Below are 60,948 nucleotides of genomic sequence, written 5' to 3' on the forward strand. Positions count from 1 at the left end.
ATATTTTGTATATTTTCAGCACATAACGGGTGAATCTTTTTTATTTCGCCAGAAAATTCTTCAATTTTTTCCAGAATACGCATTTGGAAGTTATTTTCAGATTTTTTACACATAAATCCACACCTATTTATTGGCAAAAATCCAAAGATTTAACTTATGATGTATATCAGCGCACACATAACCATTCTCCACGCGAACTACTAATAAAATATATATCGAAATAAACTTTATGTGTGGTCTCGAATTAGCAATTATATAATTTATGTGTGGTTCTATATCGATTATATTAGGGTGGGGCTATTGCAAAAATTTAAAACGGCGACATATATATATATTATAATATTATTATAATATTATAGATATTTTTGGCAGTGCACCGGAAGTTTTTTCTAGTTTCATCAGAAAATATTCAGAATATTTACGGAAGCGTACTATTAAGTATCTGTTGAGTATTTTTCGAAATTTACAGAAAAAACCCTTCATGATTCTAGAGGATAGTGACTGGTAAAAGGGATGCTTTAGCGTTGACTTCCTCAATCTAGATTATTAAAGACGGCTAGTTTTTTTTAAATAATTATAAGAGTGATTTTTTGAAGGGTTTGACGTATAGACCTGTGCAGAGGGGTTCATCAAATTCACTCACCCGATGGATTTTGATATTTGAGCGTCGTCCATTTGAACAAAAGTTCATTTTGCGTTCATTATGCGACCTGCTGAAACGTCATAATTTCTTGGGGGAGTTCATTTTGCGTTAGTCTATGGACTAAACCACGATGACGTCACGCGCCGATTTTCAGTAAGAAGAAAACATCCACTGCGGGCAATGTTTACAAAAAATGAACCTCGACATGAACATCCGGTGAACTAAAATGCTCCGAGTTCACTGAAATATTCATCGGCCCGCAGCGGATGTCACTTTTCCGACCGATAAGAAGAAGAATCGTGGAAAAAGAAGACGCTCGTGGAAAAAGAAGACGCTCGTGGTTAAGTCCATAAGCGGTGCCAAAATAAACACCTTTTCACACATCGTGTTCATTTCAAATGAATTTCGGCCCTCCCAAATGTCAAAAGCTTCGTTAAGCTCATTCGATGCACTGCCCCATTCTTACGCCCCGAATGTGCGAGTGGTCAATAAAAGGACAACAAATACACTTCCCGAACCTGAAGATAAAATGAATCATATTTCATATATTTTTTTGCTTAGCTCTATAATAATCTGGATGATAAATCAAATTCGAGATTATGTGCGAACATTAGTGTATGTGCGCCAAACGTCACCTATATCAATCTGAATCTCAATGTAAGAAAAAAGGATTATTTTGTCACCAATCAAGACTCAAAACTTCATCCAGTTCATTTAGGGGAAGTGTACCGGTTTTGGTCACCTTAGTGCCTAATTTGGCCATCCCTGAAAAATGCATATTTTCCATAAACTATCGATCATTTTCCACAGCGAGGAAGCGTAAGGGATGTATTTCCTGTTACAGCTAATCAAACCATCGGTTTTTCGATGTTATGCGTCAACACGGCCAAATTAGGAACATTACCAAAACTGGTACAGTTACCCTAGTGCACTGCCCCACAATAGACCTGCGCAGGTGTTCATCAAGTTCACTCACCTAATGGATTTTGACACTTGAGCGGGGTATTCTCTCGAACAAAAGTTCATTTTGCGTCCATCAACATTTAGGGCTGCACATGTGCTGAAAAGTGAGTAAAAACTTGATTTTTTCAATGCCCTTTGAGAAGAAGTGAAGTGCAGTGATAAACCCACCAAATCGCGAACGGCTGGCACGAAACTGCTGATTTATGATATTATTCGAGCCGAAATACATAGGACTCTTTGGAGAAGCATGTTCATTATCACGGGAAGTGAAAAAATATGCTGTGAATAGGTTAGTAATTTGAATATTAAACTTTTGTTCGATGCATTCGAATGTTGATGGGAGAGGAGTGCGGGAGGTGTATGGTTGACCCGTGGAAGGTCCGGTGCCATATTAACTAACATCGTGGTACTATTCCAATTATGTCCTCAAACATGGATTTTATTACTGACCAATATCATTTTTTTCCAATTCTAAACAATTGAAAATAACAAAAAAAAAATAGTCTGCCTCTGGGTGCTGCGGATAGAGCCACTTTTCTGCGCTCAAGCGAGTAGAGGGATATTTTGAAATCACTCCCATAAACAAAATTATTTTGCAGTTACTTGGCTGTCAAACATTTCCCGCTCTTCGAATTTATCTTTCCTTGCTACATAAGGGCGCACAAATGCGCTAGACTCTACATGACTTTACGATTGTTTACATACATTCTTGCTCCAATCAGCTGCTGAATCTCGTGAAATTTCGTAACGAATGCTTTTTAGTTGCATTCCTACTAGTTTTCCACTCGAAATATATTGTGAAAATATGCGTTTTCAAAGAATACAAAACTCGAAATAAGTTTATTTTTATTTTATCCCCAAATAATAACAATACTTCTCAATATAAGATATGAAACGAACATAACCACAATCTCCAATGTTTGGCTCCGGCACAATAGAAAATTTTGGCTTCAGTTTGACAACCAAATCGATTCTATCCGCACCACCCAGGTCTGCCTAAAGCAGGTCCTAAAAAATGTCAAAAGACAAATGCGAAAAGAGCATTACGAGGGAGAGAATATTTATTTCTCGGGCTAAAACCCTTTTTCATGAATATAAGTGATGGAAATCTACAGATAAGAATGAAAGAGAATCTCAACAAGAAAAGAGCATTAGTATTTTTTTTATTAATGTGAATTTTAATATTTGAATCAGTTCTTCACTTCACTTATCAAAACGTAATTTTAATTATTTCTATTAATATGTTTGGCGCATATGAATATATGTCAGATCTTATCAATTGCCAGTCCTTTTTGATCGAAATTGATTTAAATGACACTGAAAGTATCCTCACACCCCGGGAATCTTGTCCATTGATTTTGTTCCCTTGTGCTTCCAAAAACGCAATTTCGTTGCAAAAAGTAGAACAAATAATAATAATAATTTGCAGGCTGATTAACAGTCTCAGATTAACAGCAACAGAAGAGATTTCCACCGGATTGAATTTTAGGACCGAAATTCTAATTTTATACAGCGGAATCCCATAAATCCTGCCCACACCAGAGCATTAGTGATTAATCATATATTTAATCATGATTAATGAATAATGAGTTATTTAATCATTATTCATTAATCATAATCATACAAAAAATACGATTCAATCATTAATCACTAATCGTTAATCATAGATTTTTGCATTTAATCATTAATCACTAATCATATTCATGATTGTTTTGAGTTTATTCATTAATCATTGAATACATCGCTTTTATTCATTAATCTTTAATCATAATCATACAATTTCAAAGGTAAACAAACATAATTTTGTCCAACGGTTACTTGATTATTGATCACTATGCAAATCATTTAATTTTATTATTCATAATCATTATTCATTAATCATATCGATCGTTAATCATTAATCATACACATATTGTGTCAACATTTAATCACGATCGGTAATCATTAATCATACTTCAAACGTTTTATTCATTAATCATAATCGTTAATCATTGTCAAAATTAATTTAATCATTAATCATAATCATTATTCATTGACAAAAATGAATAAATCATTAATCATAATCTTTAATCATAGAGTTGAATGATTTAATCATAACAAATTTAATCATTCATTGGAAGCTTTATTCATTAACGCTCTGGCCCACACATATGAAAGCGAAATTTGCAGACATGCTCCTGATCTGTGAACTAGCCTTAAAGTACAGGAGGACCGCAATCCGAACAAATTTTTGCTTGGTTTAAAATTGCCTTCAACTCGAGTTTGTTCTGCTGATTTATAAATTATTTTTAAAGTGTCGTCATTTTCTTTACAGTGAATAATTTCGAAATATTCAAAATATTTAAAAAGACTTTCAATGGTTCCTAATGTTTCGAAAAGAATCAATCGATTGAAAAATATGTGGTAAAGCAAATTTGAAAAAAAAAAATAGAATTACTTACTGTGGGGTTTGAGTAAAATGCCTTCAGCGTGTTATAATAGATTCACACATCAGCGTGTCAATCGGCGAGCAGCAAGCCATGATTTTGCCTCTTCCAGTCCGGGGAGTCGCCGTCATAACTTCGTTCCGGCTTTTTAGGGACACACACTTACTTCGCAGGAAAAAAAAAATCGAAAATTAACTTAATCTGGAAATTATATATAGAATGTCTGTCCCTGCGCTTCATTTTATTGACGTTGAGCCGTGTCCTGAATTGGGAGCAGGTCATTTGGTATAATTTTTGTTTGTTCATAAAATAAGTTACTATTCTAAGTGGTGCTGAAAAAAATCTGAATAGTGAATATAACATAATAAAATACACAATCCTTTCAAAGAAAGCATGCATTAGCCTAGTATGGAGCGCTTGCACGGATTAAGGAAATGGTGGATTAAATCTCTTATTTAAAATTTGGCGTTTGCTCGGATCAAGGCAAGGGTGGATGTGATCACTTCTTGAAAAGAAGGCACTTGCCCGGATTAGGCCAACGTGATTCCTTATCTTTAAAATTAGGCGTTTGTTTGGATTAAGGCAATGGTGGATGTGATCCCTTCATTAGAAGTGGGCTTTGGACGGATTATGGTAATGGTGGATGTGATACCTGCTTTTAAAAGTAGGCGTTTGCCCGCAAAAATGCAATGGACGATTTGATCCCTTCTTCAAAATTAAAAGTGATTGGTTTTATGAAAATAGAAGTTTGTTCAGAATACGGCAATGAGAGATGTGATTCGTCTTTTGGAAGTAGGCGTTTTCTTGGAATAAGTTGATGAATTTAATTAAGGACGTTGGCCCGGGGTATTGATTTTTTTAGATGTTTTTCTGGTATAAGTCAATGACGGATGTGATCCCTTTCTTGGAAGTAGCCATTTCGTTTGTTACATCAGTCTAAATTTATCAGAACATATCATCGATCTACCCTAATTATGTGAAAATATACATCACAATACCCTTTCCCTTTAACAGTTCCAAATAGTGCCAAATGTCCGTTAGGGGCTGTCCATATACCACTGGCCACGGGCCAAATGACTCACTTTTTTGTTGCATTTCAAAATTATGCCAAATGACCCAGATAAAATTGGCTCTTCGAAATAATCCGAAAAGAGTCATTGAAATGAAAAAAATCCCGTTGTCACCTGTTGTCATTAACTGTTGAAAACCTTAAGAAAAGTCGATCCATGCAATATAGGGGAAATGTTCCGATCTCCATCTCACTGTACATATATCCATCTCATCGCTAAACAAAGAAATACGGCACCAAATTCGACGCTTATTTTTGTCAACATGCGTGCTCACTGCTGAAAAAAATCACAAAAATAATAAACAAACCAAATTCCTTTCCATTGCTTTGTTTTTGATGGGATTGAAATAGGAGCTATGAGATGAAGTGGCGAACCGTTCCCCTACATAACGGCATAAATAACATTCTTTAAAAACCAACACTAATAACATAACATCGCACACTTTGTTATAGGGTTCGCCCACTCTATTTATATATTGTGTTACATTCCTGCCTAAAATATTGAATTTGTTTGAATATTATTTTTGAGTACTTTCGAAGAAACGGGACGAATTGTGGATTTTTTTTAGATTACGACGGGACAGCACAATCTAGTCGTAATCTATTTAGTCTAAAAAACGGGACTGTCCCATTAAATACAGTACGAATGGTCATCCCACCCATAGTTGTACAGCTATCATTTCACTCCAAGAATAAAGTTTGTATGAAAGGCCCGGAGACCCATTTTCTTGTACTTACCGATTATGGTTACCCGGACTACTAATGAAAAAACGCGTGGGGCAATTGTTTTCGTGCTAATATAGGTTTGCTCTATTTATGAGTATGGCAGGTCACAATTAGAATATCATTTACGTAACATCCCATATGGTCTAGTGGCTAGGATATCTGGCTTTCACCCAGAAGGCCCGGGTTCGATTCCCGGTATGGGAAATTTTTTGGATGTCTCTTCGCCACCACCAACACCATCGCATAATGGGAGATAAGAAATTAATTAAGAGTAACGATACACACACATAATCCCAGAAACGCTGCATTGTTGTTGTTGTGTAGTTAACAGGAACAGGTCAGTCGGTTGACATTTAGATGTGATTATTATTATTGAGTGATAAACTCAAGAGCTTGTAGAGGTAATACTGGGCCACCTTTGTCATGCTGGTAACATCTTTGGAACATTCACTATTTTAAAACGAAACCTCAAAAGTAGGATATGGAAAGGCTGAGCTGCGCTGCTGTGTACATGAACCGATTTTGTTTCTATTTTTCACATTACGAAAAAAAACATTAACACTAAAATGAGGAAAATTCATACGAAAAAGTGTCAAATTCTAGGTATCTTGAAAACAACATTTATGAAAAGTATAGTATCGGTAAAGTAAATAGGAATAAATAGGAATTAGTTTCATATCTGCCTTTCATTTGTCAATAAACATGCGAACAATTGCCCAGTAAGAATATCATGTTCATATATGCATTATTTCGTTGTCGTCGTTCACGCATCCCAATATATTTGTTTACAGCTTATAGATAATGCCTACAGGTTTACAGAGTTGAACAAATCCACTGTCACGAGAAGGAGCAGTGAGTATATTCTCTTGAGAGAACATTCAACGAAATCATTTAATATTGAGTGGATAGCAAGTGTATGTGTGTGTGTGAGATTGGAAGTCAGAAATTTATATGTTACTCTCCGTGTACACACGATTTTCATTGGTTTGTCTGTCATCAGACAGCATTCAGCTGGGTCCTGTGGCGCAATGGATAACGCGTCTGACTACGGATCAGAAGATTCCAGGTTCGACTCCTGGCAGGATCGCTTAATCTTTTTTCCTTACAGTTCAAAAAAAAGGGTGATTAACTATTCGACAATTGAATATTCCAATTTTGAGTTTATTGAACAAAATTGTTTTGCTTGAATAATTTGTTACAACGCAAAATTGTGCTTCAATATTTTGGTACAGTTAATTGAATTAATTTTCTTTCGAAAGTGCATGAAGATGAAGAAGGCGGCAATTTGAATGATCCAAAAATGATGTTACAGGTTTTAGGGGGATGGGGTCCAAGATTTTCGGGACAGTACATATACTAGGTATACAAAAAAATGTGTCAAAGGAAGAGGGGGGAGGTGTAAAAGTCTCAAAAAAGTAGTGGACGTCATATTTGAATCGCCCCAAAGCACAAATGCAGTTTGGTTCTTTGAGCTAAAAAATTGGAGATACCGGGGATCGAACCCGGGGCCTTTCACATGCAAAGCGAACGCTCTACCACTGAGCTATATCCCCTTCTTATGTTTTAATCTCGCCAGAGCATATTTTAAATATTGCACAATTGGAAAGATAAAATTATTGGAAATCTAGAAGTGAAGTGGGTAGGATAGGTACCATATTGTGTGCGATGTACGTTTGTTGGAACAATTGAGTCGTGGTGCTGACTTGTGACTGTGTGTGACTTGACTGTGTGTCAATTTATGCATACGTTTGTTGTAGGATATCCTTAGCTACGAGGCTGAGGAATTTCCGATACGATTTTTATGATACATTCGAAGTATTACATGAAAATTTATGTCGGCAAATTTGGTAGTTTTTCATTGGCGCTTGTTGCAATTTAGCATAGAACCCCGACCAAGTGGCATTTGAAGACACTTCTGGTAATATATTTCACGATTCATAGGTACAGATGTGATGGAAGAAGTGTGCAATTCACCGCAACTACAAATCCTCCGACTGAACATCTGACAATTAATCTTTAAAATTAAACTATTTTTGGCTGGTCAAAATGCTGCAAACAATATTTATCAATTGTTTTGGTGTGCGCAATCTCACACTGTTTTTCGTGCTGGCTGTATTAGATGGATATTACATATTGTATTTACCTTTAGTGCTTTCATGAAATGTTCCATTTACGCTTCCATACTAACGGCGACAAAATCACAGTCGCGTCGCCTTTGTTTTGAGAGATCCTATTCACAAATCAGGGCTTATTACTATTAGTTGGCCGGGATCTGCCAAATGGCACAAAGCACCAACAAAAAATCATATTTTCTGCCTAAACTTGTGTTTAAAAGATTTAATTTATTTCAAATCGTATAAATATATACAGCAAATTTTCGTACGCATTGATATAAAAAGGGTTTCCTTTTCCTTTTGCGAACAAAATAGCACAAGTCAGTAAAAAAGCCGACTTGGTGCGGTTTGGCAGAGCCCCGACCAGTTAACCTTCAATTTCTTCAATTGTGAAAAAATAAAGGTTGAAATATGGTGAGCATGAGAAATTCTATCTCTTTATCCGAACAACTTTCAATCCTTATCTATATTCAATTATGTATGTATGAATGAATAAATTATATACTAATCCCGTAACAGTGATGAGTGATGACAGCCGCCACTGGCCGGTATATAATGGCTGGGTGCCGCATTGCACCTGGGGTCACCCCTCCCCACCGAGGGGATATAGCTCAGTGGTAGAGCGTTCGCTTTGCATGTGAAAGGCCCCGGGTTCGATCCCCGGTATCTCCAATTTTTTTGTAGTTTATTTCTGATATTTGTTACAAGACAAGACAAACTCCGCCCCAAGGATGTTATCGATCATTTAGTAATCTGCCTTCGATCATTTAGTAGTTTGTCAATAACTCATTCCAGAGGCTAAATTTCAAAATGTGTTGTATGGTGGACTTCTAGTGCAAAGGTTTATCTACAACTCTCCCTAACAGTTCGTTGTTTGAATTTCACTAATAACGGAGCTATATCGCTAGTAGCAGTAACTTAGACTAAATGATTGCATATTTTGTTATCATTTAGTATGAGTATAGCAACTAGCACCGTAACTCCTTTAATAGTGGAATTCGAACATCGGCCTGTTAAGAAGAGTTGTAGAAAAACCTTCGCACTAAAAGTCCACCATACAATATATTTTGAAAGTAGGCCTCTGGAATGAGTTATTGACAAACTACTAAATGATCGAAGGCAGATTACTAAATGATCGATAACATCCCTGCGCCCCATTTGAATTGAGTTGATATACAATCCGATAAGTTTGTATAACATAAAATTTCGATAAAATATTTAATAATTACCTGCAGTTCAAATTTACAGATAATTTTGTTACAAACACATCCACTTTGTTGATTTAGAGTTTCAATCAAATTTTCTTAGATGCCCTGCCATTGATTCAGTATTGAAATTGTATGGTTTTTAAGTAAGTGTACCTATCCTACAAATTATCGAACTGTTACACGCATTTAGAAGTTCAATTCATTAATTAGATGGAATAAACGCATTCCATTGATTCGTAATTCTTTATATAACATGTCACACTTTTGTTCCAATCATAACTACATAAACAACAAAATACATTTGACAGCGGTGGGATTCGAACCCACGCCATTTCTGACTGGTGCCTAAAACCAGCGCCTTAGACCACTCGGCCACGCTGCCTATTAGAAACCGTTTATATTTTCAATGATTAATAAACGATACTGCACTTTTAAATTTGTGGTCGACCTTAGAATACGTAACAAATTTGAATTCAGGTATCGAAACGTAGGGGAAATGACGGCTTTGGCAGGTTTTGTTCTATTATTGTCAGGGGGGTTTTTGGTGACAGAATTTTATGAAATTTGGCCACAATATTCTTTGATATGCAAAAAATGTTTAGGCCAAATTTGAGCATGATTAGTTATAGAAAACCCCCCTGACAATAATAAAACAAAACCTGCCAAAGCCGTCATTTCCCCAAAATAATTTCAATTTAATACCTACCTGTTATGTTTACCACTTTTGAATATGCACTAGATAAAGAATTACACCCAGGTTTTTTTTTTACGCGGTTGGAGTTCATTAATTTCTCGGTTAACTCGAATTTTTAGAGCTTTTTAAATACCACCTGATTTTTCTTTGATTTTTTGTGAATTTTTCCATGGGGTTAACTCATTGTTTCATTGACGCTGAAGGTCTTAAACGACTAAAACCAAACCGTGTAAAAAAACCTGGGTGTAATTTGGATTTGGATTGAACTTGGATTGGATTTGGATTGAGTTTGGCTTTAATTTGGATTTGAATCTGAAATGGATTTGAATTAGAATTTTAATTGAAATTTGATTTGATTTGTACTGGATCTGAAGTGGATTTGATTGATTTGGATTGATTTGGATTGATTTGGATTGATTTGGATTGATTTGGATTGATTTGATTTTATTTGGATTGATTTGGATTGGATTTGGATTGGATTTGGATTGGATTTGGATTGGATTTGGATTGGATTTGGATTGGATTTGGATTGGATTTGGATTGGATTTGGATTGGATTTGGATTGGATTTGGATTGGATTTAGATTGGATTTGGATTGGATTTGGATTGGATTTAGATTGGATTTGGATTGGATTTGGATTGAGTTTGGCTTTAATTTGGATTTGAATCTGAAATGGATTTGAATTAGAATTTTAATTGAAATTTGATTTGATTTGTACTGGATCTGAAGTGGATTTGGATTGGATTTGGATTGGATTTGGATTGGATTTGGATTGGATTTGGATTGGATTTGGATTGGATTTGGATTGGATTTGGATTGGATTTGGATTGGATTTGGATTGGATTTGGATTGGATTTGGATTGGATTTGGATTGGATTGGATTGATTTGGATTGGATTTGGATTGGATTTGGATTGGATTTGGATTGGTTTGGATTGATTTGGATTGATTTGGATTGGTTTGGATTGGATTTGGATTGATTTGGTTGGATTGGTTGATTGGTTTGGATTGGTTTGGATTGATTTGGATTGGATTGATTTGGATTGGATTTGATTGGTTTGGATTGATTTGGATTGGATTTGGATTGATTTGGATTGGATTTGGATTGATTTGACTGGTTTGGATTGGTTTGACTGGTTTGGATTGGTTTGGATTGGTTTGGATTGGTTTGGATTGGTTTGGATTGGATTTGGATTGGTTTGGATTGGATTTGGATTGATTTGGATTGATTTGGATTGGATTTGGATTGGTTTGGACTGGTTTGGATTGGTTTGGATTGGTTTGGATTGGACTGGATTGGACTGGATTGGTTTGGACTGGTTTGGATTGGTTTGGATTGACTGGATTTGACTTGGATCTGGATTGGTTTGGACTGGATTTGACTGGATCTGGATTGGTTTGGATTGGTTTGGACTGGATTTGGATTGGTTTGGACTGGTTTGGATTGGATTTGGATTGGTTTGGACTGGATTTGGACTGGTTTGACTGGATCTGGATTGGATTTGGATTGGTTTGGATTGGTTTGGATTGGATTTGGATTGGATTTGGATTGGTTTGGATTGGTTTGGATTGATTTGGATTGGATTTGGATTGGTTTGGATTGGATTTGGATTGGTTTGGACTGGATTTGGATTGATTTGGATTGGATTTGGATTGATTTGGATTGATTTGGATTGGATTTGGATTGATTTGGATTGGTTTGGATTGGAATTGGATTGAGTTTGAATTGATTTGATTGGATTTGGATTGGATTTGGATTGGATTTGGATTGTATTTGGATTGGATTTGGATTGGATTTGGATTGGATTTGGATTGGATTTGGATTGGATTTGGATTGGATTTGGATTGGATTTGGATTGGATTTGGATTGGATTTGGATTGGATTGGGATTGGATTGGGATTGGATTGGGATTGGATTGGGATTGGATTGGATTGGGATTGGACTTGAATTGGATTGTGATTGGATTGGGATTGGATTTGGATTGGATTTAGATTGGATTTCGATTGGATCTGGATTGGATCTGGATTGGTTTGGGTTGGATTTGGATTGGATTTGGATTGAATTTGGATTGAATTTTGATTTGATTTGTATTGGATTTGGATTGGATTGGTTTTAATTTGGATTGGATTTGGATTTGGATTGGACTTGGATTGAATTTGGCTTTAATCTGCTTTGGATTTCAAATTGATTTGGATTGGATTTGGATTTGAATTGGATGTGGATTTGGATTTGATTTGGATTTGAATTGGATGTGGATTTGGATTTGGATTATATTTGGATTTGATTGGTTTGGGTTTGAATTGGATTTGAATTGGATTTTATTTGGATTGAACTTGGATTTATCTTTAATTTGTTCTGGATCTGAAATGGATTTGGATTGGACTTGCATTAGATTTGGATTTGGATTGGATTCTGATTGGATTTTTACTGGATTTGGATTATAATTGGATTGGATTTGGATTAGATTTGGATTGGAATTGGATTTGATTTGTTCTGGATGTGGAGTAAATTTGGAAGGTTACTTGAGTTAGTGTGTGAGGTGCTTTCACTCTGCAACAATAACGATGTTCATTTGGCTCAGATTTTGACAGTTCTCAGTGCTCGATTGGCCCAAAATGGCCGCTTTCGCATATGCCTGTCACTGGCAAACAATGTTCGTGTACTCTGCATCGAAGCTTAGAATCGGTGTTAGGGCGCAATCGTTAATGCTATTCGGTTAGTTACGGCAAATAAATTCTTTTTCGAGTCCCTATAATCAAGCAGGTATCTCAAGCATACCACATCGTGTTTGATTTTGATAAAATATCAAAAACATAATTGCGCATAAAAATTGCCTCGCCATAATAAAAAGGTGGTAGAAAATTAACACTGATTTTTACATTTTAGAACCAAATCCAGATGCTCCGCTTTCTCCCCCGAATATAGATAGGGATAGTGAAGTTGAATTATTCTCACAATCCGTACGTTAAACCTAATGGGCCAAACACAATTGGTACGTTTGCGTGCGTTTTGACAGTTTTCCTATGGGAAAACTGTCAAAACGCACGCAAACGTACCAATTGTGTTTGGCCCATAACTTCGGAAGTGGTGCGCTGTTTTCATTTGGTGATGTGCTATACAGCGCACTACAGTGACTATAATAACAGTGTCGTCAAGTGTCAGAATTGGAACAGAATCGTCTGTCAGTTCCATACAAATGCGCGTTCCAAACGAGCAGGAGACCTGTCAAACGTGGCACATGACGTTACTCTTCTTATAGGACTCTACAGCGCACTACTTCCGAAATTAGGTTTAACGTATGGATTGTGAGAAAAATCCAATTTCAATAGCGGCTATAATTCGATTTTCTACTGAATTTATAATATATCGCGAAGCGCTATTCAGCGCACCACAACCACAACGTACAACGTACCGTAAACATGGTGCACGGAAGGTTGCTGTCTACACTTTTTACGGATGCTGCACCCTGGAAGTAAATGTCATCGAAGTAAACAGTCGGTCCCTTATTGCAACATAAAAACCCAACATAAAAACTCAATATCACTAAGTGATGGCGTTGGCATAAAAGATATTTTAGTTACCAGATAAAGATTGTCGCTGTCGTCGCTGTCCGGAACATCTTTTGCTGGCGAGGATAGGGGAGCTAAATGTCAAAGAAGGAAAATCCATACGATTTGACAGCTTGGTACCCAACATGTTCCGGACAGCAGAACAAAGGGAACCGAAGCGACAATCTTTATCTACACGGTTAGAAAAAAGTACCTAATTTTAGGTACTTTTTTTCTCTTGCATCTCCCTCCCTCTTCCTTTTGTTGTCATAAAATGAAGAGCAAAACCACTCAACAAGGGCATTAAAGTGTGGGAACCCAACGTTGGGTAATCTCATGTTTACAAAAGTTGAGTGAAATTTACGTAACTTTTGGTTAGTTTCAATTTAAAATTAAGTATATTTTACTTAATATTAAGTGAATTTTGCGTAAATCCGAGAAAAAATTACTTAATTTTGGGTTCCCACACTGAACCCCTGATTTGAGTGAAAAGTACCTAATATTAGGTACTTTTATCTAACCGTGTAGTAACTAAAATCAAGCATAATTTTTCATAACGACGTATGTAACAATTATGAGGATTCGAGAAATCCTTTGCAGAAAGTTGGCAAAACTTTTTCTAAAACTGTTTTAAAACTAAATCTTTTTTCAATACTTTTTTCCGCTGGCATGCATCATTACATGACACGTAATAAGCGTGCTTCACAGCAAAGCTCAGTTCATTCAAATTCACTGTGAAAAGCGATAAAATTATACATACACCGGTATGCTACACGTACGTCGGTGTACATTGGTCGGTTTTCCATAGTTGCACGATTGACGCAACTGCAGTTTTGTTTTGTTTTGCTTTTTTTGTAACATAGGTCGCTCTCAGTTCCCATATGTTAAAGCGACGTATGTAACAGTGAGACTTCAAAAATAGAAATTTTTACATACGTCGATTCGCAAAAAGATCGAATTAAAGAATTTTAAGATCTGAAATCAGTAAAATCGATGCGTATTATATAAAGCCGCGTGTGATTGTCACGTTGTATTAAAAACCCCGTTTTGTTTACTTTTGTTATATACGTCGTTATGAAAAATTTTGCTTGAAATATCTTTTGTTGGCATACACTAAAGGCCGGCGCACAATGTATCCGGTCCGGATTGCGGTTGAGTTTGCGGTTTGTGCTAAATTTAATCCGGATTGTTCTAAACCGCTGTCCGCACGCAAAGCCGATGGATTACGCACAATTGATCCGGTTATTTGACATCGAATTAAATAGTGTTTGTAAATGTTTGTTTTTAGTTCATTTCGATCCGATATACCAGGACCTAATGGATATCACGCGTGCAATCGAGTTATTCCAGCTGTTTCGGCTACACCAAAAGTACCGCCAGTGGTCATCACCCGAGCGGAGGTGGTGGGTACACCCATTGCTGGAAAACCGAGAAAATATGGGATTCTACAAAATTAATTTCGAGGTTATGAGGCAACACCCGGAAAAATTTGTACAGGCCACACGGATGACCCCAGAAACTTTCGATCATTTGCTAGATGTAATCGTGGTTCGATTGCAGAAATATTCTATGAGAGCTTCGCTAATTCCATCGTTTAGGCTATTTTTCACACTCGTGTAAGTAATTTAATTATATTAGAAGCGGAACACGAAAAATTATCAATCAACATTCTTTTTGCCCATATCAGGTATCTAGCTCATGGTCCAAGCATACCGTTCATGAGTTGGAGCTTCAAAATAGGAGAATCCACTGCTAGGTCCATTGTTTACGAGGTGTGCAGAGTCCTCTGGGACACATTAAAGGACGAGTTCTTGCCGCAATTGACTGTTGACAATTGGCTGCAGATAGCGGACGGTTTTTCCCAGTTGTGGGATTTTCCAAATTGCTGTGGCGCAGTTGACGGCAAGCACGTCAATATTCAATGCCCTCCTAACAGTGGGTCCTTGTTTTTTAATTATAAAGGGCATCACAGTATAAATTTGATGGGAGTTTGTGATGCCCACTACAAATTTATTGCTGTTGATGTCGGGGCCTACGGGGGAAATAGTGATGGAGGCGTTTTTGCGAATTCGGAATTTGGCAGACGCTTGTTTAAAGATGATCTGAACCTTCCACCAGCATCTTTATTGCCCGGGTCTACTGTGGAGCTGCCCTTCTTTTTGGTGGGAGACGCTGCGTTTCCTCTAAAGCGCAACTTGATGCGGCCATACCCGGGAAAGATGGTTCCACCGATGCAGGAGAATTTCAATAAGCGCCTTTCACGTGCTAGGCGCACCATTGAAAACACTTTCGGAATTCTAGTCGCGCGTTGGAGGATTTTAAAAATCCCTTATTATGGAGCCGCATAATGCTGAAAAAGTCGTGTTAGCAACTGTCGTTCTACACAACTTTTTAATGACTAATAGTTGCCATGCATACTGCCCACCATGCTTTACGGACTCTGTCAATGAGGAAGGGGAAGTCATCAGGCCTGGAGACTGGAGAAACGAGTGCTCTCCACTTGAGAGCTTGACAGGGCTACACAGAGGAAACAACAGCTCACAAAGAGCATTTGAAGTAAGAAATCTTTTAAGTGAGTATGTATTTACTCATCCGATTAAACATTAATGGTACGGATTGAGATGGAAGCGAAAAAGAAAACAGTTTCCAATTTGCGGTACAAATCTAGAAAATAAATCAAAATCCGTTTTGAAAAAACCGTTTATTGCACTTCACTTCATTCATATTGCACTTCATTTTATTCACGCTGTTCACATTCACAGGGAAGTCGAGACAATTTCCAATCCGAAAATTTCCTAGACCGGCATCGGAAATCGAACCCAGCCACTCTCAGCATGGTCTTGCTTTGTAGCCGTGCATCGTACCGCACGGCTAAAGAGGGCCCCCAATTAAAAATTGTACATGTTCATAAATATACACACGAACAGGCATCATCGAAATTCGTCGAGCTAAGTCGACATAACACTATAAGTACGAGAAAAGTAAAAAGCATAATAGCAGAATAAGTTCAACTATTCATATTCAGTTATATTTGTCTGTTTCCCTTTCAAGTCCAACTTGTTGCTAGCAAATCGGTTAAGGATAAATATGTGCTCGAAAAATACGCTATAAGCAGTTGGAATCAGGTAACCAACTAACTATGAAAATCGGACGACTGCGGTGAGTCGGTCATACAATCATTATGTCGGAAATATCTGAAAAAAAAATTGGTTGGCCAAATATAAAGTAGAGAGGATAACTTATATGTACTGGCCTTACTTCTCTCTAACTGACCTAACTTCTCTCTGGCCTTAGTCTGAATAAATTAATTCTACGGTAATGCAAAAATAATTTTCATTTTTCAGATATATGTTTCTTCATTCAGGATAAAAATATACTAGGGAAACTGTTCCCGCTTTGGCCACTTTAGTGCCTTATTTGGCACTTGGGTCTTTCAAATATTTATCGAAAATAACCGTTTATTTATAGCCTCTCAAAGAGTCCTTTGTTTAGAGATTCATTCGCAAAGTTGTCCAAATTATTAGCCATGACCGATACCTGTACACTTACCCTACAACAAGTATTAAATTCAAGCATCTTCTTTTATAGTTATTTTTTAAATAAAAACTTGGTATCTTATTCTAGTTTTGTTGACAAGAAATAAAAAATTAGCATTTTTTCTCTAGGTATTTCTGTTTAAAAAAAATGAAAGCTTGGTTTCAAATAATTATTTGCAGTGACAAATATTTGTCATACGCCCTTATAAGGGCAATATGTTGGATAGATAGCAAGCTTTAGTCTTCTTCAACTGTATATAAGATGTTTAGAATAGCGGCTTCCAAACGATTAGCCTTATCGATCGGCATGGCTGATAGCTTTGCATTCACCAGCTGCGCGAAATGAGTATGCCGCAGTTGAGTTTGTTCGTCCATAAAACGGTCTAAGACCGCAGACATTTTATCATCCAGAACATCCGCCTTGCGTTTCTTGGACATCGAGCTTCGCGGTGGTTCTGGTGTACCTTCTTCTACCTCTAGGTATTCTTCTACCATGTTCGCCAGCTCCTTTGTGCCGGTATCGTAATTGCTGGTAGTTCTGAAACGTGTTAAAAAGTAGAATAAGAGTAAGCATACAAAATACTATAGAGAATCTATAGATGAGCGAAAGCATGGCTGAGTCGATTTTTTTGCTCGTGCACACGCGCATATGATGTCACAGCCCTTAACGTTTCCATTGAAATCGTGACGTCATGCTCGTTTAGAGACACGTTTAAGAGTTCGTTTGGAGACAGAGGATTTATCTTCGCTCATCTATATATTCCATTATCTATATAAAATACTATTTTCAGAATATAAATACACTTGTAACATGTTATTCAGCTACCTGAGGGCACTTTTCAAACTTCGGGGACTCGGGAAGATCTAGTGTAGAGTGACACAGAAAGTAATATGCTAATTTGCCAGTTGCTTAGTTACCGTCATCGGGGGTGACAATGGGTCTGGGGGTGAGAATAAGTCATCGCTCTCACCGACAGTCTGGAGGTCGGGTAACAAAATCCTTCAAAATCCTTTTCTTGTTCTCAGATACTTTAAATTTATTCTACATACATTCTTAGTAGTTGAAATAATTACCCATTCTCAGCCCCATTTGACCCATTGTCACCCCCGACAACGGTATATCTTCTTCCAGCCATTCAATATGAGGTCTAGGGGATTTCAATTTCAACGTAATGCTAAGTTTAGACAAGACAAGTGAATTGAATAAGTCGCTTGAATTGAACGTCTAAACATCTTCGTTCAATTCATTTGAATTGCCGTGTCTAAACGTAGCATAAACTTGTGGAAGTAAATCAACTGTTTCATAAAATTCATGATAATTTAATCAACATTATGATACTAAATTATCTTAATGCTATGTTTAGACTGAGCAAGTGAATTGATCTACTCAGTTGAGTTCAATTGACTTGCCAAAAGTTGCACATATTCAGCTTTCTTTTTGTTCAAGTGAATTGAACGGAGGTGTTTAGACGTTCAATTCATGTGACTTGTTCAATTCACTTGCTTTGTATAAACGCTAATTCCCAAATTACATAAAGTTCCAGAAAGTGGGATGGGATCTGTCGGATCGTTACGGGCTTTGAAATTCTGTGAGAATTATTATAAATCCACATAAACCGGCGAGTGGATACCACTCCCACAGCTTCGATAAAAAAAAAGCTTTAAAAACAATATTGTATGCTGTCTTCAAAAAGCAATGACTAACACATTGGTAAGAAAATGAGGAAAAAGCCGAAACAGATTAACTTGACTATTTAGTTACAAGTTTTTATATATAATATAAAATCTATACATACGCTCTCCGACTAACATGGTCCTTCAAAAAATCCATCTGGTCCGAATATTCCCAAGGAGTATAATCCGTAGGCTCTGCTCCTGATCTTTGCGAAACTTCTATCTCTCGACGCTCCTTTGCATACCGATCACGAAGCGTCCTCCACCTTGTTGTCAATGCTTTTACTAAAATTTGGAATCAAAATAAGTTATTATGAACAAAAAAGAAAATGCTGAAAAAAGCAGAGTAAATCGAAGCATAAACCAGGATTAAGCTGATGAACATGGGATTAAACCCTTGATCTTCTGCACTTTAATGAAAACGTTTACGCTCATGCACTTGCATATTCGCAAACGATAATTAATAACATCAAATGAATACAGAAAATAACTGTATAACTGCCCATAATTTATTCCGTGCTGAATTGTTCTTATACGACCGTGAACCTTTGTCATAAAGAACGGGATGCTCACTAACAAAAGATATTATTTTCTCGTTTAAACCTGCTTCTTTGGTGGTTTCCATCTGAAAGACAATTTCACACAAACTTTAGAATCACGATGTAGATTATTTTTAAACATTACTGCAACAACTTAGTTAGTTCCTGAGCAACCTTTTGCAAATATATTAGCTGCAAGCTGTATAAATGAATCAGTATTTAGATGATGTTAGAATTGGAAATGTCTTCGTGGTTGGAATTTATCCGGAGGATCACTGGCTCAAATTTGGCACAATTATTCTAGAGTTCTGTTTCGACTCAGCTGACCACCTTGTGGCTGGTGCTGGAAGTCTCGTGGAATCCGAGATTACGACTTAATTGTTTGTGGAAACTTTTGGAGTGCCTTTCACTAGTAATAAACACCCAATTTGGCCACATTTGACCAAGTCACTTCCCAAGATATTTCCGGACACGGGGACAATTTCCGATTCCAACTTATTTCCAAAAACTAGAAGCCTGTACGTGTGCAATGATGAAGTGCAAAAATGAAGCAAATCAATCAAAAATTACAAATATTAATGGCATTTTAATCGACTTTTTTTCACCTGTCAACAATTAGTTACCTTTGCTAATGTTTATCTAGATGTTGCTGCTTAATACCACTTTTTTTTTGGTGGAAAACCCCTCCGATATCTTCACAGGTAACAATTTAGCACCGCAAAAGAAGAATGATGTTCCGAGCGAGAAACCGACTACACTTGGTTTGTTTACATATTTACGTAAGCTTGTCCGCAAAGTTTGGGATCGTTCAAATCGTGCGGATGACTTTGCGGTCGGCTTTGCGTTTAGTACATTTTAGCACCCAACTGCAAACCCGCTCCGGATGCATTCTGCGTTCGTACGTATAATTGCATGCATTTAAACTAGCTGTCAAATTTCCGGATTGCTTTCCGGATCCATTGTGCGCCGGCCTTAAGGCTTTGGTCCGATTCGTGAATTAAAATCGAATTAAACTTAAAAGTGACAGTTCGGAAATTATGAAATCCCCCGCTCATAGAATGGCTGGTGCTACCCAGCAAGACCAACAAAACATCTATCAAAAATTATTCAATATCTGTCAAAAGTAATCTTGCTCTGCGAGCAGGGTTATTTGGAAATTTTTGTACTGTCACTTTTAAGTGTAATTCGATTTTGATTCACGAATCGGACCAAAGCCTAAATAAATAATGTAGTGCTTCCACCTAGGAGCGAGCCTAGGAGCCATTCGGAATGAACACTAGCGCTAAAAAGTAAAACACGGCAAATTTTAACCATACCAGTTTTTTATATTGCCTGATTTTCTCAAAATTGCACGCGGTGAACCCTTCATGAAAGGTACCGCCGAGCTTTCTGCACCTCGTTTACTTGATTCTTATGGGTGAATAGCATTGCGGTGTATCGTTTGCCGCTGCCGTACCTTTCGACAGTCATTCGCCGCGTGAAGTTTTGTGCAAGTACCCGAATAAAAAATACAGTAGAATAACAATACAATTTATTGTAACACTACTATTAATAACATTAAATTGACAATAGATTGTATTGTAAATGAAACCATAAAACATTAGAAACATTAGAATGCATTGTTATGAACCATTTACTCAAATGTAAATGAAGATTTCGCAATAGAATGTACGGGTTGTTAAGTATCGTAACTATACAAAATCTGAGATTTTTCCATACATTTTTTTCGTCACACAATAGAGTGTATGGTTAATATATTGTTGAAATATCCGAACAAAACTGTTCAAAATACAATGGATTGTATTGTATTTGTATAGTAAAACAATACGATTTTTGATTTCTCAGTTGTGGCAGCTTTACTGTTCAACAATGCAATTTAAAGGGAAAAATGCATATTTGCCGCTTTGAGGCAAATATTGTTATATACAATGATATGGAAATGCTAATATCATCTTCCAAACTTGGACGTACATGTTCATGATAGCATTAGAGGCGAAAGTATAGAATTGATAGTTCCGTTAGGATACGGCAGGCATGAAGAATGTTTTATAGAAGTCGATTTGAAAGCGAACGGAGGGCAATATTTGTGATGGCACATATCGCACGACCTTCCTTCTGCCAAGCTCCCGTATGAAGGGGGAGGGAAGAATATCAGTGTGGAAGCTGATATATCTCCACTGGCAAAAGGAAGGTGGTTTGACTTGCTCATATGCCATCGCGTGCGGAAGGATTTGCTATCGACGAGTACTGTCTCCAAATTTCTAATATGACATCAGCATTTAGTCGAATAGGATTTTTATTGCACAGTTTGTTATATAGTTTATATGCAATGTAAAGACACGTTTCAAAAGTTATCAATGTATGAATCTCATGCACGAAATTTTTTAAAAAACTGTAACAGTTCAAATATTGCGTACTTACTGTATTATTTTTTGATAACGAGAACTTTTCTAATTGAGAGACAAGAGATTAGTATACCAGTTTACTAAATCGAATTCACCTAGAAAACCAGTATGTCACTTGAACAGTGAACACTGCACGATTAAAAGATGGAATGAATATTCATACCAGTGGACGTTTTACAATTACGGTCAGAGCCAAAATCTGGGAGTCCGAATGGATAAATCGCGAACGAAATGTTATGAAAAAACTATCTACAGAATGAGATAGAAGGATAGGTCGGGTCAGTTGGACATAAGGGTGAAAGAGACAACGCTTTAGGCATTTGCTAAAATTCACTAACTTCCGCCAGGAATTCCGCGGGAGTGTTCGTAAGTTAGGTCAAGAAATAGACCTTTGTCCACTTCGAAGTTAGATCACGCGATCACTTGATAGTTTGGCTCAATCGTGATCGGTAGTTATCAAAACCTGCGACCTAAAAGTTACTTTAACGTTTCGATAGTGACTAGAAAGGTAGTGTAAACTATAGTTAATGCCTAGTAACACAAATTATATATTTAATTGTTTAAATTCCTAAACTAGGTCCATTAAAAATCATTATAACGAGATTCTAAAATTCTAAAAGTGTGTGATACGGTTGAAATTTTGAAAAGGTAGGAAAAGTTTTCTTATGATAAAAGTTGGGTGTGTTTTAACATGTGGCTTCTATTAGCCACGAATTTGTGGCTTTTCCGTTTGGAATAATTTTGTTCCCAGGAAAACGGTGGGAAATCTCCAAGCAACCTTGCGAGTGAGAAGAAGTCTGAAATCTCGGCACACAGGCCACACTAATCCACGTGATACTCGACATTGAGAACCGGTCTTTGAAGGGAAACCCAACGTACGGTGATCGGCCGGAATGCTAGAATACGGTGAACGTACGGTTGATCCCTGATTTGGTAGCCGTACCTTTCGTTCCCACTATCCGTGTTAGGATTGAACAAAGCCCCAGCCACCGCGTGGTCGCGCTTTGACAGCGACCCGATTTCGCACGTGTACACCATCTCGTCCCGCCCAGTTGGCACGTGGGCGTTCACTTCGATTGCCGACATCGATTCATCCGCACCAAGAACCCAGTATCAGCAAGGAGGAGAACGGCCGCAACGAAAACCCCAGCAAAGGTACCTATAGGTTAAGCCACACACACACACCCAAGCAGGTTAGGTTTAGGGCTCATCCGTAGACCCCGTAGCATTAAGCCAGAGAGAATCTACAATACATTGTCAACTTGGAAACCTAATGTTTGTATTACTGCTACAATTACTGTCTCGAAAGAGTTGGGTTATTGGGGGACTCGTGTTGATTTAGATTCGAAGTGATTAAATTTCAGATTCGGCATACCGATACGTACTCGTGTACAACTTGATCGGGTTTGATTCGTTGGCGTTAGAGAGAGAAATTGAGGTAGTGTTGAGAGTATTCGATCGGACATTCGAGTGATCCACAGAACCTGCCCTGAGCTTCATTCTCGGTAGTTAGTCGGGCGCAAAACACCAAGCTGGCAATCTGGAAGTTTATCCAGATTGGCGCGTAAGTCGGTTTCGGTATAGGAAGCTGGATTTGTTCCAAAACACTCCTTACATTTTGGCGCCCAGCATAGTTGGCTCGATCATTTTGATTACAATTTTTTCATTTTTTTTGTTTCCATATTTTTTTTTATATCGTTGAAATTTAATTATAGTAGTTTTAGTTAATGTGAATTCGATATAGTAAGCTGAAAAAGCTAATAAAGATTGGTTATAGATATTATTTAATTTTAGGGCATTGAATTCGTTAGAGATTATTAAAGATAGATATTATTAAATTTTGGGGAATTGAATTCGACTACATAATGGCATCAAACGTACAAGCTCTGCCGAGAGCAGACCACTTAACGGAATCAGAAATTAATTATGAGCTTATGATAAGACGTATGAGCACGAATATTGATCTGGAAAACAGAAAGAGAGATTTAAGGAGAAAATTCCAAGAAGAAGCTAGAGAGGGTATAATAATTCCGGGCCCGTTCAATATAATGGAAGAATATGATATAATAGCACAAACGGTAGACAGTATTGAGGAACAGTTGCAGATGCAGTATGATCACAAATTAATTTCGCGACTTATTCATTACCTTCATCGAACCGGTAGATGCAAATGCAATAGTGAGGATCAGGAGGAAATTAGGACGGATTTGTTCAAGCGAATTGAATCAAAGATTGAACGGTGGACCAGAAAGACAGGTGCAATCAAAAAGACAATAATAAACGACGAGATTTCGAACAAAGACAATCCAAAACGCCACGATACCATAAATATCTTAGGAAATGGTGTGGAAGCTACTAGAAATAGAAGAAATGAGGGGTTGGACATTAATCCAAAGCAACTTCAAGAAATGGTTAGCAAAGCTGTAAAAGATTACTTTTTTACACTCAGTATTACTACGGTAGAAAAAGACAAAACAAACATCCCGGATTGGTTTAATCCAAAAGAACAAGTTCAATCTTCAGTGATTGGTAAAATATCCTCATCAGAGAGTGAACAAGAAGAGGACGTTTTCATAGACTGTAGCTCAGACGTAGACGAAGGAAATAATCCAAGATCGCCGAACCCAATACAAAGACGCACAACAAATGACCACTATTTCTATAGGGAAATACAAAAATGGGGAATAGATTTCAATGGAAAATCAGGATTAACAGTAGAAGAATTTATCAAACGTGTCGACACATTCGCAGAAAATCATAGGGTACCGTCAGAAGTTTTGAAAAAATATGCTTATGTATTACTTTCGGGACCAGCAAAAGATCTGTATTTCGCCTACTATCCATATTCATCGTGGAATAAAATTTGCAAAATGCTGAGAACCATGTATGGTGACCCGAACAAGGATTTAGGAATTGAAGAAAGAATTCAAGAGCGAAAGCAAAAGGAACGTGAGAGTTTTGTCAGCTTTGTAGCTGAAATAGAAAAATTGAATAATAACTTGAACAAGAAATTGGCAGAAGAGGAAAAATTTAAAATAATTTGGAGAAACATGCGAGCACCATACAAAAAAGATCTCGCATTAGTAAAAGTGAGGAATCTTAAACATCTTATCAAACTTTGCATAAAAATAGATGCCGAAGATCAAAACTTAAAGAAAAAAGAACAGGAGACAAGTAAATCCGTAAACGTTATTTATCCACAACATCGTACAGAATCTGAAATGTGTGAACGAATACAAGATTTAACATTGGTAGATAGTATTCAAGTAACAGGTGATCAGGCAATACATACTATGACACCCAATCGAAGCAACATGATGCGGCTGATATCAAATCAGCCAGTAAATAGGAATACAAATCAGATTATGTATAGGGTTCCATATCAAGCAAACACAGTCAGAGCGATTTGTTGGAACTGCAATCGAGCAGGGCATCTTTGGAATATTTGTCCAGAACAGAAAACCGTATTTTGCCATTTGTGTGGCAACCCAGGGAGAACAGCTAATACTTGCGAAAATCACGTCGGTTTTAATCAAATGAATAAATCATCCGTTCCTTCAAGACTAATGAACAGTCGCAGTCAAAGTCAGCCTAATTTAGCATTCGCTCACAATAATCAGACAATGTTTACCAGACCGCTTTCCCAGACCGGTAATAGGTCAACACTGAATCTCAACCACCCAGGACCAGTGTTAAATAGATTTGCAAAACCAATTGATAATTTTCAAAGTCAAAGAGGGCAATCTACAAATAATATACAGGTGTTAGAGTTGTGTGAACCAGAAAGTGGATTACAATATGTGGCATATCCAGTCCATCAACTGGATTACCATGATTTTTCAGCTCATGTCACAAATACTCAACAAGAGAACGACGATAAAAATAATTTATTCGTACCTTCAAATCAAAAAAACTAAGCATGGGAACGACATGGGGTAATCATTCCCAGCACTATTTTAAAACATCCCCAATCGATTTGAATGTAGTTGAAGATAGGATATTCAGAATCGCGGTAAACACTACCAAATGCCCACATATATATGTCAATATTTTAGGGATCACTTGCGAAGCTCTTTTAGATTCAGGTGCTGCAATTTCAGTGATAAGTTCCTTAGATCTAATCAACATGCTAGGTCTTATTATATTTCCGACAAATATGAAGATAAGCACCGCCGATAAGACGGCACATGAATGTGTAGGATATTCTAACATTCCTTACACATTTGACTCGGTGACCCACATAGTTCCAACTGTAATAGTACCAGAAATTTGCAAATATCTAATCCTAGGTATAGACTTCTGGAATATATTTCACATAGAACCAGCATTACGGAAGGCAAACAATTCGTTCACACCTATATCCTTAGTAGATGGCAAAACAGCACAAATACTTAATTTTGAGTTAATACCAGGAGATCAAAAATCGCGAGAGGTAGCAGAAGTGGAAGATATTTCTCTTGAGTTGCCAACGTACGATATACCGACAGACGCAGTAGTAAAGGTAGAGACGCTTCAAACGGAGCATGACCTATCACTAAATCAAAAGCAACAATTGGTTGATATTATCAATAGTTTCCCCAATACGTCTAATGGGAAAATAGGAAGAACAACTCTTACTGAGCATGAAATCCGGTTGAAACCGAATGCAGTACCAAAAAGATTACCAATGATAAAAATGTCACCGAAAGTTGAAGAGGAGGTAGAAAAGGAAATCAACCGAATGATAAAACTTGATGTAATCGAGCCATGCAAATTTTCACGATGGTTGAATAATATTGTTCCAGTTAGAAAGCCATCTGGTCAATATCGAATTTGCTTAGATTTCAGAAAGCTGAATGAAATGTCAGAGAAAGACTACTATCCATTTCCAGGTCTACATAGTGTGTTAGAAAGATTAGGTTCTGCAAAATACTTCTCGGTTATTGACTTGTCAGATGCGTTCTGGCAGGTTCCCCTCAATCAAGAATCAAGAGATAAAACTGCGTTCAGGACAGCTAGAGGTTTGTACCAATTTAAAGTGATGCCGTTCGGACTACATGGCAGTCCTGCAACTTTGAATAGGCTAATGAGGATAGCACTAGGAAACGATTTAGAGCCATGGGTATCTACCTATTTGGACGATGTAATCATAGCGGCGAAAACATTGGAGGAACATTTTAGGCTTTTAAAATTAGTAAGTGACAGATTAAGGGCTGCTTGTTTGACAATAAGTATTACAAAATCTAAATTTTGTCAAAAGAAAGTTAATTATGTAGGCTACATCCTTTGCGAAGAAGGGATTTGTGTTGACGCTGATAAAATAGCGCCAATTTTAAATTACGAATCTCCCAAAAATATCAAAGGCGTTAGACGATTATTAGGCATGGGAGCATTTTATCAAAGGTTTATAAAGGCATACAGCGACATGGTAGCTCCAATTTCAGACACTCTCAAGAAAAATAAGGGACGTTTTGTTTGGACAGAAGAAGCCGAGTGGGCGCTTAGGAAACTGAAAGAAGTTTTAACATCACCGCCTGTTTTAGTTAATCCAAATTTCAGTAAAGAATTTATAATTGAGACAGATAGCTCCGATAAGGCAGTTGGAGCTGTATTAATGCAAAAGGACGAAAATGATAGGTCAAGACCAGTTTGCTATTTCTCACGCAAATTAAGTGCTACACAAAAAAATTATTGTGCAACAGAGCGCGAATGTTTGGCGGTTTTATTGGCCGTGGAACATTTTAGACATTTCATTGATGGAACACATTTTAAAATAATAACCGACGCGGAAAGTTTGAAATGGCTTATGCAATTTAGTGGAAAATCGGCTAAATTACTTAGATGGTCCTTAAAATTACAAGAATTTGATTTTTGCTTAGAATACAGGAAAGGAACACTTAACACTACGGCTGATGCATTATCGCGATCAATTAGTACTATTAGATTACATAATGTAGACAATTCGTATGAGCTTTTGAAATCAGAAATTAGTACGGATCCGGAAAACTACAAAGAGTATACGGTCAATGGAGATAGAATATACAAATATGTAAAAGAAGAAACTAGATTCACTGATGGAAGATATAAATGGAAATACCTACCAAGAGAACATGAAAAAGCAGAAATAATTAAAAAAGCTCACGATGAAAATGCGCATTTAGGGTACGATAAGACAGCAGATCGGATTAGAGAACGCTATTGGTGGCCAAGGATGTCAGGAGAGATAAAATTGTATTGCAAAAACTGTTTAGAATGCAAGAAAAATAAAACGGATAACACTGTTAAAAGACCGCCGATGGGGGAAAAACATAAAGTGGCATCACAACCATGGCAATTCATATCAATGGATTACATAGGCCCGTTTCCTAGGAGTAAGCAAGGGAACACATGTTTACTTGTAATTGTCGACTGGTTTTCTAAATTTGTTTTAATTGAACCGATGAGAGCAATGAAGGCTTCTACGCTATGTAAATTTGTAGAGGAAAACGTGTTTAAAATGTTTTCTGTTCCCGAAATTGTGCTTAGCGATAACGGGACACAATTTTTGTCGCGAGAATTTAAGAAGTTGTTGGACAAATATCAGGTTAAACATTTTTTGACAGCAAAATACTTTCCTCAAGCAAATCCTACAGAACGAGTTAATAGGACAATAGTGTCGGCTATAAGAAGTAGCTTAAAAGGAAAAACTAATCAAAAAGAATGGGATGAAGACTCGCAATTGATTGCTAACGCAATAAGAACCGCAACTCATGCAAGTACGGGTTACACACCCTTCTATTTGAACTTCGGAAGAAACTACATTGCAACTGGAGAGGAATATGGTTTTCTTAGAGATACTAATGATCCATCAACAATGAATACTAATTACCAACAAGCAGATCTATATAAAAACGTGCAGAATAATATCAAAAAGGCTTACGATAACTATTCAAAGAATTATAATTTACGTAGCAACAAAGCAGTAACGTTTGAAGAAGGAAGTCACGTGCTTCGAGAAAATAAAGTACAATCGGATAAAGATAAGGGATTCAATGCGAAATTAGCCAACAAATACGTTGAAGCAATAGTAAAACGAAAGTTAGGAAGCAACTGTTATGAGCTATTAGATTTGAATGGGAAAAATGTAGGCGTATATCACGGGTCGATGCTTAAGAGGAAAAACTAAAAAAAAAAAAATACGTCGAGTTGAAATAAAGCTATGTACACGAGAAAGCTCTGTCATCTCGTGAGACAGGTGGGCGCGATGACCACCTGTGAACAAATTAGTAAACACGCCAAATTGGTTAATTGATTAGAGCAAATAGCAAGAACGCAGGAATAGCAGGAGATAAATTAGGAGTAGATCGAATTCATTCCCTATACGTCATACGTCTATATATGTAGTAGCCGCTTTGAGATGCGATAGTGAATAATTTTTGTTTGTAGATGATCACCAGCTAACGAACAGTAAGCTATTGGTATTGCACTATAGCGTTGTAAAGTGGCTCGGTGATGGATATCAACGTTAGGTTACGAGAGTGATATAAAAGCCTTCAGCAGAGTCTGATGTGCGTATTATCACCTTGTTGATTAGTTTCTGTTAATTTAGTCAAGTTGGTTTCGGATTGGATAATTAATTTTGGGAATAAATAATCAGATGCAATTTCATAGAGTTATTGTGAGATATAATTTATTTCTAGACTAGTTCTATACAAAAAATGTATTGTTTTTTGTATACGATTTAGATTTTAAAATATTTAAATTTTTTATGAAAAATTTTAAACGTTATATTGCTATAACATTTAAAATTTTTACCATGGGAGAAGGGGTAATGTAACAGTTCAAATATTGCGTACTTACTGTATTATTTTTTGATAACGAGAACTTTTCTAATTGAGAGACAAGAGATTAGTATACCAGTTTACTAAATCGAATTCACCTAGAAAACCAGTATGTCACTTGAACAGTGAACACTGCACGATTAAAAGATGGAATGAATATTCATACCAGTGGACGTGAGAGTTTGCAAAAAGTTTTACAACTACGGTCAGAGCCAAAATCTGGGAGTCCGAATGGATAAATCGCGAACGAAATGTTATGAAAAAACTATCTACAGAATGAGATAGAAGGATAGGTCGGGTCAGTTGGACATAAGGGTGAAAGAGACAACGCTTTAGGCATTTGCTAAAATTCACTAACTTCCGCCAGGAATTCCGCGGGAGTGTTCGTAAGTTAGGTCAAGAAATAGACCTTTGTCCACTTCGAAGTTAGATCACGCGATCACTTGATAGTTTGGCTCAATCGTGATCGGTAGTTATCAAAACCTGCGACCTAAAAGTTACTTTAACGTTTCGATAGTGACTAGAAAGGTAGTGTAAACTATAGTTAATGCCTAGTAACACAAATTATATATTTAATTGTTTAAATTCCTAAACTAGGTCCATTAAAAATCATTATAACGAGATTCTAAAATTCTAAAAGTGTGTGATACGGTTGAAATTTTGAAAAGGTAGGAAAAGTTTTCTTATGATAAAAGTTGGGTGTGTTTTAACATGTGGCTTCTATTAGCCACGAATTTGTGGCTTTTCCGTTTGGAATATTTTTGTTCCCAGGAAAACGGTGGGAAATCTCTAAGCAACCTTGCGAGTGAGAAGAAGTCTGAAATCGCGGCACACAGGCCACACTAATCCACGTGATACTCGACATTGAGAACCGGTCTTTGAAGGGAAACCCAACGTACGGTGATCGGCCGGAATGCTAGAATACGGTGAACGTACGGTTGATCCCTGATTTGGTAGCCGTACCTTTCGTTCCCACTATCCGTGTTAGGATTGAACAAAGCCCCAGCCACCGCGTGGTCGCGCTTTGACAGCGACCCGATTTCGCACGTGTACACCATCTCGTCCCGCCCAGTTGGCACGTGGGCGTTCACTTCGATTGCCGACATCGATTCATCCGCACCAAGAACCCAGTATCAGCAAGGAGGAGAACGGCCGCAACGAAAACCCCAGCAAAGGTACCTATAGGTTAAGCCACACACACACACCCAAGCAGGTTAGGTTTAGGGCTCATCCGTAGACCCCGTAGCATTAAGCCAGAGAGAGAATCTACAATACATTGTCAACTTGGAAACCTAATGTTTGTATTACTGCTACAATTACTGTCTCGAAAGAGTTGGGTTATTGGGGGACTCGTGTTGATTTAGATTCGAAGTGATTAAATTTCAGATTCGGCATACCGATACGTACTCGTGTACAACTTGATCGGGTTTGATTCGTTGGCGTTAGAGAGAGAAATTGAGGTAGTGTTGAGAGTATTCGATCGGACATTCGAGTGATCCACAGAACCTGCCCTGAGCTTCATTCTCGGTAGTTAGTCGGGCGCAAAACACCAAGCTGGCAATCTGGAAGTTTATCCAGATTGGCGCGTAAGTCGGTTTCGGTATAGGAAGCTGGATTTGTTCCAAAACACTCCTTACAAAACAATTGCAAGTATTGTTACATTGGTGAAATATGTTGATGTATTGTATCCTCAGTGTGGAAACAATCTGTGCAACCATCAAGAAACAATATATCCTATTGTATACCGTACATTGTATGGTAATTCAATTGTTTACACAATTGAACCAATAGTACATTTTTATCCGGGTACCCATTTGGGAACATTACAAACGCCGCGCAGTGTATCATATCCAGAAAATCTGACAATAATCACGTCATGTATTTTTTCACTGTGCACTATCAGATTACACGATTTTATTCATAGTTGGCAACTCTGCTATCGATGGCGCAATTTGTTATACGTCATGTTAAGACGTTTCAATTCTCTCAATCAAGTGGCGGCATGCAAGTCTGCACGCTCGTCTGGCTGAACTCAAATTTGGGTCGATTTAACTCAAATTCATAACTTCTTCTGAGACGTCAAACGCTGAGTAAACGAGAATTATGAATTTGAGTAACTGTCACTCAAAATAATATAAAACGGCTAAATTGCAAAACTGAGTTCACTGAGAAAAAATGGCTAAGTCCAATCCGCATTCCAAACGCTTTATATGGGTGACAATCTTTAGTGGAAAAATATAGTAATCAAAAAGTACGTAAGTTTAGCCAACATTTGTCAGTATCTTTTATGTTTCTCATATTTTTCTTCATTATTTTCTGCAGGTTCAGCTTCAGTTCAATTAATTATATATGCTTCTTCTTCAATGGCTCTACATTCCAACTGGAAATTGGCCCGCATTTCAACTTTGTGTTCTATTAGCATGTCCAGTTATTAATTTGCCAATATGGCTAGAAGCAGTCATCTCTGCTTATGCGGTAAGTTACTGACATGTTTCATATTCATTAAATAAATTAAAATAATTATTTCTTTTGATTTTGATCTGCAGAGTTATTTTTGGAACTTTCCGTTTGGCGACTTAGAGAAATTTAAAGGAAATTTCTAGACTGAACGACTTAATCGGGAAAACCCAGTGTTACTGGAGGACGTGACGAAGACTGGTGCAGGCTTGCAAGATGTTCGGCGTGAATCCGTGACAATGTAGGACTGGAGCCTGAGATATCATCCTCAAAATTCTGATAAATCGTTGCCGAGTTTCACTCGAAATCATTATAATATTCAATTTATGTATATGCATTAATTGTTAAACATGTAAATAAAACGTTTTTCATTTTTGTTTTGTTTTATTTTGTTTAATAAAAATTCAAAAATGAAAATAATTTTCATTTTGGTACGACAAACTCAATTTCATAAATATTCGATTTTATGAAATTGAGTAGATATAACTCAAAATAAAATATCTGACACCATGACTCAAAATTGAGTTCAAGGCCATGAACTCAATTTTGTCTTGAGCCAGTTTTTCCGATTTTGAGTTAAACTGACCCAAATTTGAGTTCAGCTGGGCGAGCGTGTGATGCTTAGCTTATAAGCTTTGTTTTGATATTTTTGTGCAGCTGATTTTGATCTCGCTATTAAAAATTCTGAAATGAGAAGTGCAAATTTAAACTGAAAAATAGCCCAAAATGTCTCAATGGATGAAAATCACGTGCCTCTACGAACAACTGCAACTAAAAACTACACTAGCCGGTGGACAAAGTTTTCGGTAAGCAAAATTTACGTGCGAGCTATTATTTTCAAATGATGCGGTAGCTAATGTATTGTCTTTACGTTGAGTGATTTATTTGTGAGTGATTAGGTATATTGGACAGACCCATATTTCCTTCTTCAAAGTTTGCTCGCCAGCATATGAATATAGGGGGAATGACGGCTTTGGCAGGTTTTGTTCTATTGTCAGGGGGATTTTTTATGAATGATTATACTCAAATTTTGCCTAAACATTCTTCGCATATCAAAGAATATTGTGGCCAAATTTCATAAAAATTTGATGGACAAAAACCCCCCTGACAATCACCCGTATTCTTGTTTACGGACAAACGATACTTTCGAACTAATGCGATTCGAGAATGCACTTCAACTTTCGATCGAAAGCGCGTTCATACGTAAACAATAATACAAAGTAGGACTTAATTTTTTTTTTATTTGGCTCAGTAGGTTTCATGTGATGTTAGTAAGTACCTAATTGGTAATTGATGGTATTACAAATGATAGCCTGCTGCTATAGTACTAGACTTTTGATCAGCTCAAGAAACATAAATGCCGGGGATTGTAAAGGGGATAGTATATTGATCGTATTCTCAACCTACCGGGACTCGCACCGTTACAACAGCTTCGAAAAAGGCTCGCTTGTCGTTCACAAGAGGGGCGGGACTGCATGAGTGGTCCAGGACTATGCGAGTCCCGCAAGGTTAACGGATAACTAAATGATTGGACCTAAAATTAATTTTCGAAACTATTCTTACTTGCAACGTTGTGAGCCCTTAAAAATGTTTTTGAGCTGCGTGCATCACTTTTAGAAAAAGCTATCCATACTATATGAAATTTTTCGATATGATAGGATATGATAAGATCTACCTACTCTTTAATTTTGTGATTCTTTGCAGCTGGAAAAATCATGGATCCGTTGATGATGAATTCATTGGAGTGTTTGCAAATATCGTTTGGGTCCTAAAACAAACCAGTACCGAACTATTGTACAAAGTCGTTGGCGAACTTCCGTATCCAAACAGTCAGGAACAATCGTCCAAAAAACAGCGGCTCTCAGTCATAGAAACGAATCCGGCAGAAATACGCATCAAAGTGGCGGAACCGGACCCATGTTCCGGAAAGGGAAAGTTGCTGTACTCACAGAGGTACTACGAAAAGCTACTTCGGATGTACTTTAGGCTGGACGTCGATTTGGAACTGTGCTACAAGGAGTGGAACAAGTGCCACGTGCATTTCGAAAACAGCACAGGACAGTTCTACGCCGTTCGGCAATTAGATCAGGATCCAGTGGAAAACCTGTTCTCCTTCATTTGCAGCCAAAACAACAACATATCCAGGTAAGAGGCACAAATGTGTACACTGTTTTCGGTTGTCAAGTAGAATTCTTCAATACACATTGAAGAAGTAGAACATTACTACTTGAATGAATATGAGTTCTTGTCCATAATAGTCTTTTTCACATTTCAAACATATGTATTGATATGAAAGAACTTTTTGTGATGGGGTGCGATTTAAGGTGTTTTAATGTCGTACCTAAACACTTTGCTACTGTAAAGCCTGAGAACGTTTTCCTTTTCACTCAACAGAATTTCCGGTCTGGTAGAGAAGATTTGCACGTATTATGGGGACAGAATCTGTGACTACAACGGGGTCACTTATTACAATTTTCCTAGCGTCGATAAGCTGGTCGTTCCGCAGTTGGAGGCGCACCTCAGAGAGTTAAGTTTCGGCTATCGCGCCAAATATATTGCCAAATCCGCTGAAGAAATTCTCGCCAAAGGTGACCTGGAATGGTTCAGAAAGTTGCAGCAGTTGGACTATAAGGAAGCACACCGGGAGCTACTGACCTTGACTGGAATCGGTCCCAAAGTTGCCGATTGCATTTGTTTGATGTCGTTGAATCACCTGGAGGCAATCCCGGTCGACACGCACGTGTTCCAGATTGCACGAAATTATTTGCCCCATTTGGCCAAGTGTAAAACGGTTACCGGCAAGATGTACGGAGAAATCGGAGACAAATTCCGAGAGATTTACGGACCGAAAGCTGGTTGGGCGCAGACGGTGCTATTTTGTGCAGATCTTCAGCGTTTCAAGGAAAATAGAGAAAATACGGGTAGCCAGAAAGGTTCCGCAGGGTCGACGGTCGTGAATTCGAAACGATAGATAAGATTAGAATATCTTTTTATGAAACTGAGTCTTTGATAAATGCTCGAACAGTGATATACAGTTATTAACCTTGTACCTATCAATAAAAAGCATTGATACAAATGAAAACTTTGTTTATTATTTTGACAAGAATTGGGAGATTGAGGCGGGGGAAACGTATTGTACTCTCTATGTCCTATCCCACACTCAATGTTTCACTAGGATTTTTTCATTTTTATAAAAATGAAAAAATGCTCAACCTAGTGAAATATTGAGTACCGTACCGTGGTGAAATATTCAAACATATTATGTTTGGCGATGCGCGGAAATAGAGCAGGTCACGGTAACCGTTATTAATTAGTATCTGTTACTAATTTACTGTTACTGTTACAAATTTAGTATCGAAAATAGGTATTTTTATCAACATTGAATAAGTATAAATAACATGCAATCTGTGTTTTCAATATGTTCTCTGTTATTATAATCGAATTCATTATAGGTAATATTAACATCCTTCTAAAATAAAAAATAATAATTTAAAACAAATAACTTGACTTAATATTTGTTCAGTTTGTTCGAAACTGTAAAGACTTTTCAAGTCAGCTAATAATAAATAATCTGTATTCGACTACGAACCCTTTACAGAATGGCACCATTCATACTCACTCGTCCACTCAAACCAAATACTGAAACCATTACGATTCCATTTTCTTACTAACTTTTAACACAAACGGTCGATCGTTATCAAATTCAATAGTGATTCAATAGGAATCAACAATTGTCCCCTGTAGAATGCAATTTGTTGCGAGAGAATCGGTTAAGAATTACTATATGAAAAAGTAGCTAATGTTTTTCAGTTTTTGTGCACACACACACACCCTGGCCAAACGAGTAGTTCGAACTGGAGGGTGTAGAATACACGTATGCATACGTAGAGTGCATTATATACTTAAGCATTATATACTTGTAGACATGTAGAGTAGAAGAGAGAAGATGAAATAAACAGGGAGTTGATTGTTAGCTACGAAGCGACGCGGTTGTACTTTATTCAATCCGACACTACAGTTTTTGGCGACGAGAGTAAAATAAATCTCTAGATAAATAGATAAATCTTAATTTGTTTTTCGATTGTTGTGGTTTTACGGTTTCGGCGATAAAGTGGAAGGTGAGTTTTTAGATGATACTCGGAAACAAATTCCGAATTAAAAATGCGATGGTGTCGTGGGGCTGAAAATTCTTGCAAATCCAAAATGGCGGAAAAAAAATTAGATCAGTGTGAATATATCTGGAATCAAACTGGAATCAAAAATGGTTATGGTGAATTATTGTTCTGATAGTGGTTATTTGAGTACATGGAGTGCAGGTTTAAAAGGGTATCTAGCGAATGAGGTGGAAGTTTGTGGAGAAAAGTTGGGTTTAAAGAAATTGATTTTGATAAGTGCTACTGACATTGAATGGATACAGCCTCGTGTGAGAAAAAATGGCTGACGACTAGATTGGCTCATGGAATGATGCTACTCTGCAAGAGAGTAAGGTAAGTCTATTGGATACCATGACTGAAAATGTATAGCCTGCTATGTGGGGGAAAAGCCGGTAACGCTACGAGAGAAAAAAAACGCAACTGTGTGCACAGGCATCATATTGCTAAGCTTGGGTTGGTAAATCTGGTTTCGCAACTGTGTGCGAATATGGAAAAAAAAGTAATGCAACTGTGTGCGATGTTCAGGCCAAAATAGTACCAAGTGGTTTGTGAGCAAATCCGATTACGCAACTGTGTGCGAAGGGAATAAAACGCAACTGTGTGCGCAGGCATCACAATGCTAATGGTGTGTGAGTAAATCTGGTTACGCAACTGTGGGCGAGAAAAAAAAAAATAAAAACGCAACTGTTTGCGAGTATGGAAAAAGTAACGCAACTGTGTGCGATGAACAGGTCAAAATAGTTCCAAATGGTTTATGAGCAAATCTAGTGCAAGTGGGAAAAAACGCAACTGTGTGCGCAGACATCATAATGCTAAGTTTGGGTGAGTAAATCGGGATACGCAACTGTGTGCGAGTATAAAAAAAATATATAACGCAACTGTGTGCGAAGTATAGGCAACATAGTGCCAAACTGGTCTCGTGAGCAAGAACAGGTAATGCATAAGGGACAAAGCGGTGCTACAGGCTATCACTTAGCAGCGTGAGTGTCGCAACTGTGGGCGTGAGGCAAGCCAACCGATACTTGGAAGATTGATGAAAAAGAGATTTTTCCTTGAGAGAAAGGGAAGAGGGAAGCTATGTGCCATAGGTACAAGTGTGTTAAACATGGGGAATCGCTCGGTGTTGTTGAGGTACATAGCAAGGTGATGGATGATTTTCGAAGCTATACGTGAAAGAGACTATTGATGATGAATGTTTAAGATATAGGTATTTGCAACTGTGTGCATAAAAAAAAATGAAACAACTGTGGAAATAAATGGGTATGGCAATTCAAGACTCTTGGGAAGATAGCACCGAACGGTGCATATGTACTATGTACTGCATACAGATATACGTATAAGTTTAACTTTGGGCGTTCCGGAGACGAGCCAGCCTCGGGCTGAAAGTCTCCTTAATAAAGATAAAAAAAAAAAAAAAAAAAAAAAAAACTTTGGGCGTTTTGTTTTTATTATAGAGTATACTGTTAGGTTTCATTCTGGTACAGTGTAAATACTAACCATTGCATGTATATATGCACAAGAATATGTGTATGATTCCAGATATAGATGCATTACTGATAAACATTTTTACGTTAGAAAAATAAATTATTTACTGGTACCGGTTGTGATGTTATTTTCCATTTTTTTTAGAATGGATTCGGTCCGAAGAATTAAACCATTTGAAATGGTAGCCGATAGATCGAAGTTGCCAACGGAATGGCAGAAGTGGAAGAGGGAACTGGAGCGTTACTTCGACGCGACTGGAGTGTTTACTCAGTGGGAAAAACGTTCGATGCTACTTCATCTAGCAGGACCGGATATCCAAGAAATTTTTGACCACTTGCCTGGAGTCGATGATATTCCGCAAGTTTTAATTGATCCTCCATATTATGAAGTGGCGTTGAAGAAGTTGGACGAACACTTCGAGCCAATGCGTAGGAAAAACTATGAAAGACACCTTTTCAGACAAATATTGCAAAAATCTGATGAAAGATTTGCTGATTTTGTTCTGCGATTGCGCATCCAGGCTAAACGATGCGAATTTGACAAATATGATGCAAGGGAAGTGAATGACAGAATTATTGAACAAATCGTGGAGGGATGCAAATCCACCGAGCTTCGTCGTAATATTTTGGCTAAGGATTTGTCGTTGGAAGACATTGTCACACTGGGAACAACACTGGCAGACGTACAAGATCAGATGAAACAACTGGATCGCAATCAATCGGAAGGAAAACCGACAGGAAGCTTTAATCATGGAGTGAATAAAGTGTTCAGAAGTGGCCCATCAACCAAATGGCGGTCTGGAGGTCAGCACAACAAAGCCACATACAGCTGGGTAAACCCAACAAAAACGACAGACAGGAACTGTTTCGCTTGCGGTTACAGAGGACATCTAAAAGGAGATCCGTTGTGCCGGGCTAAAAGTGCCAAATGTTTAAAATGTGGACAGATCGGACATTTCATAAATCGGTGTCTAAAGCGTACCAACTCAATGGATGTTGCGATGCCAAAGCCAAAACGGATTCGACTAGTTGATAACGAAGAGGACCCAAAGGAAGACAATATTTTCTTCGCAATGGGGAAAAACGCGTTTGAGTTTATTGTGGGTGGAGTAAAAATCCCAATGATTATAGATTCCGGAGCGGCAGCCAATCTTATCGATAAAGCTACCTGGAAGCGAGTTCAGAAGGCAGGAATTGTTATCAAGGATTATTCATCGAAAGCGGATAGGAAATTGTTTGCCTACGCCACGGACCTTCCAATGGAAATCAGGGGAATGTTTACTGCCGAAATTCAAGCAGGCCCGAGGAAAGTGGATGCAACGTTTTACATTATTGAACAGGGAAAGAGCAACTTGTTGGGAGATAGCACTGCGAAACAGTTAAAGGTTTTAAGAGTTGGATTCGACATCGGATCGTTCCAAGCGTCTTCAAAGCGAGAATTTCCTAAAATAAAAGGAGTTCTCGTCGAAATTCCGATCGACACCAAAGTTCAACCGGTACAGCAGGCTTATCGCCGGGCACCAATATCGTTGGAAGAGCGTATATTTGAGAAGTTACAGTATCTCTTGGACAGGGACATTATCGAAAAAGTCGAAGGACCTTCACCATGGGTATCTCCTCTTGTACCTGTACTGAAGGAGTCAGGCGATGTAAGACTTTGTGTGGACATGCGTCAAGCGAATCGCGGAGTTCTACGAGAATATCATCCGTTTCCATTGATTGAAGAGTTACTCGGAAGCGTGAATGGAGCAGTCAGATTTTCGAGAGTGGATGTAAAAGATGCATATCACCAGCTGGAGTTATCGGAAGGGTCCAGGGTTATAACAACGTTTATAACGAAATATGGCTTGTTTAGGTAAAGTGGTTGTTGTGCATAAGTTTTCATGAACAAATATGAAAATCATAAATAAATTAACTATGTTGGCTAATGCCTATATTTTTTTATTTTAATGTAGATATAAACGCCTAATGTTCGGTATTAGTTGTGCCCCTGAGATTTTTCAAAAGGTTATGGATACAATATTAGCAGGACTCGAAGGAGTAATCGTTTACTTGGATGATGTTATGGTTCACGGGAAAACACAAGAGGAACATGATAGAAGACTGGCGGCTTTACTAAATCGGCTAGATGAATATGGCGTCTTATTGAACAAAGACAAGTGCTTGTTCAATGTTGATAGTTTGGAGTTCCTTGGTCATTTACTAACTACCGAAGGTATCAAACCAACTGATAATCGAGTGTCAGCAATCAAGACTTTTAGGGAACCACGGAACGTGTCTGAACTAAGAAGTTTCTTGGGGCTTATTACTTACGTTGGTAGGTTCATCCCTCACTTGGCTACAAAAACAGAACCGCTCAGAGTGCTTTTGAGAACAGGGAAACAGTTTGATTGGACAGAAAAAGAACAAGCAGCTTTTGATGCGATAAAATCGGCCGTTTCGAGATAAATTATCTTGGGTTTTTCAACCCTCGGGATGTCAGCATTCTCATTACTGATGCTAGTCCAACCGGCCTAGGTGCCATTCTGCTTCAGGAGGACGTTAATGGTGAACGACGAATTATTGCATACGCAAGCAAGTCTTTATCTGATCTGGAAAGAAAATACTTTCAAACGGAACGAGAAGCATTAGGACTTGTTTGGGGAGTGGAACATTTTCAGCTATATTTGCTCGGGACTAAGTTCAAATTGGTAACAGATTGTAAGCCTTTGCAATTTCTGTTTGGCCACCGATCAAAACCTTGCGCACGGATAGAACGATGGGTTCTCCGCCTTCAGTCCTTTAACTATGAAGTGATTTACGAGCCAGGGATAACAAATCTAGCCGATGCATTATCCAGGCTTTCGACATCGGAGTCACAGTTATTTGATGTAGGGGGGGAGGAGTATATTCAAATGTTAATCAAAGCACCAGCTCCTGTAGCAGTTCCTCAGGAAGAAATCATATCAGAATCTCATAAAGACGATCAAATCAAAGAGGTTATCGAAGCATTGAACACTGGATGCTGGACAGATATATCTAAAGTATTCAAACCATACTCAGCAGAACTTTATCAATGTGAAGGAGTACTATTGAGAGGTGATAGGATCATCATTCCTAAAGTATTGCGTCCACGGGTTTTGGAGTTGGGCCATGAGAGTCATCCTGGTATAGTAGTCATGAAACGCCGGCTAAGACAGAAGGTATGGTGGCCGGGAATGGATTCAGAGGTGGAGAATTTCGTAAAAAGCTGCAAGGAATGTATTCTGGTATCATCAACTGGACCACCAGAACCGTTGGTACGAACAAAGATGCCTGATAAGCCTTGGACTCACATCGCCGTAGATTTTATGGGACCACTTCCTTCAGGTCACAACTTGTTCGTAATGGTAGATTATTTCAGCCGGTTTGTTGAGGTAGCTATAATGAAGGAAATTACAGCTAAATTTACGGTACAAGCATTGCATGAGAGTTGCTGTAGGTATGGCATTCCGGAGTCAATAAAATCTGACAATGGCCCCCAGTTTGTGAGTGAAGCGTTACAAAGTTTTTGTAAGGAGCATGGAATTGAACTACGGAGAACCACTCCTTACTGGCCGCAAGCAAATGGGGAAGTTGAGAGGACCAATCGGGCATTGAAAAAGCGACTTCAGATAAGCCAGGAGACCCCAGGAGCGGATTGGAAATGGGACCTTAGAATGTATACGCTCATGTATAATTCCACGCCCCATTCAACAACTGGAGTAGCGCCATCGCTGTTAATGTTCGGGAGAGTCTTACGTGATAAATTGCCTGCAGTGCTCCAGTCTGGCATGAAATTGATTGAAGAAATTCAAGATCGTGACCGTGAGAAAAAGGGAAAGGAAGCTGAATACGCCGATTCGCGGAGACATGCAAAACCTAACTTAATCAGAGAAGGTGATGTAGTTCTAGCCAAGAGGATGATTAAGGACAACAAACTGGCTAGTAACTTCAGCCCTGAAGAGTTAGTTGTACTCAAACGCTATGGGGCAGATGTTAAACTTTACTCGAGAGAAACTGGTAGAATATTTAACCGTAATGTATCTCACTTGAAGCTTATGGCAGCTGGAAAATCCAACGATTCACTTGTTGCCGAATTACCACGAGTGCAAACAGAAAACAGTCCCACACAAATTTCAGCAAACCCAGCTGCAACAAATTCTCAAGAATTGACAAGTGGCGAATCAACAACAGATAGACCACGCCGAGAAAGTAAGCGACCAGAGTACTTGGACGATTATACTTTGGGAGCAGTTATGGACTATTCAGAAAGAGGGGAGTTGTAGAATACACGTATGCATACGTAGAGTGCATTATATACTTAAGCATTATATACTTGTAGACATGTAGAGTAGAAGAGAGAAGATGAAATAAACAGGGAGTTGATTGTTAGCTACGAAGCGACGCGGTTGTACTTTATTCAATCCGACACTACAGAGGGTAGATGATGGCTACACTCACAGCGACCACCTGGCGGTTCGTTACAGTATCGACTATACGACCAGCATTCAGCGGACGGAAGGCCTAGCCCTTATATGTGGAAGACATCGTACTTCGACGACGAGGTGTTTAAGGAAGCGCTCCGCCGCGAGCACAATACTTTCGGTCTGAGCGGCGAGCAGCTGGTAACAGTACTCTCGCGTGCATGCGATGCCACCATGGCTAGGAATGAGAGGTCACCGGCTTACTGGTGGACTCAAGTAATTGCGAACCTGCGCCGCGCCTGCCTACGGGCCGGATGCAGTGAGCACGCGCAGAAGAGGAGCGTGTTGAACGACGGGTGGCGTTCGTGGCTGCTAGAGCCGCTCTGAAGACTGAGATTAGATCAAGCAAAAAAGCCTGCTTCGAGGGCCTGTGTCAAAGTGCCAACGCGAATCCATGGGGTGACGCCTATAGGGTCGTAATGGCCAAGACACGTGGGGCGATGGCCCCTACAGAGCGGTCTCCAGAGATGCTGGAGAGGATCATCGCGGGGCTCTTCCCACGTCACGACCCAAGTCTCTGGCCTCTCTTTGTGGAGCTGCCAGGGGCCAGGGTGGCCGACGAGGGAAGAGTAACTGTGGCGGAACTTGCGGGGATTGCACAGTCCCTTAGTGTAGGTAAGGCGCCAGGACCGGATGGTATTCCGAACCTGGCCATCAAAGCGGCCATTGCTGATGCTCCCGAGATGTTCAGATCTGTCATGCAGAGATGCCTGGACGAGGGAGTCTTCCCTGAACCATGGAAAAGGCAGAGCTTGGTCCTATTGCCAAAGGCGGGAAAACCACCAGGGGCATCCGTCGGCATATAGACCAATATGCCTGCTTGATACGGCGGGGAAGGTGCTCGAGAAGATCATCCTCAACAGGTTGTTGATACGCACGGAGGGTGCGGATGGTCTATCGAGTAACCAGTTTGGCTTCCGAAAGGGTAAGTCGACCGTAGACGCTATCTTGTCGGTCACCAAATCCGCGGAGATAGCTATCCAGCGTAAGAGGAGGGGAGTTCGCTATTGTGCAGTAGTGACTCTCGACGTGAGGAATGCTTTCAAATGTTGCCAGTTGGGCAGCTATTGCAGATGCGCTCCTGCGTCTTGGAATTCCCGAGTACCTGTACAAGATTCTCGGAAGCTACTTCCAGAATCGAGTACTGGTATACGACACGGAGGCGGGTCGGAAGTGCGTTGACATATCCTCAAGGGTTCCGCAAGGTTCCATACTGGGTCCGGTGTTATGGAACGTCATGTACGATGGTGTCTTGAGGTTGAAGTTCCCGGTGGGCGTGGTAATCGTCGGCTTCGCTGACGATATTACGCTGGAGGTCTACAGCGAATCGATCGAAGAGGTAGAGTTGACTGCAGCCCACTCGATCGCAATTGTGGAGGAGTGGATGAGTTCCAGGAAGTTAGAATTGGCTCGCCACAAGACTGAGGTGGTTGTTGTTAACAACTGAAAGACGGAGCAACAAGGGGTGATAAGGTCAGGCAACTGCACGGTCACCTCTGAACGCTCCATCAAACTCTTGGGGGTAATGATCGACGATAAGCTCACCTTTGGTAGCCACGTTAATTACGCCTGCAAGCGTGCCTCCACAACTATAGTGGCATTGTCCCGGATGATGTCCAATAGCTCTGCGGTTTATGCCAGCAAGCGCAAGCTTCTGGCTAGCGTTGCTCTGTCAATACTGAGGTATGGGGGGCCAGCTTGGGGCACGGCCTTGCGTATTAACTGCTACAGAACGAAGCTAGAAAGTACGTATAGGCTCATGTACCTAAGAGTTGCGAGCGCGTACCGTACCGTATCGCACGATGCACTTTGCATCATCACCAGTATGATGCCTATTGACATCGTTATCGGTGAAGACAAAGAGTGCTTCGAAATGCGCGGCATGAGAAGCGTCCGTAGGACTGTCAGGTTGGCATCAATGGTCAAATGGCAGCGTGCGTGGGACAGTTCCACTAAGGGTAGATGGACACATAGGTTGATACTGGAGATAGGTACGTGGATCAAGAGGCGCCATGGGGAAGTCACTTTCCACCTGACCCAGGTCCTTACAGGCCATGGTTGCTTCAGACAGTACCTCCACCGGTTCGGACACTCGGTCTCGCCCGAGTGTCTGGTATGCGCAGGTTTAGAGGAAACGGCGGAACACGTGTTGTTCGTGTGCCCGCGTTTTCGCACAATGCGCGACCACATGCTTGCCACATGTGGTCTGGACACTACCCCGGACAACCTAGTTCGGAGGATGTGTAAAGATGAAGTTGGCTGGAACGCCGTTTTATCGGCTATCGTCCAAATCGTCTCGGAGCTACACAGAAGGTGGCGCGTGGACTCGAGGAATGGCTAGTTCAGGCGCAAATAAGAGGTGGTCCAAGGGTTCGGAGTCGGCTTCATGTGTCATACTGGTGCCCTGTGGCGAACTCGATCCTTTTATCGAACAAGTGGCCGCGCGAAGAACAACATGGTATCGTCGCTTTCGCGGCATCGGTCAACCGGGCGGGTTCCGAGCCCGAGGACGGAAAAGGGTCCTCGTCAAAGCGCGTCGGCAAGTCCCTCTGTGTGTTGGCGAATAGGACCTGTCGCAGAGAGGTCAATTTCGGGTGCACGCGGCATCATCATTCTTGATACCAGTCGTGCAGAGGGAAGCAGGTGCGAAGTCGATCCTTCCCACCTTCCAAGGACATAGAGGTGGTAAGGCCACCTGGAAAGCCGGCAATGCGCTGGCACGATACCATGGTGTTCTTCTAAAAAAGCGAGTCACGATGTTCGGTGCTGCAAGGACACGCAGCTAGCCTCGAGGGTGCGTTGTGCACTGGCCCCCCTTTGAAGCATTACTTTCTGGTTGTACCGAAGGGACTAAGGGCTTGGCGGCAATGGAAACGGTTTAGCGGGTCGGGGATGTAGTCCTGCCTCCCTCGTTTGGAGGTGGTCCCTAACCCCGCACTTCCTGGACAACCCAGGATGTCTGATGAGCAGATTGCCCTCCATTGCTTAGGAAGAAAAAAACACAGACACCACCTCAATTCGTCGAGCTGAGTCGATCGGTATATATCACTATGGGTCTCTGGGCCTTCTATAGAAAGTTTGTTTTTGGAGCGATCATATAGCCTTTACGCACATAACATAAGTGTAACTTCGAAGAGAAGTCGTAGCAAAAAGTTGGCCCCCTTTTGCTTCTCGCCAAAGTTGTATAACTGGTACGGGGAACATCGTTCTGTCATCTGAGAAAAGCGACACGGAACTAAAAGTGGTATAAAAGTTGAGCCCTGCACGGTCTAATAAATTAACCCAAAATTTGAATCACATTAATTGCATATTATTCGGCAATTCGGTCGCTTTGAAAAAAAAAGTCTGTTATTTCACTTTGTATGCGGTACGTAGCCGTGTTTCGTTTTATTTTCTCATTGAATTCAATGAATTATGAGATAAAATATATGGTATTTTTAAGGTATCAAAATGATTAATTTCACCACATTAGGCATCCATTAGGCAACATAAATGTTGTTGTTGAACGCTTTTGAGATTTATTCAGATCAAGGGCCTATTAAGTTAGTTCATGTTGATAGAAATACAATCTGACCTTGACCTTGACCTGTGCTCTTGAGATTGAGTGAGCATTACGAACACTGGTGAAGTATACAATTTTAATACCAACATTTGAAAAGGATTTTAAAAATAAATTTTTCAAATGGACGAGGATGAACTACACTCTTAAGCGATCACGTATCCAAATAATCAATTGAAATAACTATAGACACATTCCAGCGTAACGCGACACCATGTGGAGCCGACTTTCAGCGAGAAATTAGGTCTGCATTCGAAAATTAGCCTCGGGGACATATGATTAAACAGGTGTAAAATTAACCTCATTAAATTTCCTTTCTGATAGAATATTCATTTTGAGATTTTTCGCTTTGAATATGATAAATATAGCGCGCTGCATTTCGTAACGCGACACCATCGCTGAATTGCACTTTTTCGCATTTTGAAATGCAATTGCGTTTTTCAGCTCTGGTATACGGTTTGGAGTCTCGATTTATTCTAAGCATTTCTCGTATACATCAACAGAAATGAGGCTGTGAATTAAAATCGCAGGAAAAAACGGAATTTATAATGAAAATAACTGAATTGATATGAACACCGCCGCGTTACGCTGGCAGCTGGGCTGTCAACGGCGTTTGGTGGTCATCCTATGGAGGAAGTCAGAGTAGACGCGACAAAGAAGTTTGACAGTTTATTGATAATAATTATTATTCCTTTACGTGAGTTGCAGTTGCAACCACAGAAATGCTAATAGATTATTTCCAGTTGGAATAGGTATAGTGATATAAAAGAAGAAGCTTGCGATGCACTTACGAGATCGACGAATTTACCGAAACCGTCTGCTAAACTATTAGCAATTGTTCAATAGCAAATATTATCATACATCAATATTGTATGTAACAGTAGACTGATTCAAATTTTGACTTTTTCGCTCCCCTGTGCTTGAACGATTACATTTGCTATTTTAACAATCATCCTAAATTTTTAGCTGATTGGGTTGTAATTTGAGTGAGCACGCGCAATATGAGGTTTGTATAAAAATCGATATGAAAACAGTAACTTTTGGGTAAACCGTTCCACAACGCTTCCCATTAAGCTTCAAAAACGTATGAATACATCGACTACATAGCAAATTTAGCAAGGAAGCAGCTCGTCTTTGTTGTGAATCAATTTGATGCTTACAAGAAAAGTTATTAAGGAAACACTGAATCGTGGGAAATTTAATTTAACACGTAAAAGAATAACATCAATATCAATAATGAGCATTTTTGTTTTCTATATAACTTTGCTTACAACAGTCAAATCGCTTCGCAACAACAACTGTATTTCAGCTTAGGAACTGTTTAATGCAGTCGACGCGTTTATTATATTCAAATAGTTCATGGGCCACCTCACGGAACGATCTTTTACATCAATAGAGATTTCCATAGTAATTTTCATATAAACTTCAAATGACGCGTGCACAATCAAATTACATCCAAATTAGCTAAAAATTTAGGAGGTATAATTAAATAGCAAATGCAATCGTTTAAGCATCGGGTGCAAAAAAGTCAAAATTTGAATCACTCTAGTAACACACTGAAATCGGTTTTAACGCGGAGGATATGGGCCGTGTAAATTAAAACAACGTAAAATCCGCGTCAATCCCAAAATATGTCTGAATCTGGGACGGGACTTGCAAAGAGAAAAAAATATAACTTCAGCTGCGGCCAGTAAACTGCTGTCACGAACTGTCAGGTGCAGCCAGCAGCTTTTTGTGTGAAAGTATTGGTATCCCAAATAAAATATTCTGCATGAATTTTGTTTTACGAAGACTTTTTCACTTAAACGAGTATTCCAAATCATCCGTTTAACTTATTAATAATCAGTTATAAACGTGTGTTTTGTTCCCGGTATGAAAATCCTTATGAAAATGATTTTAGTAATTCGTGAATTTGTTACACTTTTATTGTGCTCAGAAGAGTCCACCCGGGGCTTAGGTGAATCAGTCAAGGAAACAGTTGAAACTCGATGGTCAACTGTGATGAAAAGAAGAACAAGTGTCAAAACAAGGAAAAAGAAGTTGTCTTTGCCGGTCTCGTCTCAGGTCTGAATGACCAGCGGAAATCCCAAAATTTTAGTGAAAAAAATCCCATAAAATACAATTCGTGTAGAAAAACCAATATAGAAAAGACAGACGTAGTTCTACGTCAAAAGAGTGACTTTTTCACGGTAGGAATAATATTAACTTAAATACAGTACCCATTAATGGGTTAAGTCATCTCATCGTGTAAGGTTTGATTGTGTTTACTATATTTTTTTCCGTGTTTCGAAAGTGAACTGGTATAATGCCTTTGACATTACGATGTTCTCTATACCACCTCTGAATCTATGCTTGGGTACAACTTTTTGAACCCGAGTTACACATATGTTATGTGCTTTACGTATACTTCGTATACATAGAAAGGCAAAAACATACTTGTCTGGAAGACTACTTTGATCTATCTTGAAACCTGTCAAAGTTATTGAGGAAACTTTAGAAAAAATAGTCAATTTTCACATCAACACACCAAGAAGCGGCAAGCCAAACAGCCACCATCTGAAAGATTTGGTTTTAAGCTACCGAATGCACAATGTTTTGTTTAATTCTGCCGTGTTCCACTATTATTTTGAATCAACTTAAAATAGTCCTTAATGTACGTTTTTTCAGTACAACTGTTACGTAAACAATAAGAAGTGGCTAACATGATTAGTTTATTCCAAACCGCCCTTCAAGGTGGATAGATCATTGATGTTTTCTTATCAAAAGAAAGCCTAAGAAGTATCGTTCAACTCTTCTGAAGACACCATGACTCTAAAATGTAGTTTTCAGGTCGAAAACTAAAAAAACGCACGTTTTGGGGGCTTTTGAACTAGTGTGCAATGGGGCCCTCCGCGTTCCCAAACCTGTGGAGGTACTGCAGGAAGCAGCCATGGCCTGACAGAAATTATGTTAGATGGAAGTGAACTTCCCCATGGGGTTTCCCCACCCAGCTCGATATGTTAGGTCGCATCCGGTAGGTGCACCTACCTTTGGAAGAGTTATCCCACCGAAGTTAACCTGATGCATTCGCGGTGTGCCACGTACTTTAAAACACTCCTCGTCTTTCCGGATGACCAGCCCGACTTTCGTTATTCTCGCTATCACGCAAGCTGCATCGTATGGTGTCGAGTAGTAGTTCGAGTAGAGACGTTCCATGGTGGAATAAAACTCTTGAGAAGCTTAGGAAAACTGCGCGTAGGGAGTTCAACCGTGCTAAGCGAACCGGCGATTGGAGCCTATACAGAAAGGCCCTGACGAACTACAACAAAGAAATAAGGTCAGCCAAACGGAAATCGTGGATTCTAATGTGTGAAAGCATAGAGAATACACCCGTAGTAGCCAGACTCCAAAAAACTCTTTCAAAAGACCACTCCAATGGTGTGGGTAGCCTCCGAAAGACGGATGGTTCGCTCACTGTAGAGCCTAGCGATACACTGAGCGAATTGTTAAAGACCCACTTCCCTGATTCAATCCCTGAGTCGAGCATCGGCGACCAAGGCACTGGAATTGCCGTCTCAGATCCACAAGAGATCCAATCATGGGTTTCTGGGTCTAAAAAAGACGCAATAAAGGTTGCAAAGGAAGCTTTCACTCGGGCCAGGGTTGAGAGGGCTGTGAGATCTTTCGAGCCATTTAAGTCTCCTGGCATGGATGGAATATTTCCAGCGTTGATCCAAAAAGAGGAGAAAACACTGGTTCCACCCTTGGTTGAGATTTTTAAGGCGAGTCTGATTTTGGGGCACATACCTAACGATTGGCGTCAAATCCGGGCTGTCTTCATTCCGAAGGCAGGCAAGAGAGATAAAACCAACCCCAAAGCATTCAGGCCGATAAGTTTATCCTTTGTAATGCTCAAAATTATGGAAAAGGTACTATGCGAGTACATAAATCACAAATTTATGAAAGCAATGCCTTTGTCAAAAAACCAATTCGCTTATCAAAGTGGAAAATCTACGATCTCGGCACTACATACGGTAGTTCAAAAAATCGAAACAACACTTAATGCAAAAGAAATTGCTCTTGTAGCATTTCTTGATATTGAGGGCGCATTCGATAACGCTTCTTATTCGTCTCAATGTTGAGGAGAAAATTCGACCCATGCATTGTTACCTGGGTACATGCTATGCTAGCTAATCGGAAAATCTCCTCTGAGCTTAGCGGTTCATACATCACTGTTAAAGCAACAAGGGGGTGTCCGCAAGGCGGAGTGCTTTCTCCTTTGTTGTGGTCACTGGTGGTGGATGAGCTTCTAGATAGCTTAGAGAGAAGAGGCTTCGAAGTGGTTGGATATGCTGATGACGTTGTCATTATTGTACGAGGCAAATTCGAAAGTGTTATCGTGGAAAGAATGCAATCTGCCCAAAATCAGACTTTTTCCTGGTGTCAAAAGGATCAACTAGGCATAAATCCTACAAAAACTTCCATTATCCCTTTCACCAAACGGAGAAAGGTACAACTGAAACCCCTTTTCTTGAATCAAACACAATTAGTTTATTCAAGTGAAGTAAAATATCTAGGTGTCATACTCGACGCAAAGCTTAATTGGAACTCTCATCTCCAATCAGTTGTGCAGAAAGGTCTCAATACACTTTGGGTTTGTTCAAAAACCCTTGGTAAAAGATGGGGCCTAAAACCAAGTATGATCATGTGGATATATAAAACCATTGTCCGTTCCAGGACAACTTACGCTTCCCTTGTCTGGTGGCCTAAAACTAATGAGGCTGCTGCAAGGGCTAAGCTCAACAAAATCCAACGCACCGCTTGCATAGCCATCACTGGTGCAGTTCGTAGTACACCCACTTTGGCCCTAGACGCAATGCTTCACCTGCCCCGGTTAGATCAATTCATAAAGCTGGAAGCGGAAAAAAGTGCTCTAAGGTTAAAGAGAACAAAAACACTGCTGTCGGGAGACCTTACGGGTCACCTCAGCATATTAAATGAATTTGCCATAAATCCCGCAATAGGAATTTGTAGTGACTGGATGGAAACGGTAGTCAATTATGACTTACCTTACGATGTGTTCATTCCTTCCCGCCAGGAGTGGGAAGGAAGTGGACCCAGCGTTCCAACAGGCTCTATAAATTTCTTCACAGATAGTTCGAAAATGAATAATCTGACAGGATCCGGAATCTATGGCCCTACAACAAAAATTTCTGTCCACTTAGGACAGTGGCCCACAGTATTTCAGGCGGAAATATATGCAATATTAGAATGCGTGTTATTATGCCTGAGGAGAAAGTATAGATTTGCAAAAATATGTATTTTCTCTGACAGCCAAGCGGCACTTAAGTCGCTTAATAACTACACTTGTAACTCAAAGCTAGTGTGGGAATGCATTCTGGCTTTGAAAAACTTATCCATACGCAATCGAGTTTACCTATATTGGATCCCAGGACATACGGGTCTAGAGGGAAACGAGATTGCTGATGAGCTAGCCAGGAATGGATCTAATGAAAGGTTCATTGGCCCTGAGCCCTTCTGCGGGATCTCAGACTGCTCTGTAAAAATGGAACTGAACAAATATATGGTCAGTCAAATCACATCAAACTGGAATGCACTTCCCCATACGAGCCAATCCAAAAGGCTCGTAACGATTAACCCCAAGAAAACCCAACAACTATTAGGTCTCAACAAAACCCGAGCAACACACATGTTGTAAATCAGTTGATGATACTCATATATGACCGAATTTGGTCATATATGAGTTATTGCAACCAAATCAACGTGAATTGTGCTGCTAGGGAAGGGATCTCAACATCTACACCGGTCTAATAACTGGACACTGCCCCTGCGGATACCATCTACAAAAAATCGGAGCAATCCAAACCTCAAATTGCCGCTTCTGTGACGAGGAGAGAGAAACATCAGAACACATCCTCTGCTATTGCAGTGCACTCTCCCAACGTAGGTTCAAAGTTCTCAGCAAGCCCTTTTTAGGGCCTGCTGACATATGCATCTTATCCCCCAAGGACGTGGTTGGCTTCATAAAGCTAGTCTCGCCAGAATGGGGGAGTCACATACTGTAACTCAGGATCTCTATTCATCAATAATAGATGGTCTTGAGTTCAGTCGATACCAAGGTATCTCAGTGACAAACATGTTACTGAGATAACTTGCGTATTTCACAGCAAAAGGGTATATCACAATAGTCCTAAAATCTGGACGCAGTGATCTGCACCCGACAAACGGGAGAAAAAAAGTGGTGTCGTGCGGTAGGCAGATATCACTCTGAGACACATCAGCACGCGGTACGTGCTCTCCAGCTTCCGCAGGTAACTGGTTAACCCCAGAGTTCTCGCCAAGGACGGGTAGAGTTTTGCATTTAATAGCAGTTGTCGTCAGCTTTGCGATGTGTACAGCATTCGGTGAAAGAATCGAAGCGAGATACCAGATCTTGGAAGAGATGAAAGTGTTGAGCAATATTACACTTTGAGATGGGAATATTACCCAAGATGCGAACAGTATTTTCACTCTGCAGCCTTGGTACAGTGAGAAGCATATCATCAGTCAGTGTACCCAACTGATATCGACGAGTGTTTCATTTATGAAATATATCGGAAAAGTGGTGGAGAAGTATGGCCTCCGAGATGCAAAAAGTGGCAAGTCACTGATAGATATGTGCCAACTAACCGATCCTATAGACCTATAGAAGTTAAGGTGGCGCACTACTATACATAGGGAAGGGAAGATCCATTAATTACGTAAAGCAAAAATTGACCATTTTCAAACTCCCCTTCCATGTCACACTTTTTGTAGGCAGCATCTGAGTGTTTTGTATGGTTCGTCACATTTCAGGCACTCCCTCTCCCTCTCTAAGCATTTCGTAATATATGGATATTCTCATAGCGTTGTGGCCAGCCCAGATGTAGCAGCGTGTGTTGCGATACTTGGACGAAAGGTGAATTAATGCTTCAATTGAAGCAGATTGGGAAGCAGCAAAAGAGTCGCTCTGATGCGGACTGGGCAGGAGATATTGCAGTCGAAATATGTGCCGCAGGCATCTTTTGATAAACCAGCCGCCGTCCGTTTATTGTTCTCCACTGATACACACCATGTTTCGCTGGCGTACAGCAGCACGTTAGAATTAAAAATTCGGATTTTGGTGTGTTCCCTTATCTGCCTGTTTTTAAGGTATTTAGTAAACTCGCAAAGGTTGGGTTAGTTGACGTTGTTGACTAAACTGCGTCCTAATAGGTGTGACCCAGCTCCACACCTTCCGCACAGCTTACTCTGATCAGGACTCTCGCAGCCAAATGACTTATGTCCATAATCGAAGCACTTACAACAGGTCTGAAGTTGTTGGTTTTTGCTCACTGTGCATTAGGGTGGTTCAGATTAGTATGGGAAAAACTTTTCTCAACTTTTTTGATGGGCCGCCCTCTCATTCGGTTCTATTTGATGCCCTGATTATCTGGACAAAATTTTAGCCAAATCGGTTAACGTTTGAGCGGTGCTAAACTCGTTGGAAGTTTATATGGAAAAATGTATGCATAAACATCCAAAAACAGTCAATTGCAGTTGGACGGCACAACTTACGATGAATACTCATTCAGATCTTGTAGAATTTAATACAGAATGTTATGCAGAAAACCGCGAGAAGATTAGAGTTTGCCCGGCTAAGTTAGTAGCATTTCTATGAAGTGCGGTTTGAGCAAATTTCGTTTCTTTTACCTTTGAAAAGAAATAAATTCACCCCTACTGTAGAGTTGATGAAATATAATCATGACCAACCCTATAACAAAATGTCATTGCATAGCCCCTCGCTGCGATATTCAAAAGAGCGAACGTTAAATTAAAAGAAAGAGTAAAAAGAAGAAAATCTAGTTTTGGAGGCAGAGTTGTTTGAACTACGGTTGAGAGTGGTCGCGAATAAAGTTGTTCTCTGTGAATAAATTGTATTTTATTACCGCTCCGAAAAGTGTACCAAAAACCTACGTCGGCGAGACTCTACAATTTGGCGCAGCCGAACGGATTTTTTTTCCCCAAGGTAAGTTCAGCTAAATGGAATAATTTAGTTTGTTATCTAATTTTCAAAACGTAAGAGAGATAATTTCGAGGCATTGAAGAAATACTAGTGCAATTATAATTCAATATAATATTATCGAAGAAAAAGTTATGAAATGAAGCGATGATTATGAATTGTAAAAAAAAATGGAGGTAATAATTTGAAAACGTGGTTGTCATACAAAATGGCGGAATGAACAGTTCGTTCAAGGTTACATCCATCAGCAACGATTAGCGTTGAATGTATTGTGTGGACAAATTGTGCAAAGAAAAAAAGAACTGGCTGAAGACCAACTGAAACGTATTTAGTAGTGCAAGTGGTTGAAGACCTGGGACTATCGTTGATTGAAAAACGAATACATTCACAGAAAAGATGCGAGACCGGTTGGAAACCGAAGCGCACAACAAAAAAAATGGTTGAAGACCTACACTACTCCGTGCTCCAAAAGATGCGAGTCCGATTGAAGATCGAAGCGCACACATAAGAGGAAAAGATGCGAGACCGGTCGTAAACCGAAGCGCACACGAAGAAAGAGATGCAAGATCGATGAAAAAAAAAAGTTGGCTGAAGACCAACGCTGCTTCACACACTCACACATACATACCAAAAGATGCGAGCCCGAATGAAGATCGAAGCGCACAAAAAAAAAATGAAAATAGCCTCATTCTATTTAGGTTCAAGAGTATTCCGAATGATGCACTTAATGTAGGCATGAATGTAAGAAAATATTAAGTGGAAGCTTTGTGTTTATTGTTACAAAAGACCGACTATAAAAAAAATCCGATAAGAATGAGTACCAGTGACGATGCGATGTAATCAAACAATTATTTAAATGATTTTCAGATGGACTACGACAAAAGTTGCCCGTTAGCACCATTCAACGACGCGGTTGATGCATCGGATCTCCGCCGAGAGTGGGAAGAGTGGTTAAGGGCGTTCGAACTCCTGCTGGAGTTGAAACAGGTTGACTCGCAGCACGAAAGACTGATTCTTATGCTGGCACGAGGTGGTCGTGGTCTTCAGAGGATTTACTTTAATCTGAGACCAGTGCCTGGTGAGATTCAACCGGGACCAGCAAAAGTCCCACTTGCACCTCAGGAGACCCCGGAATACGATAACGCTGTCAAACGCTTGAATAACTTTTTCGTTGGAAAGCGTAATGAGCGAGTTGAACTGGAAGTTTTCCGTTCATTGAAACAGTCTACTGAAGAATCCTTCAACAACTTCATTTTGAAGCTCCGCACGCAGGCGAACCGATGTGATTTTCGAGAGCGTGAGGAGAAAGAAATACTACAGCAAGTAACGATGGGAGCAAGAGATGACAGAGTAAGAGATAAGGGTCTGGAGAATGTAATGAATCTTGATGAACTGACTAACTACGCTGTTAATCGAGAACTCTTGGCAAAACAAAAAGAGAAATCACACCCGTTTAAGGTAGACGCTGAACCGGTTAGTGTATCTGCAGTGAAGCAAGTTTGGGGCAGAAAGTATCAGCCCAGAGAGAGATCTTTTGGAACAACCGTATACAAGAGCGAAAAACCGTGGAATGATGGAAACCGTACTCGATTGGAGTGCGATCGTTGCGGTTCGTGGAAACATCACAAAGATTCACCAAGCTGCATCGCTCGAAACTCGAAATGCAACAATTGCGGGCGTACAGGTCATTTTGCCCGAAAATGCAGAGCAGCACGGAAGAAACAACTCAAATCCCGCAGCACCTGGAGACGTACCGAGGATGAAGCAAACGCGCTACGATATGATGACTGCGGCGAGATAGAAGCATTGCAACATCGTCCGACGTCGGAGGAATCTTTGAAGGTTGAATGATTTTTTATTAGCATTTACATGTTTGTTTCTTTTCTTTTGTCATATAAATCTTTAAATACTCTCATAATAAAAATATAATAATAATAATAGTGCAGAGAAAAGTTACTTTTGAGGGATTGTAGCGTCTCGCACATGTTGAAGAAAATTTAATTCACCCACTCACGAGCCCTGAGCAAGAATAATGTGAGGAATCATTTAACATTTTCTCGTTTACTTAGATGAGCCGAAAAAGTGATGGAATTATTACATGCATGATTGATCAACATCCCGTCATTTTTCTTATCGACTCGGGAGCAGCAATCAATACTGTAACTGAGCAGGTTTGGAAAGAGCTCATCAATACAAGTGCAACACTTTTCAAGAAACGATTTCATTGTGATCGAAAAATTTTGTCTTATGCTTCTCAAGAACCGCTTCGTGTTCTAACCATTTTTGAAGCATGGATCTCGGTAAACGAATCCAAGCAAAAAGCTACGCCGAATTTTTCGTCATCGAAGGATCGCAGAAGTCTCTCCTGAGTAAAAGAACAGCAGAAGATTTGAAGGTCTTGAAAGTCGGTCTTGAGGTCCAAAACATTGAGGTGAAATCTGAAGCTTTTCCGAAGTTCCCCAATGTCCAAGTTAAGCTGTCAATTGATGGACGTGTACTTCCACGGAAAATAGCATACTTGAGAGTACCTGCTGCAATGGAGGAAAAGGTGGATCAGAAAATACTAGAGATGCTGAACAGTGATGTAATAGAGCCGGTTGTGGGACCGCCGGAATGGATATCGCCCATGGTTGTGGTGCCTAAGGGGAAAGATGATATTAGACTGTGTATCAACATGAAGTACCCAAATGAAGCGATACAACGTGAACATTATCCTCTTCCTATGATCGATACTCTTCTGAATAGGCTTAGAGGATCGACCATTTTCTCGAAACTTGATATCACATCTGCATACTATCACATTGAGCTCCATCCGGAATCTCGGGGAATCACTACTTTTATGACGAGCAGGGGGCTTATGCGATTCAAGCGATTAATGTTTGGAATTAATTGTGCCCTGAGATTTTCCAGCGGGTAATGTCCGAAATGTTATCTGGAATTCAAGGTGTTGTGGTGTATATCGACGACGTTGTGGTAGCCGGAAGTACCCAAGAGGAGCATGACGCTCGTTTGCGACAAGTGTTAACCGTCCTGAAAAATAATAATGCTACGTTGAATAAAGCCAAATGTTTGATGGGGGTGACTGAGCTTGAGATTCTGGGTTTCAAAGTTAGCGCAGCGGGTACATCTCCATCAGATGAGAAGATTTCTGCTATCAGAAATTTCAGAAAACCAGAATCTAAAGAAGAAACTCGAAGTTTTTTAGGTCTGGTGAACTTTGTCGGGCAGTTTATCCCACACCTGTCAACGAGGTCTGAAGCACTGCGTAAATATATAAGAGGAGAAGTTGAAGTTTTTGGGGTAGATCAGCAAAACGCTTTTGATGATTTGCGAAATGAGCTGTCAAACACTGTTCGCCAACTTGACCCGAAGGATAAGACAGAACTCTATGTAGACGCATCACCAGTGGGCCTTGGAGCAGTACTCACACAGCGGAACAGTGAACATATTTCAAGAATCATAAGCTTTGCTTCAAAAGGATTGACAAAAACAGAAAGAGTGTACCCCCAAACTCAGCGCGAAGCGTTGGCGGTCGTATGGGCTGTCGAAAAATTCTACCCTTATCTGTTTGGAACCCAATTTACAATATTCACCGACCACAAATCTCTTGAGTATATCTTCGGAGGAAAGCATCAACAAGGAAAGCGAGCTTGTTCAAGAGCTGAAGGATGGGCGTTGCGTCTCCAGCCATATGATTTCTGTGTGAAACATATTCCTGGTTCATCAAACATTTCAGATGTGCTCTCCAGGTTAAGCGTACAGGCCAATTCGATATCAGATACACCTTTCGATAAAGCAACGGAACATTACTTGTGTGCAGTTGGTGATGGCCCGGCAGCAATTTCTCTACAGGAAATAAAAATGGAAACTGAGCAGGATGAGGTCCTCAAAACAGTGTTGAAAGCAATACATAGTCAAAACTGGCCATCCCAAGTAACAATTTCCATGCTTGTTGGATTTATTTAATTCTTATAGTGGTTTTATGACAGCAACCGCCATGACTAGTTTTCAGTTTTATTGGCGCTCTTATTATTATCAATAAACCACTCATAGATCTACTGGAAAAGCTTCAAATGTCAAATTCCGATTGATCTTATGAGCAACTCTACGGTTGTGGTAAAGAGCTTAATAAGCCATATTTTCAAAGCTCGATCAAAGCCACAATTTTTAGTCGTAATGTGGTCAAATGAATAACCCCAATAAGAATATTTGCATTGCAAAGAGTTTATAACGGTGTGAAATAAGAGCAACATTTTTCCGCTCGGAATGCATGATGGCCATATTGGAAAAGGAGAAGTATTTTCGGGTCGGTGAAATTTATCGCTGAAATCCAAAAATAAATGATATTTTCATCGCGTAGAACACTTTTCTTGCTAAATGATTGGAATTAGGAGAAACATCAACATATTAGGGGGATATTTACGATGTTGATGTTTTAGTTGTTTTCAGCTTAAAGCGCTAAACTACATTATTTTGCCGGCGCGTGGTAAACAATCTTATTTTTTTCCTAGATTTCACCATAAAATCGAAAGCGCAGCTTATTTCAAAGAAAGTATATTGAAAAACAAACCTGATAATTTTTATTTTGTTGACATCCTCTTCATGAATTTCATCATCAGTCCATTTTGTTATTATTTCCTGCAATATTTTTTCCTTTTAAAGCAACATTTTGACAGCTGCCGCAGCTTAATTCCTTTTTTGCAGGTGGTTCAAAAAGGGTTTTTCAAATACTCTTATAAGAGGTTTATAGTGGTTATCTAGAGAGGGCCACCTGGTCATATTTTACTCTTATAGTGGTCATCAGAAGGTTGTCGTGTAGTTATGAGTTTTATTGTTAATTCTTATGATTTGATCTTGAAAACCATTCCAAGAGGGGAATAAAACTTAAAATGTTACTTGGGATCAGACCTTTTCCGGTATCAAGCATTCTCGAAAGAGTTAGGAATAATTGATGGCATTATAGTCAGGGACGAAAGGATTATCTTGCCAACAATTCTAAGACGAAGAGCCCTGATAATAGCCCATCGGGGGCATCCCGGAATAGTCACAATGCGACGTAACCTGCGTGAAAAGGTATGGTGGCCACGCATGGACCAAGATGTTGGAGACTATATTCAAGAGTGTGCTGGATGTGCAGCAGTAAGTGCTCAGGGGCCGCCAGAGCCTATGGTGCGGAAACAAATGCCGGAACGAGCGTGGCAAGAAATTGCAATTGATTTCTTTTCGGCTAAGGAGTGCGCAACATTTCTTGTTACGGTTGATTACTACAGTCGCTTCCTTAGAGTTACGGAAATGAAAGGAACGAACGCAGCGAAGACGATCGAAGCGCTGGAATCATTATTCCATGAGCAGACATACCCAGAATCGATCCGGAGTGATAATGGGCCACCATTTTCAAGCGAGGAATTTTCAAAATACTGCAAGGATAAGAACATTCGACTCATTCGTACTATCCCATATTGGCCCCAAATGAATGGGTTAGTAGAGCGCCAAAACCAGGGTATTTTGCGGACTCTGCGAATCGCAAAGGCAATAAATGCAGATTGGCGTAAAGCTGTTCGAGACTATGTTTACGCATACAACACGACCCTCATTCTGTTACTGGAAAAGCTCCGATGGAATTGATGACCGGTAGACCAGTTAAGGATCTATTGCCGTCGCTTAGAACAGAATCTCATTGGCAGCGAGATGAAGAAACTCGAGAAAACGATGCGATCAAGAAAATGCAGGGAAAATATATGCAGATCAGCGCAGGCATGCTAAAGCGTCCGATATTGATGTTGGAGATGAAGTTTTACTAAGGAATTACGAAACTGGAAAACTAGAGCCTAAGTTTAAACTGGAAAAGTTCAAAGTTGTCAAGAAAAACGGTAATGACGTGATAGTCACAAATGATGAAGGTGTTATTTACCGTCGACCAGCAACTCATCTTAAGAAATGGTCACCCGGTAAAGAAGCTGGAACCAACACTTCAACTATGAGCCGTAAGTACTACTTTCATTTGATTATTTTAAAAATGTTTTACGTTACGTTTTTTCTTCGACCAAGAACAACGTACAGTTGAAATTCAGTTACTTGCTTGGTTTGACGACGTATTTTGGGTTTGAGAAATGCATTGTTGGATCTTATTTTCTGTGGTCCTACTCACAGTCATGATTCGGTCTCCCTTAATCGAATCTTTCGACTTTATAACGTTCCTGCACATATCCAATGTTGTAATTGGCCCGCGATTCTTCACAAAAGTCAGTTCTTTAAAATTCTTTAAATTTTTGCTATTTTAATGCTGAATTTTATAACGTAGCGCACAGGTAAATACCGTAAACACTGAATTTTCACTGACTTGCGAGAAAGGCAAAGGATATCTAAATGACAGATGACTTATAAGGGGTTCACTCGTTTAGGTCAACAGTAGATTAAACTAAGAAAACAGGAGTGTACATTTAATTGGTCGAAAATGAATTGCGCATATACACTACACTCAGAAAAAGACCAAACCTGTATTAACATACAAACAAATCATTTCTCATATTGTTAAAGCTAGAGGAAAAAAAAGTAATCTATGCAATATTAAATCGTTATACGGCGAGGATACGGAGGTTATACTAATCGAGTATAAACTACACGTAAACGAACGTGGGGTCAACTAGGAGAAATGCAGTTAGCATAGATTATCCTCAGAGTGTATGATAAATTAAAATCGTGTTGTTTGTAGTCCACGCAAGTCGGTTATCATTATAATAAATAAATAGGTTTTGAATTTATTCAAAACAATTTATTTCAAATATCCCAAGAGTTCACTACATTTATTATGCCATATTTTATTATATATCTTGTCCTTTTTTTTATATAAATAAATAATTTCACAGAGCCCACCCAGAACTCGGACGCACCAGAAGGAGACTTAGACGAAACGAGTAGAATGATGTTGGGGAAGGAAGGCAAGTCGGGAGCATTTAAGAGACAGGCCAAAGAACACACCATGCCAAAACGTCCTAAGCGTGAGAAAAAAACTACCCGCTAGATTTAGTTCATAGTTTAAAGTTTGGTTGATAGAACCATTTTTATTAGAGTAGAGAAGGGATGTAGAGTTGATGAAATATAATCATGACCAACCCTATAACAAAATGTCATTGCATAGCCCCTCGCTGCGATATTCAAAAGAGCGAACGTTAAATTAAAAGAAAGAGTAAAAAGAAGAAAATCTAGCTTTGGAGGCAGAGTTGTTTGAACTACGGTTGAGAGTGGTCGCGAATAAAGTTGTTCTCTGTGAATAAATTGTATTTTATTACCGCTCCGAAAAGTGTACCAAAAACCTACGTCGGCGAGACTCTACACCTACAACACTCCAGTAAAATGTTAATATCTTTGCCTAATAAACTCTAATCTTCTCGCGGTTTTCAGCATAACATTCTGTATTTAATTCTACAAGAGCTGAACGAGTATCA

The 60,948-nt window shown here is 39.3% G+C and overlaps 5 protein-coding genes and 5 non-coding genes across 11 annotated transcripts; 7 read left to right on the forward strand and 3 right to left on the reverse strand.

The window, feature by feature from the left end:
- The first annotated feature begins 5,959 nt into the window (after positions 1-5,959).
- On the forward strand, positions 5,960-6,031 carry Trnae-uuc (transfer RNA glutamic acid (anticodon UUC)). The gene has a single exon. It is a non-coding gene; the product is annotated as a tRNA-Glu (tRNA).
- Positions 6,032-6,841: 810 nt separating this feature from the next.
- On the forward strand, positions 6,842-6,914 carry Trnar-acg (transfer RNA arginine (anticodon ACG)). The gene has a single exon. It is a non-coding gene; the product is annotated as a tRNA-Arg (tRNA).
- Positions 6,915-7,308: 394 nt separating this feature from the next.
- On the reverse strand, positions 7,309-7,380 carry Trnaa-ugc (transfer RNA alanine (anticodon UGC)). Its single transcript has one exon. It is a non-coding gene; the product is annotated as a tRNA-Ala (tRNA).
- Positions 7,381-8,541: 1,161 nt separating this feature from the next.
- Trnaa-ugc (transfer RNA alanine (anticodon UGC)) lies at positions 8,542-8,613 on the forward strand. Its single transcript has one exon. It is a non-coding gene; the product is annotated as a tRNA-Ala (tRNA).
- An 838-nt stretch (positions 8,614-9,451) lies between these two features.
- On the reverse strand, positions 9,452-9,531 carry Trnal-uag (transfer RNA leucine (anticodon UAG)). Its single transcript has one exon. It is a non-coding gene; the product is annotated as a tRNA-Leu (tRNA).
- Positions 9,532-14,537: 5,006 nt separating this feature from the next.
- Positions 14,538-16,529, forward strand: LOC134221746 (uncharacterized). Its single transcript, XM_062700932.1, has 3 exons — positions 14,538-15,008; positions 15,080-15,327; positions 16,444-16,529. Exons 1-3 carry the CDS (start codon positions 14,611-14,613, stop codon positions 16,527-16,529), a joined length of 732 nt encoding a protein of 243 aa, XP_062556916.1. The 5' UTR covers positions 14,538-14,610.
- A 48-nt stretch (positions 16,530-16,577) lies between these two features.
- LOC134227796 (uncharacterized) lies at positions 16,578-19,893 on the reverse strand. 2 transcript variants are annotated; one of them, XM_062709474.1, is made up of 4 exons: positions 19,765-19,844; positions 19,176-19,227; positions 18,725-18,887; positions 16,578-17,466 (listed from the first exon to the last, which is right to left on the reverse strand). In XM_062709474.1, exons 2-4 carry the CDS (start codon positions 19,225-19,227, stop codon positions 17,166-17,168), a joined length of 516 nt encoding a protein of 171 aa, XP_062565458.1. In that variant the 5' UTR covers positions 19,765-19,844; the 3' UTR covers positions 16,578-17,165. The 2 variants fall into 2 exon arrangements, 1 of the variants encoding a protein (XP_062565458.1); XR_009983763.1 differs by lacking the exon at positions 19,176-19,227 and having other exon boundaries at positions 16,584-17,466; positions 19,765-19,893.
- A 12,525-nt stretch (positions 19,894-32,418) lies between these two features.
- Positions 32,419-34,884, forward strand: LOC134227034 (N-glycosylase/DNA lyase). Its single transcript, XM_062708226.1, has 3 exons — positions 32,419-32,608; positions 33,507-33,947; positions 34,197-34,884. The coding sequence occupies exons 1-3, from the start codon at positions 32,529-32,531 to the stop codon at positions 34,771-34,773; spliced, it is 1,098 nt and encodes a 365-aa protein (XP_062564210.1). The 5' UTR covers positions 32,419-32,528; the 3' UTR covers positions 34,774-34,884.
- A 903-nt stretch (positions 34,885-35,787) lies between these two features.
- On the forward strand, positions 35,788-48,421 carry LOC134221747 (uncharacterized protein K02A2.6-like). Its single transcript, XM_062700933.1, has 4 exons — positions 35,788-35,920; positions 37,586-39,295; positions 39,396-39,757; positions 48,357-48,421. The coding sequence occupies exons 2-4, from the start codon at positions 37,587-37,589 to the stop codon at positions 48,419-48,421; spliced, it is 2,136 nt and encodes a 711-aa protein (XP_062556917.1). The 5' UTR covers positions 35,788-35,920; position 37,586.
- A 4,805-nt stretch (positions 48,422-53,226) lies between these two features.
- Positions 53,227-60,707, forward strand: LOC134227795 (uncharacterized). Its single transcript, XM_062709472.1, has 3 exons — positions 53,227-53,509; positions 54,371-55,345; positions 60,370-60,707. Exons 2-3 carry the CDS (start codon positions 54,371-54,373, stop codon positions 60,406-60,408), a joined length of 1,014 nt encoding a protein of 337 aa, XP_062565456.1. The 5' UTR covers positions 53,227-53,509; the 3' UTR covers positions 60,409-60,707.
- The last annotated feature ends 241 nt before the right edge of the window (positions 60,708-60,948 follow it).

This window comes from Armigeres subalbatus, chromosome 3, assembly GCF_024139115.2.
Source record: "Armigeres subalbatus isolate Guangzhou_Male chromosome 3, GZ_Asu_2, whole genome shotgun sequence".
Taxonomy (NCBI): Eukaryota; Metazoa; Arthropoda; class Insecta; order Diptera; family Culicidae; genus Armigeres; species Armigeres subalbatus.

Coding starts and splice junctions, on each gene's coding strand:
- LOC134221746 (XM_062700932.1), top strand. CDS start 14,611: ATGGATTACGCACAATTGATCCGGTTATTTGACATCGAATTAAATAGT. Junction 15,009..15,079: donor AGGCTATTTTTCACACTCGT/GTAAGTAATTTA, acceptor TGCCCATATCAG/GTATCTAGCTCATGGTCCAA. Junction 15,328..16,443: donor TATTCAATGCCCTCCTAACA/GTGGGTCCTTGT, acceptor TTCCCTTTCAAG/TCCAACTTGTTGCTAGCAAA.
- LOC134227796 (XM_062709474.1), bottom strand. CDS start 19,227: ATGGAAACCACCAAAGAAGCAGGTTTAAACGAGAAAATAATATCTTTT. Junction 18,888..19,175: donor GAAAATAATATCTTTTGTTA/GTGAGCATCCCG, acceptor TCCAAATTTTAG/TAAAAGCATTGACAACAAGG. Junction 17,467..18,724: donor GACCATGTTAGTCGGAGAGC/GTATGTATAGAT, acceptor AACACGTTTCAG/AACTACCAGCAATTACGATA.
- LOC134227034 (XM_062708226.1), top strand. CDS start 32,529: ATGTCTCAATGGATGAAAATCACGTGCCTCTACGAACAACTGCAACTA. Junction 32,609..33,506: donor GCCGGTGGACAAAGTTTTCG/GTAAGCAAAATT, acceptor GATTCTTTGCAG/CTGGAAAAATCATGGATCCG. Junction 33,948..34,196: donor CAAAACAACAACATATCCAG/GTAAGAGGCACA, acceptor TTCACTCAACAG/AATTTCCGGTCTGGTAGAGA.
- LOC134221747 (XM_062700933.1), top strand. CDS start 37,587: ATGGATTCGGTCCGAAGAATTAAACCATTTGAAATGGTAGCCGATAGA. Junction 39,296..39,395: donor ACGAAATATGGCTTGTTTAG/GTAAAGTGGTTG, acceptor ATTTTAATGTAG/ATATAAACGCCTAATGTTCG. Junction 39,758..48,356: donor GGGGCTTATTACTTACGTTG/GTAGGTTCATCC, acceptor CTTTTGAACTAG/TGTGCAATGGGGCCCTCCGC.
- LOC134227795 (XM_062709472.1), top strand. CDS start 54,371: ATGGACTACGACAAAAGTTGCCCGTTAGCACCATTCAACGACGCGGTT. Junction 55,346..60,369: donor CGTCGGAGGAATCTTTGAAG/GTTGAATGATTT, acceptor ATAATTTCACAG/AGCCCACCCAGAACTCGGAC.